The sequence below is a fragment of the Vicia villosa genome, unplaced genomic scaffold, assembly GCF_029867415.1.
Source record: "Vicia villosa cultivar HV-30 ecotype Madison, WI unplaced genomic scaffold, Vvil1.0 ctg.001069F_1_1, whole genome shotgun sequence".
Classification (NCBI taxonomy): Eukaryota; Viridiplantae; Streptophyta; class Magnoliopsida; order Fabales; family Fabaceae; genus Vicia; species Vicia villosa.
In genome coordinates, this window is record NW_026705470.1 from 340,397 (window position 1) to 392,032 (window position 51,636).

A 51,636-nucleotide genomic window follows, 5' to 3' on the forward strand; every position below is an offset into this window, starting at 1 on the left:
GAGAGGGAAGGGATTTCGTTTAAAAATATGTTTGGTTCACGAGGGGAGGGGAGGGATTTTCATAATAATTTACAATTTTATCTTTGTAATTTTATATAAGTGATATGATATTCAATTGTAAAAATTTCATAAATATTTTCTTGGAAATAATATTTGTATAACTGAGTGATTAAAAAGTCATAACTTATCGCATAATATTAAAAAAAATTGAGTACACTTGATTCGTATTATAACTCTCGACACAAAATAAACCATGCGTTGATAACAACTTTTGAATATATAAAATAAATTATAATAAAAAACAAAAAATTATAGTAATAATATTTTTTATTAAATAAAAAAAATTGAAGGTGAAAAATAATTATAATAAGTTGATGGAAGTAATAGAGAAAAAATCACAAAAAGAAAAGTAGGAACATGAAAGAAAATAGTATTTTTAAAAAAATAAAATAAAATTGAGGATATTTTAGTAAATATATTAATTAAATTAATATTAAAACTCAGATCCCCTCCCCTCCCCTCCGAATCCCCCTGATTTGGGAGAACGCAAAAAGTGTCATTTGGAGAGATTTTGCTCCCCCCACCCCCCTCCTAAAAATTGAACCAAACACATTTCATTTTAAATATTCCCTCCCCTCCCCTCGCTCTACCTCGAACCAAACACACCCTTATTTAACTTTTCCGACACGTGTCGTACGAGTGTCATACGCGTGTCGGACACCGCAACACGCCTACTCCTAGAGGTGTCCGTGCTTCATAGCCTACTATCATATGCTTCTTTTAATTGAAAATTGTATGAAGTAGCTACTATCAGAGTATCAGGCAGTGTTCTTGAATCTAAATGTATTCTATTATCTTTAGAACATGAAAAATTGAAAATACATCAAATTTCTTAATAACTCAGTTTGGTCAAAGTGGTGACCGTTAGAGGTCTAATTGAGGTCAACTCCATGTAAGAATTGCAAAATATGCAAGTCAGTTGCAAGAAGGAGTTGAATTGAACAAATGCCATAAGCATTTTTGTTCATCATCTTCAAACCTGATATGTTATTGAGTTAAAACTATTTTTCACATGTTTTGTTTTCCTATTTGAGGGTAGTCCATCTTAATTTTCTCAAGCAGTTTTATCTATCTGTAGAGAAAATAAAGGCTTGATCCACATGTCATTTATAATTTTACATGTTTCTTCAATCGCACCAAATTCTATTTTTTTTTTGGTAAAATTTAGTTCGGAGATACATATCACTCATTGACAATAATTTGTCACTAGTTTTTATATATCACTTGACATATAGCTATCCTTGAAATTGTATTTTTTTTTATTTTAAATATCATATATCGAAATATTCATTTTTATTGTGTGGATGAGATAGTTTAACTTATAAGTGTTAATTGCGTTAAATGAGCATAAACGATTGATTTAGGGTTCAATTCCTGATAAAAAAACTGTTGGTGGTAATATTCATAAATCAACAATCTTCTTAAAAAAATATTCATCTCTATTATAAAAAATCAATTATTTTATTTCATAAAAAATATCCATCTTTATTATAATTATAAAATGATTAATGTTATATTAAAAATGATACAAACAATAACCAGAAAGTATATTTATAAAAGTAATAGTTAACTTTTGAAAAATTAAAAGGAGTTTTTAAAATAATTTTTTTATGTATAAATTAATTACTTTGGAGCGGATGACATGTATTAAATAACCTTTTTTACGCACTCATGTACAAAATATATAAAGGTGAGCGAAATGGTTTGTGTTAAATATAAAATAAATATCCTTTGCACACAATTTCTTAATATATTTCTTATCAATTAAAGACATACAATTTCTTATTAAACAACAAATTTCTTATCAATTAAGCAAACGAATATTTTACATTTAAAAAGGAGTTTATATCAAAATTGAAAAGAAAAAAAATATATACTTAAAATGGCGAGACATACAGTATCTTATCAGTTAAGCAAACAAATTTCACATATAAAAAATAGTATATACCAAAAATGAAAAAATTACTTTGGAACGGATGACATTTATTAAATAACCATACCCATATACAAAATGTATAAAGGTGAATTAAATGATTTTTTTTTATATATGAAATAAATAACCTTTGTACAGAATTTCTTGATATATTTCTTATTTCTTATCAATTAAACAATCAATTACTTATCAATTACTTATATATATATATATATATATATATATATATATATATATATATATATATATATATATATATATATATATATATATATATATATATATATATATATATATATATATATATATATATATATACTAAAAATGGTAAGGAATACAATTTCTTATCAATTAAGCAATTTCACATATAAAAAATAGTGTATACCAAAAATGAAAAAGATTGGAAATATATTTCATGCGTAAGAAATTTTTCTGTTTCAGTTTCTTGTCATTCTCTCAATTCATATCATGGTTGCCATAACATCTGAGAAAAAGGTTAGTAGTTCTCACATTCCATATGAACTCGCTTTATGTATACTTTCTAAATTGCCTCTTAAACCCCTAAAGCGATTCACATGTGTTCAAAAATCATGGTCTCTTTTATTTCAAAACTCTCAATTCATGAACATGTTCCACACAAATTTCTTCATATCCAAAACTAATGAGGATTCTCAAAACACCTCGCTTCTAATACATTTTACAAATTTTGTAAAGGGTAAAATACCCGTCGACGAGTTATTGTCTAAGCTTTCCGGTGATAGGTTTGAGGATATGGTTATAATTGATTGGCCACCTCCTTTTGCAGAGGATCATATATATATGGAAATGTTAGGTTCTTCCAGTGTTAATGGCGTTATTTGTCTCTACCAAGATTATGGCCATGAATCACCAATTGTATTATGGAACCCTGCTACCACAGAATTCAAGGTCCTTCCTCCTAGCTTTCAAGTATATAATGAGAACATTGAGTTTAACCCTCCTCCTAGTGCATTTGGTTATGATTATGTTACAGATGACTACAAAGTGCTTCGGGATGTTATTTTACCTGAAGACTCTCCCTATGAATTTTCTAAAGGTCCGTGGTTGTTTTTGCCTGAGAAGGATAGTCCTTTTTGGGAGCTTTTAATGAATGACGATGACATGTTTTGGTTGGAGGTAGAGTCCAAATATATTTACGCCGACCCTTTTTGGGAGATATATAGCCTAAAAAATAACAATTGGAGGAAACTCAATGACATTGATATGCCATTGGTATCGGGTTCTCGAGTAAACTCAAATGAATTGTGTCATTTTTTGGGGTTTGAAGATAAAATGTTTTCATTTGACTTTAGCAATGAGAAGTTCATTCTAACAGTTTTACCCTCAGATTCAAATTTCGAGTTTCATAATAATTGCAAACACCTCCTGATAGTAAATGAGTCAGTTGTTTTCGCTTATGATGATTGCAAAAATAATTATCATATATGGATTTTGGGTAAACTTGGTGTAAAGGAATCATGGACTAAACTCTTAAATATAGGACCTGTGAATGACCTTGGATATCCTATTGGAGCATGGAAGAACCACATATTCTTCTCCCATGGTCAAAAGATAGTCCGGTATAATTTAAGTACCCAAAAATTTGAGATATTTGAAATTTACGTATGGAAAGTTATAAGTTATAAGGAAGTTCTTCGTTCTATAGAAGGAATGAAAAATTAATTGTTATTGTAGTTTTATATCAAGTCATTCAACCAAGTGGTTTAGGGATATGATTACCAAGTTTTGGATTTTATTACAAGATAAATGTTATCAAAATTGCCTTGTTAGTTTCCCCATTTTAATTGATTATCAAATATTGGTATTATTGCTTTTGTATATTTTGGAGTTCAAACCACTTAAACATGTTTTAATTTTCTCTTCTTCTGATTTTATCTTTACATTTTTATATGGTTCTTGAACCCTTGTCTTATTTCCCTTAATGTTTACTTTTTCTTCACCATGAATATGCATATCCAGTGAATTTTAGCAACCATAAATTTAACTCGAATAATATATTCATACCGGGAAGGAAATCTGCAAATTCAAATGCTAATAATTAGTTGATTTAACATCCACATACACATTAGCTTTAAGAAAAGTATCATGGTGCGCCGTGTCTACAGCCAAGCATAACAGAAAAACATATTTAATATTGGGTTAAATATGGTTTTGATCCCTATAAATATCTCAATTTTGACTTTTAGTCCCTATAAAAAATATATTGACTTTTAGTCCCTAAAAAATTATTTTTACACTCACTTTTGGTCCCTCTACAGGGACTAAAACTGAGTGCAAAAGTAATTTTATACGGACTAAAAGTCAATCTTTTTTTATAGGGACTAAAAACCATTTTGGGTAATTTTATAGGGACTAAAAACATATTTAACCTTTTAATATTCATATTCAACTTATGAACATTCTAGATATACATATCCAAACCATATTCAACCTAAACCGAAGATATATTTCCGAAATCAACGTTTATTTTAACAATCAAAAGCCATATTAATGCAAGCAATGTATCAGGAAGAACATGTTCATTATCTGAAATTGCATTTTATTTTGCTCATTTTGATGTTGAGACACAAAAAAGGCTATTTTAGGGTGGAAAACTTGATTGAGAATTGATGGAGGTTCTTAAGACTTTTGATAGAAAAGATGTCTTTAATCACGAAGAAGAAGAATATGAAAGGGTGTTGACATTTTCAAAGATACATCTCTAGAATTGTCACCAGTTAAATAAGGGTGGCTCACTTGTCACACCCTTAATGTGTGTATAAAAATACCATACAGTGGTGATTGATTTCAGAGATGCATCTCTGAATTATTTTTTGACATAAACGGAGCTTGGCTCACTTGTCCAACCCTTCATCTATAACAATATATAAAGGCAAAACATGGTTTTGATGTAGCCTATTTTCTTTCCAATTATACCCTTTTCAAATTTTTTTTAACTTCAACTTCTCTTTACCAACTGTTATATGACACTTTTTATTTCTTTTTTCATTCTATTTTTTTTATTTTATAAATAATTAAATAAAAATAAAAAATCAACACATGAAAAATACTGTTTATATTTTTATCCGCTTGCACACCGAAGAAAGCGGACAGACGGGCACATGAGTGCCTGTCTGGACGCTAGTGTGAATATAGAGTGCATCTGGAGATGCATCTTCAGAATGTGGAAAGGCAAATTCAAGCTTTCAGTTTGTTCACTCTAACCTCATATTGGTAAACCATCTGCATCTTAAGCATTAATATTTTATAAGACAATGAGGAAATGTATAATTAAAAATAATCAAAACATATGTTTTAATCTCAAAAATCATGTCTCAATCTGGTTTAACTTGAAGTTATGCCATGGTGAATAATAGATTAATGTATTCAAGGCAATATGAGGCATGGTGAATAATAGATTAATGTATTCAAGGCAATATGAGGCTTGCATTGGAATTCAAGGAATAGGAGAGTCCTAATTCAAAGGGTTCTTTGTTTTTAAGCAATATATATCTACTGCACTTGAAAGTGATGTGCATGCCTTACAAAGTCTAAACAAACTAGTTGAAATTTGAAACATGCTTTCTTCTTATCCTTTCTTTTCTATATATATAAACCTATGGTTAGAGACCCTATACACTGTTTATAAGTCTAGCATGTCAATGCTAAACATGTTTTCTCATAAACTTACCAACTCATACTCACTTCTTTGGCTTCCAATACTGCTGATTCTACTTAGCAATGTTTCAGTTTATGGTGTTGAACAAAAGGCAATCACTTTCTTTCATCTAATATGTCAGTTTTTTTTTGTTCTTTGTTAATAACTTAGACACCATTTGTATGGTTTGCAGAACTTTTACATTGTTTTCTTAGAAGCTCATCCGGTTAGTAGGGAAAAAGCAGTAGAGAGTCATTTAAATATTGTCTCAGTTGTTAAACAAAGGTAGCCACAGTTCAAGCCTAAAATCACATAAAAGTGAGCAATCAAATACGACGTCGGTGTTTTAATTTTTGTTTACTTAGCAGCCATGTTGAAGCCAAAGAATCCATAGTATACAGCTATACAAAAAGCTTTAATACATTTGCTGCTAAACTCTCTGAGGATGAAGCCAACAAGTTATCTGGCATGACACCATTTTTCTATACTAGTCCTTTCATATCTCTATGAATTGAATTCTATATAATTAATCTTTTTTTTAATTATTTTTATTGTGCAGACATGAATGAAGTGGTCTCAGTATTTCCGAATCAGTACCGCAAGCTACACACAACAAGATCATGGAATTTTATTGGATTACCTTTGACAGCTAAGAGAAAACTGAAGTCACAGAGTGACACAATTGTTGCTCTTTTGGATACAGGTTTATAATTCCTTTCAAGTTTCAACTCATTTTCATTTTTTGTTTGTTTATTTCCGTGTTCTTCATGATAGTGTTATGAGAACATAAACTTCTGCGTTAATTGAGAAATGATAAACAAGATTGCTTTTGAAGCAAGATAATTGGAGCCAGATACTTCAAGCTTGACGGAAGATCTGATCTGTCTGATATATTATCTCCCATAGATGTGGAAGGGCATGGAACTCATACTTCATCAACAGCAGCCGGAAATCTTGTACCAAACGCAAGTCTCTTCGGATTAGCAAAAGGAACGGCTCGCGGGGCTGTGCCTTCAGCCAGGTTGGCAATTTACAAAGTTTGCTGGACAGAAGATGGATGTTCTGATATGGACATACTTGCAGCATTTGAGGCTGCCATACACGACGGCGTGGATGTCATATCGGTTTCGTTAGGCGGAGGAAATGCAAATTATGTGCAGGACTGTATAGCAATCGGCGCATTTCATGCCATGAGGAAAGGCATAGTCACGGTCGCCTCAGCTGGAAATGGTGGTCCAACTATGGCAACTGTCGTGAATAATGCGCCGTGGATTGTCACAGTAGCTGCTAGTGGCATTGATAGGGACTTCCAGAGCATTATCGAGATGGGAAGTCTAAAAAATGTTTCTGTAAGCTTCTATTAATTTTGCATCCGCCTATTCTACGTATTTATCTAATGTGTTTATATCTAACATTGAGAATTATGCAGGGAGAAGGAGTAAGCACTTTCAGTCCAAAAAAAAAAGCAGTACCCTCTTGTTAATGGGATCGACGCAGCTCGAGACTCTTCAAGCAAGGAAAATGCTAAGTAATTTCCGCTTTGATTTTCAACAATATCCGATTAAGCTTCTTAAATAACAAGGAAAATTAAATACTTTGGCAGGTATTGTGATGATGCCGACTCCTTAGATCCTAAAAAAGTGAAAGGAAAGATTGTTTACTGCCGATTTAGAACATGGGGCACTGATGCTGTTGTGAAAGGATTAGGAGGCATTGGTACCATAGTTGAAAATGATCAATTTCTAGATGTTACTCAAATATTCAGTGCTCCTTCTACCTTTGTGAATCAAACCACAGGTCAAATTATTACCAATTATATACAATCTACAAGGTAAAACATTCTCTTGTTTGTTTTCTAAGTAACCTTCTTACTCGATTATCTAAAAACATAAATATCTTGTTCAACAAAGATCACCTTCAGCAGTAATACGTAAGAGCCATGAAGTGAAAATACCAGCTCCATTTGTCCCGTCTTTTTCATCTAGAGGCCCGAATCCAGGATGTCAGCATGTCCTCAAGGTACTACCAGTAACTACTAGTTTCCTTCCATTTTTGTGATTATAGCTACTTGATTATTGTGTTGAATAATCTCTTGTCTGCAGCCTGATATAACAGCTCCCGACATTAACATCTTGGCAGCATATACACTTAAAACTTCGATTACTGGTTTAGAAGGGGACACTCAACTTTTCGAATTTACACTAATGTCCGGTACTTCCATGTCCTGCCCTCATGTTTCCGGAGTTGCATCGTATGTGAAATCGTTTCACCCGGATTGGACTCCTGCTGCAATCAGATCAGCCATAATTACCACAGGTGAAAACTAAAACTTATTTCACCTTCTTAGGACTACTCATGGTTTGGTTCAGACATTTCGCATAACTAATGTTGTTATATTCTTTGTCAAGCCATACCTATGAGCCAGAAATTTAACATGGAAGCCGAGTTCGCATTTGGTGCTGGTCAAGTTAACCCGACAAAAGCTCTGAACCCTGGTTTAGTATACGACATGGACGGCTTTGCTTATATTCAGTTCTTATGCCACGAAGGATACAATGGTTCGACGTTATCAGTACTAACCGGCTCTCCTATAAACTGCACTTCTTTGCTTCCGGGGATCGGCCATGACGCTATCAACTATCCTAGCATGCAATTAAGTGTGAAAACCAATACAGATAGAACAATAGGAGTTTTCAGGAGAAGAGTTACCAATGTAGGTCCTGGACCAACCATCTATAACGCGACCGTTAAATCTCCGTAAGGTGTTGAAATCATAGCGAAACCTACTAGTCTCATGTTTTCTCGCACCCTACAAAAGAAGAGCTTCAAGGTAGTAGTGAAAGCAAAATCTATGGCAAGCATGAAAATTGTATCGGGTTCACTTATTTGGAGACCCTATTGTTATCTACAGTCCATAAGGTTGCATTTAGCATTGGCTAAAATCAAAATTGTTTATATATATATATATATATATATATATATATATATATATATATATATATATATATATATATATATATATATATATATATATATATATATATATATATAGTAGAGTTGAAACAGAATAAAAAAATCAAAGCCATATGCAAAATTTAGATATTATTTATTATAAGGCTTTTTTTCTTTCCCATCTACTAAATAAATCAATAATTATTTCCAACTTGAAATTCTCATGAATCTTTTTTCTAGCACCGAAACAAACACAAGCAAACAAGTATTCCCACATTCCAAAAAGAAAAAGAAAAAAGCATAACTTGTGGTCTTCCATCCATCAAAATCAAAACGTATCTCTCTTCTCAGTAGGTTCAACTCATGGCTGAAGCATCATCAACAACAACCACAAAAAAGGTTAGTTCTTCTCACATTCCATACGAACTGGCTTTATGTATTCTCGCCAAATTACCTCTTAAATCCCTAAAACGATTCACATGTGTTCAAAAATCATGGTCTCTTTTATTTCAAAGCTCTCATTTCATCAACATGTTCAGCATCAATTGCATGTCTAAACAAGATGAAGATTACGAAAACACTTGCCTCCTCTTATTCGGACACACAGGCCCCCCTGAGAATCGGTGTGCCATGTATTCGCTTTCCAGTGATAATTTTGAGGATAGGGTTAGAATAGATTGGCCACCTCCTTTTCAAGGTAATGACTACCGATGTATTGAACCTTTAGGTTCTTGTAGTGTTAATGGCATTATTTGTATCTATGAAGGCGATGAGAATGACAATAATACAACAACTGTTTTGTGGAACCCTGCCACCGGAGAATTCAAAATCATTCCTCCTAGTATTCACTACAACATTGAGTTTAACTTTTGTCCCGATGCATTTGGTTACGACTCTATTACAGATGACTATAAAGTGCTTCGGAATGCTTTGATCGATGAGAATGACTTATTTATGGAGGATCCGCAAGTAGAAGAGATGTGTGACACTTTTTGGGAGATATATAGTCTCAAAAGTAATTCTTGGAGAAAACTGGATGGAATCAATTTGCCTCCTCCTGGTCCATGTATTTCTCTGGTGAATTTAAATGAATTGTGCCATTGGTTGGTGTCCGAACTCAAAAATCACATGTTGTCATTTGATTTTAGCACCGAGAAATTCTTAGCAACAACCTTACCGCTAGATTCAGATGAGAAAAAAGAATGTATCCTACAAAAGTTGATCGTATTAAATGGGTCTGTTGCTTTCATGTGTAGTAATTATTATGATAGGAATTGTTTTCACATATGGATTTTGGGTGAACTTGGTGTAAAGGAATCATGGACTAAACTCTTCATTGTCGGACCCTTACCTTGTTTTAAGTCGATTCCTATTGGTGCGGGGAAGAAGAACAATATATATTTTGCACAAGAATATAATAAGCTATCACAATTTAATTTAAGTACCCAAAAATGTGAGGAACTTAGGATAAGTATAGGTTATATTGTAATGTATAAGAAAGTCCTTGTTTCTATACCCCACTTAGTGGGATAAGACTTTATTGTTGTTGTTGTCATTCTTTCAGTCAGTGGGATAAGACTTTATTGTTGTTGTTGTCCTTCTTTCGATTGAAAGAATGAATAATTAATCGTTGTTGTTGTTGTAATGTAATCTCAAAGCATTCTGTATGAAATAATGGAACAAAACTTAGTTGTGTTTGTATTTTCACTTTACTTAGTTAATAAAAGGTAGCTTTGAGACTAAAACAATTCACATTGTATTACACCTTTCTGTATATACAATGTGAAGTCAATTTTTCTTGGTTATTCATCACCCTATTTTGCCAAACATTTTGGAACTCAGCCGGTATTGTATGAAGTAGCTACTATCATATGATTCTTTTAATTGATAATTTTGATGGGAAACTATACAAATTTCTTGCTCTTAGGTTAGCCTGAAGAACATGAAGATAGTTGTTAGTATAAACATGCTACCTGATAGGAATTCCACAAGTAGGACAAGTTATACCAAACTAGCACCTAATTAAGGTTGTTAGGGATGAGTCTTGCTCGGGTAGTGTTCTTAAATCTAAATGTATTCTATTATCTTTAGAGCATGAAAAATTGAAAATACATCAAATTTCTTAATAACTCGGTTTGGTCAAAGTGGTGGCAGTTAGAGGTCTAATTGAGGTCAACTGCATGTGAGGATTGCAAAATGTGTAAGTCAGTTGCAATAAGGAATTGAATTGAACAAATGCCAAAAGCATTTTTGTTCATCATCTTCAAACCTGAAATGCTTTTGAGTTCAAACCACTTTTCACACGTTATATTTTTCTATTTGAGGGCTGTCCATCTTAATTTTCTCAAGCAGTTATATCTATTTGTAGAAGAAAAAATCCACATGTCATTTCTAGTTTTACATGTTTCTCCTATTTTTACATGTATTTTACTTTTTTTTTCTTTCTATTTAGTACTTTTACATTCAATTATTCATAATATTTTGATTTTTTTCTTACCATCATAATTCTTTCTTTGACTCTTTTTTTAAACCATAACGTTGTTTTCATTTTGATTAACAAATGCGCGTATCAGACGGGTACTCGTGCGTTGGCAAGAATTTGTTACTAGTTTGTCTATATCCCTTGACATATAGCTATACTTGAAATTGTATTTTTTTTTAAATATCATTAATTAAAATATTGTGTGGATGACATAGTTTAACTGATAAGTGTTAATTGCGTTAAATGAGTATAAACAATTGATTTAGGGTTCAATTCCTGATAAAAGTAGTTGGAGGTAATATTTATAAATCAACAATCTTTTCAAAAAATATATCTATATCTATTATAAAAAAATCAATAATTTTATTTTATAAAAAATATCCATCTTTATTATAAATATAAGAGGAAAAAGGATATACACTGACAGTGTAAAATAATTTTACACTGTCAATCAATCACGACCATGTTAAGTGTCAAGTCACATTGTTATTTTTAAAAAAGTTATGTGACATGGTTAATTGATGAATCCCAATTAGATGACAGTGTAAAGCTATTTTATACGGTAAGTGCACTATCTTTAACCTTTAAATATAAATAGTTTAATGTTATTTTATACTGTAAGTGCACTATCTTTAACCTTTAAATATAAATAGTTTAATGTTATATTAAAAATGATACAAAAATAACTAGAAGGTATATTTATAAAAGTAATAATTAACTTTTGGAAAATTAAAAAGAGTTTATAAATTTTTTATTTATTTATAAATTAATTACTTTGGAGCGTATGACATGTATTAAATAATCATACACACCCATAAACAAAATGTATAAACGTGAACGAAATGGTGTGCTAAAGATAAAATAAATACCCTTTGCACACAATTTCTTAATATATATCTTATCAATTAAAGACATACAATTTCTTATCAATTAAACAACCAATTTCTTATCAATTAAGCAAACGGATATTTTACATTTAAAAAGAGTTTATACCAAAATTGAAAAAAAAAAAAAAAAAAAAAACTAAAAATGGCGAGGCATACAATATCTTATCAACTAAGCAAACAAATTTCACATTTAAAAAATAGTATATACCAAAAATGAAAAAGATTGGAAATATATTTCATTTCATGGCTAGCAAATTTCACGCTGCATTGTGTTCATTTAAAAGCTTTTATGTTTCAGCTTCTTCCCATTCTCTCAATTCATATCATGGTTGTCATAACATCTAAGAAAAAGGTTAGTATTTCTCACATTCCATATGAACTCTCTTTATGTATACTCTCAAAATTGCCTCTTAAACCCCTAAAACGATTCGCATGTGTCCAAAAATCATGGTCTCTTTTATTTGAAAACTCTCGATTCACGTGTATATACCAAAAATGAAAAAGATTGGTAATATATTTCATTTCATAGGTAGCAAATTTCTCGCTGATTTGTGTTTATTTAAAAGCTTTTCTGTTTCAGTTTGTTGTCATTCTCTCAATTCATATCATGGTTGCCATAACATATAAGAAAAAGGTTAATGGTTCTCACATTCCATATGAACTTGCTTTATGTATACTCTCTAAATTGCCCCTTAAACCCCTCAAACGATTCACGTGTGTTCATAAATTATGGTCTCTTTTATTTGAAAACTCTCAATTCATGAACATGTTCCACACAAATTTCTTCATATCCAAACCTAATGAGGATTACGAAAACACCTCTCTTCTCTTAAATTTTGTAAGCGAAAAATAAGTCACCGAAGACTCTTTGTCGAAGCTTTCCGGTGATAGGTTTGAAGATATGGTTATAATGGATTGGCCACCTCCTTTTGAAGAGGATCATGCAAATATGCTGATGTTAGGTTCTTCCAGTGTTAATGGAATTATTTGTCTCTACCAAGATTATAGTGATGGAACACCAATTGTATTATGGAACCCTGCTACTAAGGAAACCAAGGTCCTTCCTCCTAGCTTTCAATTATATAACGGGAAAATTGAGTTTAACCCTCCTCCTAGTGCATTTGGTTATGATTGTGTTACACATGACTACAAAGTGCTTCGGAATGTTTTGTTTTTACCTGAAGACTCTCCGTATGCATTTTCTAAAGGTCCGTGGTTGTTTTTGCCTGAGAAGGATAGTCCTCTTTGGGAGCTTTTAATGGATGACGATCACAAGTTTTGGTCGGAGGAATATATTGACCCACACCCTTTCTGGGAGATATATAGCCTAAAAAATAATAATTGGAGAAAACTCAATCACATTGATACGCCATTGCCTTTTACGACATGTCGTTCTCTGGTGAACTCAAATGAATTGTGCCATTTTTTGGAGGGCGGGGATAAAATGTTTTCGTTTGACTTTAGCAATAAAAAGTTCATTCAAACAGTTTTACCCTCAGATTCAAATTTCAAGTATCATTCTGAGAACCAACACCTCCTGATTTTAAATGAGTCAGTTGCTTTCACTTGTTATGATTGCGAAAATAATTTTCATATATGGATTTTGGGCAAACTCAGTGTAAAAGAATCATGGACTAAAGTCTTAACTATAGGACCCGGAAATGACCTTAGTTATTCTATTATTGGAGCATGGAAGAGCCATATATTACTCTCAGTTTATCCTAAGATAGCCCGGTATAATTTAAGTACCCGAAATTTTGAGGAATTTGACTTTTACATATGGAAAGTTATAATTTACAAGGAAGTTCTTAGTTCTATGGAAAGAATGAAAAATTGAATGTTGTTGTAGTCTTATATCAAGGCATTCAACCAAGAGGTTTAGGGACATGATTACCAGATTTTGAATTTTATGAATGCTATCAAAATTGGGTTGTTAGTTTCCCAATTTAATGGATTATCAAATATTGGTATTATTGTTTTGGTTTATATTTGAAATATCTTATTATTAGTCATATTCTATCCTGCCAAACATTTTTGTATTTAGGTATTGTATGCTTATTTTATGCTTTTAATCAGTTTTATCAGCTTGGCTAGGCTAAGAAATGAGTAATCTGCATGATGCAAAAGGTTGCAAGCTAGCTATGAATTTTATGGACATGCAGGAACACATTAACTTGTGTAACTGTGAAGTAGCTACTATGATATGCTCTATTCAATTAAAATTTTGGACATGAAAACTATACAAACTTATTATTTCTCTTAGATTAGCATGAAGAACATGGATACATTCTTATAAGAAATCAAGTGAATCATCCATCACAATTCAAAGTTCAAACCCTCAAACATGTTACTCGATAGTATATTTTTCTCTAACTGTGTAACTCATTAGCAAGAAGGAATTGAACAAGTGCCATAAGTTTTTTTTTTTGTGTATGGTATACTTTGGAGTTCAAATCACTTAAACATATTTTAATTTCCTATTTAATTATTTATAAAATTTTAAGTGAAACTAAGTCACATAATACAGATATTCAAAACTCATTCGGGACTGGATATTGAGTTCTTAAGCATTCTTTTGATTTTATCTTTTTATTTTTATATGGTTCTTGAACCCTTATCTTATTTCCCTTAATGTTTACTTATTCTTCACAATGAATATGCATTTCCAATTAATTTTAGCAACTTTTCAACACTCAAAAGCTAGATTAATGCAAGCAATGTATAAGGAAAAATATGTTCTTTACTTGAAATTGTAGTTTATTTTGCTCATTTTGATGTTGAGACACAAAATAGGCTATTTTGGGGTGGAAAACTTGATTGAGAATTGATGGAGGTTTTTAAGGATTTTGATACAAAATTGTCTTTGATCATGAAGAAGAATATGAAAAGGTGTTGTCTTATATATTTTTCCGTTGACATTTTCGAAGATACATCTCTAGAATTGTCACCAGTTAAATAAGGGTGGCTCACTTGCCACACCCTTAATGTGTGTATAAAATTAAATACCATACAATGGTGATTTCAAAAATACATCTTTGAATTATTTTTTTAACATAAATGGGGTATAAGAACGACATATATTTCGCACAAGAATATAATAAGCTATCACAATTTAACTTAAGTGCCCAAAAATGTGAGGAACTTAGGATAAATATAGGTTATATTGTAATGTATAAGAAAGTCCTTGTTTCTATACCCCACTTAGTGGGATAAGATTTTATTGTTGTTGCTGTTTTGTTGTTGTCATTCTTTCAGTCAGTGGGATAAGAATTTATTGTTGTAGTTGTCCTTCTTTCGATAGAAAGAATGAATAATTAATCGTTGTTGTTGTAGTGTAATCTCAAAGCATTCAATCAACTATCAAGAAGTTTATGGACATGATTTCCTGATTTTGGATTTTGTTACAAAAAGGCTTAGTTGTTGTTGATTTTTTGTGTAATCAAGGAATACTATTAATGCAAGAACAAAGGGTTCCCGAACCTTTTACACGATAAAACGGGAAAATCCCGACAAAAAGAAAGAGGAAATTGCAAGCCAATTACAAACCAAAAGATTACGACATATATAGTAAAGGATCTTTACTAAATTCGTAAAAGCTAGAATTGGGGTATGTAATATCACCTATGCAATTCTATTTCCACACCAAAAATTTAATACTCCAAACCATGTCGTTGACATTCCACTCATCGTTACGGAAGCACACCCCATTCCGAATGAGCCAAATGGTCCAAGTTGTTGCAAGCCAAATGACTCCCCTTTTTTTCTCCCTTAAATTCTTCCCTTTACAAAAAGAATACCAATCTCAAAAACACGAAAGACACCCCTCCTCCTCCGAAACGAACGGTTTATCCACCCATAACACTATTTCTTTCCAAATATACTTCACTATTTTGCACAAGAAAAAAGAATGTTTCCCTCTTCCAACTCAACACCACAAAAAGCACAATTTAAAGAATTCAAAGGAAACTCAATACCTCTAACCTTCAATAATTCCTTCAAAGGAAGCCTATTTACACAAAGTCTCCAACCGAATGTCCTTATCTTGTAAGGAACCTCCATCTTCCAAATTTTCTCCAAAGAGCAATCAAACTTATTTGGAGGGCCATAAGGAGTACGAAAAGAAGCATAATAGCCATAGCAAGAAGCAACCGTAAATACACCTCCATCTTCTCCTTTCCACTCAACTTTATCGCGATCCACACCTCCCACCACAATCCCACCTAAGAACATCTCCAAAGAATTAAAATCCATCCTATGCTCCAAAGTCAAGGATGAGAGATTCACACCTAAATCCCCCCCAACTTCCATACACCATTCCTCCACCCTCCCATACCGGCTACCAAAACTAATTTCAAACTAGACAAAGAAAATAAATCCGGATATTTCTCCCTCAACGAAACATCATCCGCCCATTTCACTTCCCAAAAAGGGGTATTAAAACCATTACTAATAACAAAATTGCAATGAACCACCATAGGATCTTTTAAAGAATTAGATCCAACTTTGAGAATATCTTTCCACCAAGAAGAATTATAAGAAGAATAAAGAGAAGATTTAACTCCCTTACTATCTTGAAAAATTCTCATAGAAACATCCCCATACCGAGCTTTCAACACACCATATCATAAACAATCCGAACCTTTAAGAATTTTCCATCTCCACTTATTAAGAAGAGCAAGGTTGAAATCTTCAATATTTTTTATTCCCAATCCACCATTCTCCCGTGGAAGACAAACTTTCTTCCAACTCAACTAATAAATGTTATCAAGTTTATGGACATGATTATCTTGTCTGCTTCCCAAATTTGATTGATTATCAAATATTGGGATTACTGATTTGGATTCTGTTTGAGGTTAATCGATTAAGATATAGTTTAAGAAAGACCAATATGAAGTTTCTTTTATCAATAATGGGATAAAACTTAGTTGTGTTTGCATATTTTCACTTTATTTAGTAATTCACATTGTATCACACCTTTCTGTATATACAATGTGAGGTCAAATTTTCTTGGTTATTCATCACCATATCATTTTGGAAATCAGCCGGTATTGTATGAAGTAGCTATTATCAATATGAAGCACAGACTCCGACACAGACACCGAGACACGACACGACACGGACACTCCGACATCGATAATGTTGAAAATATAGGACACCGACACCGTTACATATAAGCTAATATTTGAGTTTCATTTATCCATATATTGATCAAAATTAATGTCGTTAATTTTTTATTGATAACATTGTTTTAATACATGTTTAACCTTTTTAGATGTGTGTAAGATTTGTCCAAAAAATATATAAGTGTGTGTTGAAGCAAAGAAAAAAATTTGTTTGAAATATTTGTCTGAGTTGTCTGACATATGTGGTATGAGTGTCATATGAGTGTCAGAGCAAAGAAAAAAACCATTTTTTATGGGACACTTGTCTGACTTTTCTGACACTTATTTGACTTTTCCGACAAGTGTCGTACGGGTGTCATACAAGTGTCGGACACCACGACACGCCTAGTCCTAAAATTGTCTGTGCTTCATTACTATCATATGCTTCTTTTAATTGAAAAATTGTATGAAGTAGCTACTATTAAGTAGTGTTCTTGAATCTAAATGTATTTTATTATCTTTAGAACATGAAAAATTGAAAATACATCAAATTTCTTAATAACTCACTTTGGTCAAAGTGGTGACAGTTAGAGGTCTAATTGAGGTCAACTGCATGTGAGTATTGCAAAATATGCAAGTCAGTTGCAAGAAGGAATTGAATTGAACAAATGCCATAAGCATTTTTGTTCATCATCTTTAAACCTGATATGCTATTGAGTTAAAACTATTTTTCACATGTTTTATTTTCCTATTTGAGGGTTGTCCATCTTAATTTTCTCAAGCACTTTTATCTATTTGTAGAGAAAATAAAGGCTTGATCCACATGTCATTTATAATTTTACATATTTCTTCAATCGCACCAAATTCTTTTTTTTTGTTAAAATTTAGTTCGGAGATACATATCCGAATATTTCGGAAGTTAATTTACATATATATCTCCGAAGTCACATTTCTTCCTTCGTAAATCAACCAGTCACCCTTATTTTTACATGTATTTTACTTTTTTTTCTTTTCTATTTAGTACTTTTACATTCAATTATTCATAATATTTGAGTTTCTATTTTTTTCTTACCATCATAATTCTTTCTTTGACTCTTTTTTAAACCATAATGTCGTTTTCATTTTGATTAACAAATGCGCGTATCGGACGAGTACTCGTGCGTTGACAAGAATTTGTCACTAGTTTTTATACACTACAAGAAATACTATAATTTGCCAGGGGTTAAACCCCTCACTAAAGGCAAAAACCCCTCACAAATGCACAATTTGCGAGGGGACAGCTCCCCAAGCAAAACAGGGGGTCACAAATCCATTACCGAGGTGGTATCCACTTCGCTAAATAGCCAGGGGCTTCCCTCCTCGCTAAATGAAAAGTCAAAATTCTACTCTGCAGCCTACAGAAATAGGCACCAGCTACCAGTCTGCAAGGGGGCAGACTGCGTCAGATATTTTGCTTGGGGGTTAGCCCCTCGCAAAATGCAGCATATATATTTTTGCTTGGGGATTAGCCCCTCGCAAATTGTTTATATTTTGAAAAAAAATATAATTTTCAAAATCATACATAATAATTAAAATTTATATATATATATATATATATATATATATAATTTAAATTAAAATATATATATATATATATAATAATAATTCAAATTAAAACAAAATTATTATAATACATATAATAATTAATATTTAAGCAAATATATTAAAAATTAAACTCCATACAAAATTACAATAATATTTAAAAATAAGTTCAAAATAGTTAACACAAATTGTTCCATACAAATTAAAATAAATTTAAATATGTAAATTTAATTATTCCCCCCATCTTGTTCCTCCTCTTCTTCATTAGCTCCTCCATATCCACTAGTTCCTCCAAATCCACCACCACCCATATTTTGTGAAGCAAAAAATTGATCAATCCTTTGTGACCGCTCATTTGCAATTCGCATTGCTTCTTGACACTCTTGTGCCTGCCTCCTCATTTCTTCCTGAAATTCTCTCCTCATTTCTTCTCGTAATTCTCTTTCTCTTCTTTGCATTTCCTCCTGCATCTCTAATTGTTTTCTCTTCATCTCTTCAATTTCCAAATTTCTTGCTGCTACTTGTTGTGCTGCCTAAGTATTTGCCAAGTTTCTCACAGTTTCAAGCATTTCGGCAGTTAATATAGGTGGAGTGGATGATCCTTCTCCATCAGCATATCTCATTTTGAAATCTCTACTACGCCGCTTGATATTTTTGGAATACCCTCCAGTACAATACATTCTCCCATTTTTCTTCTTTCCACCTAAAACCTTATACCAAGTCTGAAAACCAATACTAGGGTCAACAGGATACCCCAGTGGTGGTTCGGGTATTTCAGGATGCTCTGACAACTTGACATATAGCTATACTTGAAATTGCATTTTTTTTAAATATCATATATTGAAATATTCATTTTTATTGTGTGGGTGAGATAGTTTAATTGGTAAGTGTTAATTGCGTTAAATGAGCATAAACGATTGATTTAGGGTTCAATTCCTGATAAAACAGTTGGTGGTAATATTCATAAATCAACAATTTTCTTAAAAAAATATTCATCTCTATTATAAAAAAATCAATTATTTTATTTCATAAAAAATATCCATCTTTATTATAATAATAAAATGTTTAATGTTATATTAAAAATGATACAAACAATAACCAGAAAGTATATTTATAAAAGTAATAGTTAACTTTTGAAAAATTAAAAGGAGTTTTTAAAATAATTTTTTTATGTATAAATTAATTACTTTGGAGCGGGTGACATGTAAAAAATATAAATTAAATATCCTTTGCACACAATTTCTTAATATATTTCTTATCAATTAAAGACATACAATTTCTTATAATTAAACAACAAATTTCTTATCAATTAAGCAAACGAATGTTTTACATTTAAAAAGAGTTTATACCAAGATTGAAATATATATATATATATATATATATATATATATATATATATATATATATATATATATATATATATATATATATATATATATATATATATATATATATATATATATATATATATATATATATAAATGGCGAGGCATACAATATCTTATCAATTAAGCAAACAAATTTCACATATAAAAAATAGTATATACCAAAAATGAAAAAGATTACTTTGGAATGGATGACATTTATTAAATAACTATACCCGTATACAAAATGTATAAAGGTGAACTAAGTGATTTTCTTTATATATGAAATAAATAACCTTTGTACAGAATTTCTTAATATATTTCTTATTAATTAAAGATATACAATTTCTTATCAATTAAACAATCAATATATATATATACTAAAAATGATAAGGAATACAATTTCTTATCAATTAAGCAATTTCACATATAAAAAATAGTATATACCAAAAATGAAAAAAATTGAAAATATATTTCATGCGTAACAAATTTTTCTGTTTCAGTTTCTTGTCATTCTCTCGATTCATATCATGGTTGCCATAACATCTAAGAAAAAGGTCAGTAGTTCTCACATTCCATATGAACTCGCTTTATGTATACTTTTTAAATTGCCTCTTAAACCGCTAAAGCGATTCACATGTGTTCAAAAATCATGGTCTCTTTTATTTCAAAACTCTCAATTCATGAACATGTTCCACACAAATTTCTTCAAATCCAAAACTAATGAGGATTCTCAAAACACCTCGCTTCTCATACATTTTGCAAATTTTGTAAAGGGTAAAATACCCGTCGACGAGTTATTGTCTAAGCTTTCCGGTGATAGGTTTGAGGATATGGTTATAATAGATTGGCCACCTCCTTTTGCAGAGGATCATATATATATGGAAATGTTAGGTTCTTCCAGTGTTAATGGCGTTATTTGTCTCTACCAAGATCGTGGCCATGAATCACCAATTGTATTATGGAACCCTGCTACCACAGAATTCAAGGTCATTCCTCCTAGCTTTCAAGTATATAATGAGAACATTGAGTTTAACCCTCCTCCTAGTGCATTTGGTTATGATTATGTTACAGATGACTACAAAGTGCTTCGGGATGTTATTTTACCTGAAGACTCTCCCTATAAATTTTCTAAAGATCCGTGGTTGTTTTTGCCTGAGAAGGATAGTCCTTTTTGGGAGCTTTTAATGAATGACGATGACATCTTTTGGTTGGAGGTAGAGTCCAAATATATTTACGCCGACCCTTTTTGGGAGATATATAGCCTAAAAAATAACAATTGGAGGAAACTCAATGACATTGATATGCCATTGGTATCGGGTTCTCGAGTAAACTCAAATGAATTGTGTCATTTTTTGGGGTTTGAAGATAAAATGTTTTCATTTGACTTTAGCAATGAGAAGTTCATTCTAACAGTTTTACCCTCAGATTCAAATTTCAAGTTTCATGATGATAATTACAAACACCTCCTGATATTAAATGAGTCAGTTGTTTTCGCTTGTTATGATGGCAAAAATGATTATCATATATGGGTTTTGGGTAAACTTGGTGTAAAAGAATCATGGACTAAACTCTTAAATATAGGACCTGCAAATGACCTTGGATATCCTATTGGAGCATGGAAGAACCACATATTCTTCTCCCATGGTCATAACATAGTCCGGTATAATTTAAGTACCCAAAAATTTGAGAAATTTGAACTTTATGTATGGAAAGTTATCAGTTATAAGGAAGTTCTTCGTTCTATAGAAGGAATGAAAAATTAATTGTTATTGTAGTTTTATATCAAGACATTCAACTAAGTGGTTTAGGGACATGATTACCAAGTTTTGGATTTTATTACAAGATGAATGTTATCAAAATTGCCTTGTTAGTTTCCCCATTTGAATTGATTATCAAATATTGGTATTATTGTTTTTGTATACTTTGGAGTTCAAACCACTTAAACATGTTTTAATTTTCTCTTCTTCTGATTTTATCTTTACATTTTTATATGGTTCTTGAACCCTTGTCTTATTTCCCTTAATGTTTACTTTTTCTTCACCATGAATATGCATATCCAGTGAATTTTAGCAACCATAAATTTAACTCAAATAATATATTCATACCGGGAAGGAAATCTGCAAATTCAAATGCTAATAATTAGTTGATTTAACATCCACATACACATTAGCTTTAAGAAAAGTATCATGGTGCACCGTGTCTACAGCCAAGCATAACAGAAAAACATATTTAATATTCATATTCAACTTATGAACATTCTAAATATGCATATCCAAACCATATTCAACCTAAACCGAAGATACATCTTCGAAAGCAACGTTTATTTTAACAATCAAAAGCAATATTAATTAATGCATGCAATGTATAAGGAAAAACATGTTCATTATCAGAAATTACAGTTTATTTTGTTCATTTTGATGTTGAGACACAAAAAAGGCTATTTTGGGGTGGAAAACTTGATTTAGAATTGATGGAGGTTTTTAAGGGTTTTGATAGAAAATTTGTCTTTGATCATGAAGAAGAAAACTATAAAAGGGTGTTGTCTTATATATTTTTCAGTTGACATTTCCGAAGATACGTCTCTAGAATTGTCACCAGTTAAATAAATGTGGTTCAGTTGCCACACCCTTAATGTGTGTATAAAAATAATATATAATGGTGATTTCAGATATGCATTTCTGAATTATTTTTTGACATAAACGAAGTTTGGCTCACTTGGCTAACCTTTCATGTGAATATAGAATGCATCCGGAGAGGCATCTTCACAATATGGAAGGACAAATTCAAGTTTTCAGTTTATTCACTCTAACCTCATATTGGTAAACCATCAGCGTCTTAAACATTGTTATTTTATAAGACAATGAGGAAATGTATAATTAAAAATAATCAAAACATCACGTTTTAATCTCAAAAATCATGTCTCAATCTGGTTTAACTTTTTTTTTAAATAAGCAATTGATTACGATATCGCACTAGGGGTGTAACCCAAACGAACAAATTACAAATTCGGAAAGCAAATAAGCGGTAACTTGTACCACTCGTAAAAGGAAGAGAAGGAAGAGTTCAATTGTAATCTAGTTAGCCAACTCCACGAAAAAAACATTACATTGAAAACCACCGTGTCAAAACAATAGGATGGTTGATCGAAAACAATGGAATTACGCATAATCCAAACGCTCCAAATCAAAGTCATCCAAATCGTATTAATCTTCACCTTAGCGGCAACCCCCTTTGTCTTCTCTTGAATAGCATCAAACAATAAGAACTCTTCAAAGTTGAAAAGAACATCTTCCCCTATCCACCCATAGATCTTCTCCCACACCTTCAAGGAAACATTACAAGAAAAGAAAATATGAAGCAACGATTTCGGTTCATTCCCGCAAAAAACACACGACAAACAAGAGATATTATCCACTCCTCTATAAATCAAAGCATCAATAGTAGGGATCCTTGAAGTAAAGAATCTCCACGCAAAGATTTGAATCCTTAACGAGAGCGACAAACTCCACACAATCTTCAGCCTTCCTAACACTTCGGGCTGCCAAGCACTACTCTTCCGGGAAGCAGTCAAGCACGCCGCTGATGCCACCGAAAACAGCCCGTCAAGATTTGGAATCCACTCAAAATTATCCTCAGCACAACTGCTGAACCGGACAGCTGCCAGCAGCAAGAGGAGTTGCTGCCACTCAGCACCTAGCGCAGCACTGGAAGCGACTAAGCGAGCCGTTTCCTCCGATCCAAAGATAACAATCGGAATCCAAACAACATCTCCATCCAACCTGTTAACAGCATCAAAAACAAAGACAAAAGTATTTGTTGAAACCAAGAACAAATCCGGGAATAAGACTTGGAATGATTTGTCCCCCCACCACTTACTAGTCCAGAATAAAACATTCTTGCCGTTGCCCACAATGCAACGAATATGACTCGAGAAGCCGTCGTCTCCTAACTTCGACTTAATATCATTTGCTAGAACATCCCTCCACCACATAGATTCTTTAGATTTGCCTCCTCCTTCGACATAACCTTGCACCTTCAACTTCGGAACAACATATCTTGCTTCCAAAAAATTGCGCCAAATTGCATTATCGTCCGTAAGAATTCTCCACTTCCATTTAAGGAGGAGAGCGTTGTTAATTTCACCCACATCTCTAATTCCGAGACCACCTTTATCCTTTGGTTTGCAAACCTTAGTCCAATTGACCCAATGGATACACCTAGAATCCTTGTTGCCTCCCCAAAGAAACTTACTAATGATTCCTCTAATTTCCTTTATAACCACGCCCGGAGCTTTGTAGAATGATAATAAGAATGTGGGTATAGCGTTAAGGACCGCATTGATGAGCGTCATTCTACCACCTACGGAGATAAATTTCCCTTTCCAAGAAGAGAGTCTACTCTTGATTTTGTTAACTACTCTCGTCCAAACTCTCCTCCTACTATGATTGTCGCCCACACTTATGCCAAGGAAAGTGAAGGGGACCGCACCCCTTTTACAACCAAGGAAGTGAGTAGCCGAGTTCAAGAACCACTCTCCAACATTTACCCCATACACGTTGCTTTTTGAGAAATTAATTTTCAAACCCGAGACCAATTCGAAACCTCTTAGCACTACTTTCAAACTCCAAAGGTCGTCACTAGTAGTCTCTCCGATGATAATGGTGTCATCCGCGAATTGTAAAATATCCACACTCTCCTCTTCCCCAAATGAAAACGGATGATAAACCCCCATGATCGCCGATTTCCTCACAAGAGCCGTTAGTCCTTCCATAGCTAAAACAAAGAGGAACAGAGAAATGGGATCTCCTTGTCTCAATCCCTTTTGAACCGGAAATTCTTTAGAAGGACTACCATTCACAACCACGAACATAAAACTTTCGAACACACAAGCTTCCATCCACGATTGCCACTTCTCCCCGAACCCCATGGACCTTAACACAAATCTAAGATAGTCCCAAGAAACGGTATCGTAAGCCTTTTCAAAATCCACCTTAAGAAAAAAGCAACTCTTCTTGAATCTTCTTGTCCAATCAATTATTTCGTTCACCAACACTACACCGTCCATCATATTTCTTCCTGGCACAAAGGCGGCGGTTTGGTTAGGGGACACCAACTTACCGATCACCAACTTAATTCTAGCGGCCAACACTTTAACGACAATCTTGTAGAGACTCCCCACCAAGCAAATGGGGCGGTACTCGCTTAAGTTTTGGGGATTGTTTAATTTTGGAATAAGAGCAATGAAAGAAGATTTAATGGACTTCACTAACTTTCCTTTGGAGTGGAAATCCAAGAAAAAACTCATTAAATCTTCCTTAAGCAAAATCCAAAACGACTTGAAGAACTCCAACGTGAAACCATCCGGCCCCGGACTCTTATTCCCATCACACGCCCATATAGCCTCCTTCACCTCCGCCTCAATGAACGGAGCTTCCAACAACTCCCTATCCAAAGTGGACAACTTGCCAAGACCTAAGTCAAGAGGAACCGGTCTCTCTCCCACTCCCTCTTTGAAGAAACCGCTAAAGAAATCGGAAACACAGCTTTTTATGTCATCCGCATCCTCCACTCTCCCCCTATCGGACTCTAGAGTACACAAAGAATTCCTCCCCTTTCTACATCTCAACAATCTATGGAAGAAACGAGAATTGCTATCCCCTTCCGACAACCAAGTTTGCCTAGATTTTAGACGAAGCAAACCTTCCTTCTTGTTGAGATTCTCCCAAAAGACTTCCACCTCTTTGGCCCTTTTTTGAACCACATCATCCGGAACATTACCTGGTGAGCATCGCGGTGGCTCATGGTACAGACAAGACCGATTACCCACTGGAAGAACGAAATTATCAACCTTGGCGCCCAAATTCATCACTTCCCTCATCTTCTTCCTCACCGCCTTAGAATTGGAGATTTTTTTGCACTGTTTGTCGAAGGAAAGAGCTGCATCTTGATCCACCCCTGAAACGTATTTTTTCCTTTCCAAACTCAGTGGCCCCTTTAGTTTGAGAGACAAACACGTTTCTTTTTCTTCAGACTTTGGATTACAAACTGAGTTTGGCCCAATAGAGATAATAGGCCCAATACCATTTGTCTTACCCGAGAGTTTAAAATCCTCTTTGCCAATATTATTAATCAAAATGCCACCTGGTCCCACAAACTGTGCCACCTCATCCATAGCACAAAGGCTATTGTTGTCTTCAGTAGGACGTTCCACCTTTTTAGGAGAAAGGGATGAAAAGCTATCTGAACAGCTAATAGATGAACTTTTCAAAACAGATTTTTCCAAAACAATGCAATTGCAATTAATGCTCGCAGCACTCCCCCTGCGAACCTCTGTCTCTTTCATTACCTCGGCTGGAAAAGAGGAAGAGTCACCATCAGCCTTTGCCGCCGTTTGGGGAGTCGTGCCACAGAAAGACCTTCTCTTCTTCTCAGCCGCCACCGGTGCAAAGCTACTTTCCGACGACCATGAGCGCAACTCAGAATCACCGTATAGACTTTCTACTCCTGAGGAAACATCGTCACTATCCACCTTATTCATTGGTTCTTCTATAATCAACAGTTTAAACCAAGTACCATCCAGACACACCTCAACCTTGTTTCTTATAATATCCTTAGAACTAGTAAACACCATGAAGGAGAGAACGTCAAATCTGCTTGGAACAGAATCGAGGAAATCCCAGTTGGCAACAAAACCGATATCTGTAAGAAGAGCCTCAATGAATCTAGCATTCAAGACATGACTAGGAATACCAAACACAGACATCCATGTTGCTCTGAAACATTCGACGTCCGTTGGTCTCCACTCCCTTATTTCCTTGAACCACCTTTCAATCCATTCACCACCATCCTTCATCAGCACCTCCAGATCTCCGGGAACCAACTCCTCGAGCAAACAGAGATTCGGCCCTGGGGGGTTGCACGAATAGAGAAGATACCTTCCTCCACCAGACTTTTGCTCACTCCGAAAGCGAAACCCGGTTTTCTAACAACTCCAACCTTAGCCTTCTCGAATTTCTTCGAATCTGCTTCCTCCGACTTAAAGAAGAAGGCTTTACAAGCCTCCTCACCGGCAGGTTGAACTCCTGAGTAGCAACCTTTAACAGCATCCACAAAGCTCTTTGAAGAATTTGGACCTGCATTGTTGAATCCACCATGAACAGCCTTCGAACTCCCACCCTTGTGATTACCCCCCCAGCGCCCTGAGTCCAACACCAGGATTAACCTTCAACTCAACAGGCTTTCTTTTGAACTTAGAAAGGTTAGCACTAATCTTCCTTCCTTCAATCCATATATTATCAAGCTTAACCTCCAAAGTCCTCTCATCAGTAACACCCACAAACCTCACGAAGCTATATCTGTGGCCCCTCCAATCGAGCTTCGGAGGAATGACTATCTCCTCAATCTCTCATAACTCTTTGAATTCAAAGAAGAGGTCCTTAGCTCTCCAACGTACTCCAAAGTCGGTTACAAAGAACGTACACTTAACACCTCCATGCACAACGCTTCCGGTATTCTTCCATATATCCCATCTGAAGGAACGTGAAACAGAACTAGGCTTCCCTTTCTTCCTCCCTACGTCTTGCCACTCTCCTGCTCTAGATTCCATGTTGATCCAGCCCAGCAACGATGAAAAACACTCAAACCCTAGCAGACTCTCTCTCTAGTTTTCTCTCTCATCTAACAACTTTATTCTAATAATAGATTAATGTATCTCTCTCTAGTTTCAATCTGGTTTAACTTGAAACTATGCCATGGTGAATAATAGATTAATGTATTCAAGGCAATATGAGGCTTGCATTGGAATTCAAGGAATAGGAGAGTCCTAATTCAAAGGTTTCTTTAGTTTTAAGCAATATATATCTACTACACTTGAAAGTGATGTGCATGCCTTACAAACTCTAAACAAACTAGTTTAAACTTGAAACGTGCTAAACATGTTTTCTCAGAAACCTACCAACTCATACTCACTTCTTTGGCTTCCAATACTGCTGATTCTACTAAGCAATGTTTCGGTTTATGGTGTTAAACAAAAGGCAATCACTTTCTTTCATCTAATATGTTAGTTTTTTTTTGTTCTTTGTTAATAACTTAGACACCATTTGTATGGTTTGCAGAACTTTTACATTGTTTTCTTAGAAGCTCATTCGGTTAGTAGGGAAAAAGCAGTAGAGAGTCATTTAAATATTCTCTCAGCTGTTAAACAAAGGTAGCCACAGTTCAAGCCTAAAATCATATAAAAGTGAGCAATGTAGCTTATGTTCAATAAAATACGACGTCGGTGTTTTAATCTTTGTTTACTTAGCAGCCATGTTGAAGCCAAAGAATCCATAGTATACAGATATACAAAGAGCTTTAATGCATTTGCTGCTAAACTCTCTGAGGATGAAGCCAACAAGTTATCTGGCATGACACCATTTTTCTATACTAATCCTTTCATATCTTTATGAATTGAATTCTATATATTTAATCTTTTATTTATTTATTTTTATTGTGCAGCCATGAATGAAGTGGTCTCAGTATTTCCGAATCAGTACCGCAAGCTACACACAACAAGATCATGGAATTTTATTGGATTACCTTTGACAGCTAAGAGAAAACTGAAGTCACAGAGTGACACAATTGTTGCTCTTTTGGATACAGGTTTATAATTCCTTTCAAGTTTCAACTCATTTTCATTTTTTTTGTTTGTTTTATATTTCCGTGTTCTTTATGATAGTGTTATGAGAACATAAACTTCTTGGTTAATTGAGAAATGATAAACAATATTGCTTTAGTAGCAAGGTATGTGATCATAGTTAGTTATGGTGGGACTGCTATACAATAGCATGGCCTCTAACAAACTTCTAACCGCCTTAACAAACTTCTAACCGCCTAACTAACAATTAACTACTTAGGTTGCTTGAGTAACAAGTTAGTCTAACTAACTTGTTACTAGTATGCAGAACCGTCTTAAGTTTCTGGAGGCACTGTGTAGGTTAGCCACGATTCAACCATGACAAAACAATTATATGCTCTATTTAACCACATTTTAACATTAACAAAGATTTTATGAGACCTTATTTATGTACGATTTAACCGTGGAAAATTTTAGGTTCAGTGTGGTAGTCCGTCTTGCACGCCCTCAAAGACGGTCCTGCTAATATGGTAAAAATGTTGTGTGGTGTGATAGATAGATTTTATGTAATTGTAATTCATGATGTAGGGATCACTCCTGAGTTTCAAAGCTTCAAGGATGATGGATTTGGCCCTCCACCTGCTAAATGGAAAGGAACTTGTCACAAATTTGTTAATTTCTGATCCGTCTGATGTATTATCTACCATAGATGTGGAAGGGCATGGAACTCATACTGCATCTACCGCAGCAGGCAATCATGTATCAAATGCAAGTCTCTTTGGATTAGCAAAGGGGACGGCTCGAGGGGCGGTGCCTTCAGCCAGGTTGGCGATTTACAAAGTGTGCTGGACAGAAGATGGATGTGCTGATATGGACATACTTGCTGCATTTGAGGCTGCCATACACGACGGCGTGGATGTCATATCAGTTTCGTTAGGCGGAGGAAATGCAAATTATGTGCAGGACTGTATAGCAATCGGCGGATTTCATGCCATGAGGAAAGGCATAATCACAGTCGCCTCAGCTGGAAATGGTGGTCCAACTTTGGCAACTGTCGTAAATAATGCGCCGTGGATTGTCACAGTAGCTGCTAGTGGCATTGATAGGGACTTCCAGAGCATTATAGAGATGGGAAGTAGAAAAAATGTTTCTGTAAGTTTTTATTCATTTTGACACATCACACATACTCTACATATATAACCATAACATTAGGAATTATGCAGGGAGAAGGAGTAAGCACTTTTAGTCCAAAACAAAAGCAGTACCCTCTTGTTAATGGGATGGACGCAGCGCGAGACTCTTCAAGCAAGGAAAATGCTAAGTAATTTCCGCTTTGATTTTCAACACTACCCGATTTAGTTTCTTAAATAACAAGGAAACTTGAAAACTTTGGCAGGTATTATGATGATGCCGACTCCTTAGATCCAAAAAAAGTGAAAGGAAAGATTGTTTACTGCCGATTTAGGACATGGGGCACTGATGCTTTAGTGAAAGCAATAGGAGGCATTGGTACTATAGTTGAAAATGATCAATTTCTAGATGTTGCTCAAATATTCAGTGCTCCTGCTACCTTTGTGAATCAAAGCACAGGTCAAATTATTACCAATTATATACAATCTACAAGGTAAAACATTCTCTTGCTTGTTTTCTAAGTAACCTTCTTACTCGATTATCTAAAAACATAAATATCTTGTTCAACAAAGATCACCTTCAGCAGTGATACATAAGAGCAATGAAGTGAAAATACCAGCTCCATTTGTCGCATCTTTTTCATCTAGAGGCCCGAATCCAGGATCTCAGCATGTCCTCAAGGTACCAATAGTTGCTAGTTTTCTTCCATTTTTACGATTATAGCTACTTGATTATTTAGTAATCTCTTGTATGCAGCCTGATATAACAGCTCCTGGCATTAACATCTTGGCAGCATATACACTTAAAACTTCGATTACTGGTTTAGAAGGCGACACTCAATTTTCCGAATTTACACTAATGTCTGGTACTTCCATGTCATGCCCTCATGTTTCCGGAGTAGCAGCATACGTGAAATCGTTTCACCCGGATTGGACTCCTGCTGCAATCAGATCAGCCATAATTACCACAGGTGAAAAATCAAAGCTTATTTCTACTCCGCTTCAGACATTTCGCATAACTAATGTTGTTATATTCTTTGTGAAGCTAAACCTATGAGCCAGAAATTTAACAAGGAAGCCGAGTTTGCATTTGGTGCTGGTCAAGTTAACCCAACAAAACTCTGAACCCTGGTTTAGTATTGTTGAACACGGGTAAAGATTACAACGATAATATTACATAAAATTAAAGTTACATATTGTTGAACACGGGTAGGTGGGGATGAGAGAGTGGTGGAGAGAAAAAAAAGGCTTCCAAATTTCAAAAGGTTTTTTATTCTTTTAATAAAAATACGTACTACTGTAAGTAACAAATGACGGAGGAGGTGTAACCGGGGCCGGAACATATGACGGAGGAGGTGGATGTCCGGAGGAAGAAGAACCGGAGGTACGTCCACCGCGAGACAAAGGAACCAATCAATGTAAGCTATAGTTTATCATTATCATCAGGGGACGTCATTACAAAAAATTGGGAAAAAAATCTTATTATTTTTAATCTTGATTTTTTAGAAATGACGTCCCCAGATGATAATGATAAACTATAGCTTACATTGATTGGCTCCTTTGTCTCGCGGTGGACGTACCTCCGGTTCTTCTTCCTCCGAACATCCACCTCCTCCGTCATATGTTCCGACCCCGGTTACCACTTCCAAAAACTAACATGATAAATCCAATACAAAAACACTGTGCGATACAATCCGAAATCAGAACAAAACAAAACAAAACACGTCAAACAAAACAAAAACATGTTATTCTGCCCGACGAGCGTTACAAAATACACATCAAACAAAATAAAAACACGTTATTCTTCCCGACGAGCGAACTCCTCCGAATGAAGATAATTATACCAATCCTCATCCCACTCAGTATCAGAACCATCAGCGTTGATCACGCCTGAAGGCTGAGCCTGCACGTCCGAGCCATGGATCCCCAGGGGACGAGAAGCAGAACCAGTCAAAAGCTTCTTCTTCTCCTTCACCTCCTTCACCTCCTTCACCTCCTTCTTTGAAGAACCCTTTCTTCCCTTAGCGCCCTCTTTAGAAGACGCCCTCTTTAGAAGACGCTGTCCTGCGTGCTGGTTGGTTGCCTGACATGTTCCTGTAAACAATTGAAAACGATTAATATGCATAGACAAAATAAAAAACAAAAAAATTTGAACTTCTTATACATTTCGGAAGTTCATTTCCGAAAACTGGGATGGAGGTGTTTTCGGAAATGAACTTCCAAAACACCCCTGCGATGGAGTTTTCTGCAACTTCCATGGCAGACCCCTAAACCAAACTTCAAACCAAATCAAAATGCTTCTAAACAACCTAAATACTACTAACAACCTAACCATATATCATTTATGCAATTAAAACCCTAAATAACATGCATTTGAATAATAGATCTAAAAATTTCAAAACTTACAAAGTGTTAGGATTGAGGGCTTTTGAATGTTGTTTAGCAGTGTGATTGGAGCCTTGATACAGCTTTGGAATTCTGTTTGCACAAATTTTTGCCTTTGCCACTTTTTGTATTGATTTAGGGTATATGATTGGGGGAGGGGGAGTGTTTTGATAAATCTGCAGAAATCGCAGTATTTCGGAAGTGAACTTCCGAAATAATGGTTTCGGAAATGAACTTCCGAAATAAGTCAAATTTTTCAAAAAAAGACGCTTTCGGAAATGAACTTCCGAAGCAGGGGTATTTTGGAATTTTCGCTGGGGGTGACCCCCATAGGGAGGTGGCTAAAGAAATTTTCTTTTAATATATGTAAAAAATTTAAGAAAATCAAAATATTTTAAATTTGTATATAAATTATATAAATAAATTTAACGAAATACATGAAATTTAAATTCAGTTAAATTAATCAAAATTAATGATAAAAATAAGTTTATTATATAATATTATACTATAAAAATATAACAAAAATTTTAATTTTTTTCGTCTCGGTTAATCTCATTAATTCTTCGATTACGTTTCACTAAATTGAGAATTATTAACACTATTTCAAAATTTATTGTATAGTTTAGATGTTATTAAAAATATTAAAAAAAATAGGGTTAAATACGTTTCTAGTCCCTATAAATATGCGACCTTGCATTTTTAGTCCCTATAAAATTTTCCTTCAATGAATGGTCCTTCTAAAATTTTTATGCATGCAATTTCAGTCCCTACTATTTTCTAAAATTTTAAAAACTGTTTAATTACCCTTTAATTTTTAAATTTTTGAATAATTTTTTTTATATATGTTTAGAATACTGTAAAATATTTATTTACCAAATTTTAGAATTTTTTAAGACTAGAAGAATTAAATATGAATTTTCCAAATTTCAAAAAATAATGATAAAAGTAATGAAAATCTCAACTTAGAAATTAAATTTTGAGTTTCTTTTTTTTTCAGGAACTTTTTAAAACATTATGAACATGTTTGCAAAGTAATCATTCTAAAATACATATTGGTTTGACAGTAGGAACAAAAATTAGGTGCATAATAATTTTATAAGTACCATTTATTGAAGGAAAATTTTATAGGGACTAAAAACATATTTAACCCAAAAATAAATATTAAACGTTGAACCATAATATATATCGAAGGGTAAAAATAGATTTTTGTTAAAATAATAAGGATATAAATAGAAGAAAAAGTCACAAGTTAAAAGCTACAAGCTCAAAAGCTACTTCAAATAGCTTTTCAAAAAAAAGACAAAAGCTAGTAAAAAAACTAAAAACAGTTACCAAACAGAGCTTTTTTATTGAAAATTTCTTTAGCCACCTCCCTATGGGGGGTCACCCCCAACGAAAATCCCAAAATACCCCTGCTTCAGAAATGAACTTCCGAAGCGTTTTTTTTTTAAAAAATTCCATAATTCGGAAGTTCATCTCCGAAAACACCTCATGGGGGGTGTCTTCGGAGATGAACTTCCGAAAACACCTCATGGGGGGTGAATTCGGAAGTTCATTTCCGAATTATGCAGAAACTGTGTTTTTTTTTTATGTTTTTTCTTAAACAGTCTCGCATTTTAATTAAACGCAAACGCCAAATAAAATAAGCAACAGATAAACTGAAAATACTAATACGATAAATAAAATCCAAATAATATATACAAGCCAAACCAAATAGTAATAGTGTGCGCAATATACAATCCGAAAACAAAAAATAAATAAACCCGACCACTACTGGGTGTGCCTAACCCTCTCACCCTGAGCCCTCCTCTGCCGCCTGTACCCCGCCGCACGGCCCGCATCAGTGACGATCGCCTCCATCACGGCGACTGCGTCTGGACCGCCCTGATGAACGACACCCCGATCCAAGGCGTCCCGCCCAAGCATCTCTATCCGCTGGCAGATCGGCAGGAGATCAATGGCGTGGTCATCCTCGGCCTGCTGGTTCTCCAGGATCTCCTCATGTGCTGGCCTAGGAGCGTCGGGAACGTCGAGTCTCAGTAGAGGATGGGACACCCGGTAGAACCATGTGACGTACCCCTCCTCACTGTGCCAGTCCTGTGTGACCCGAGTGAGACGGTACTCCTGCGGTACCACATGCTGCTGCCACTCCGCCCATATGGCAGTGAGCTGCACTCGGGTCACTGTGTCGGGAGCAGCCTCAAAGGGTGACCTGGGTATCTGCTGCACGAATCCGAACTGACGCATGCACCGCTCAGGGAGATACCGGACCATGATGCCGGTCCCGCATGCCAACCAGCCTGAATATAGAGCAATGCCGTCAAAGGGGACAATCTGGGCGTAGTCGGCGAACGGCCTCCAGGTGACGTCGTCGTGCATCGTGCGGTCCAAGTACAGACGGTATGGTCCCACCGCATCGTTCCACCTCTGGAGAGCGTATCTGGCGGCCCTGGGCATGGCGTCCACGTACGCAGGATCGATGTGAAAGCCGTGGATGCGGGAGAAGTAGGAGATGATCCAGCTCTGAAACAGAAACACGATAATGTATTAAAAATAAATACGAAACATAAATAAATAAATAAATACGATAATGTATTAAAATAAAACGTACCGTAAGTAGTGTGCAGGATCCGGCCAACTGCCTCCTCCTCCAGTTGGAGGCCTCATTCAGCTTCTGGTAGAGGTATGTCAGAGTAGCTGCCCCCCAGTTCCACTGGTGAACGGTATCCAGATCCATGAAGTAGCGGAGGTAGGTCACGTCGACGTACCTGGCACTCTTGTCCACAAAGCATGCAGCGCCTACCACATGCATGTACCAGCACCGGAGAGCGCAGCCGCGGTGATACTCTGTGAACAGCTCGTTATCCGCACCCTCAGCCTCGGCAGCCGCGTCCAGATGATGCTCAAAATAAGTGCTCAGTGTGGTGAACCGGACATGAGGCCCAGAAGTCGTGGCGCACTCATAGTGAGCAACCTCGTGCTCCATGCCCAAGTAGAGCATCATCCACTCAATGGCCTCCACCCTCTGGATCTTGGAGTGGGTCAACAGCGGCCCCCTAATCGGCAGGTGGAGAAGACACTGCACGTCGTGCAAGGTGATCGTCATCTCCCCAACCGGCAAGTGGAAAGAGGACGTCTCCTTGTGCCAGCGCTCCACAAATGCCCCCTGCATACCGGTGCTGATCGTGGTGTACCCCGTCATGCAGAGCCCTGAACCTCGCACATGGTCGTTAAACCACTCAGCTGCTGGTTTAAACAGACCGAAAATCTTGCGGGCGTGGTTGACCATTTTCAGCGGCTCTTTCTCCTGTTACAAAAAAAAACAAATAAGCGACATATATTAAATAAGCGGACATATATTAAATAAGCGACAAATAAACGGTTAGATTATAAAAAATGGTGACAAATAAACGGTTAAATTAAAAAAATACCTCTCCCTCCCAGATCCGCCGAGCGACGTGATCGTGGTAGTGAATCAGCACGGAAGTGTCAAAGGGCCCTCCCGGATAGCCATCCTCCTGCTCATCCTCCTCCCCGGCTGGAGGGTCAACATCCGGTACACCCTCTGGCTCGTAGTATGGCACTGGCACCTCCTCCTCCTCCTCCTCCTCCTCCTCCTCCTCTCGCTGGCGGGAAGAAGATACCCGAGCCAGCTGACTCCTAGATCCTGAAGCAGATGTACCCTCTCCCACGTGCACGGGAACTCGCACACGGCGTCCCCGACCCTGCCCCCGTACCTGGGTCGACGCCAGCTGCGCCGCCGCCCGCTCGCGTCTAGCCGACGCAGTCTGAGACTCTCTCCCCTGTCTGATGCGTGCTGGTTGGTTGCCTGACATGTTCCTGTAAACAATTGAAATCGATTAATATGCGAGACAAAAGAAGAAACAAAAATAATTGAAATTCTGATACAGTTCGGAAGTTCATTTTCGAAAACTGGGATGGAGGTGTTTTCGGAAATGAACTTCCGAAACACCCCTGCGTTGGAGTTTTCTGCAACTCCCATGGCAGACCCCAAAACCAAACATCAAACCTATGTCTACACATTCTAAACATCCTAAATATCAGTATATACCTAACCTAATACATTTTTTGCTATTTGTAAACACCCTAATATACATTTTAATCATAGATCTTAAAATCAAAATGCTTACCGATTGAATGGATTTGAGGACTTTTGAATGTAATAGAGCAAGTAGTTGGAGCCTTTGAGGTAGCTTGGAACTGGTTTGCACAAAAATCTCTTGGGGTGTGAGTTTGGAAGAAGATTAGGGTAAATGATTAGGGGGAGGGGGCTGTTTTGCTTAATCTGCAAAACGCGCAGTATTTCGGAAATGAACTTCCGAAATGGTGTTTTCGGAAGTGCATTTCCGAAATAAGTCAAATTTTTTAAAAAAAAAGGCGCTTTCGGAGATGCATCTCCGAAAACACCTTTTTCATGCATTTCGGAAGTTCATTTCCGAAGTCAGGGGTATTCTGGGTTTTTCACCAGAGGTGAGCTAGAAGGTTGGGAGGTGGCCAAAGAAATTCCCTTTTTATTTATATGAGCTGAAAAGTTAAAAGCTAAAAACTCTATTTATGGCCTTACCAAAGAGACTCTAAATAATCATACACACCCATATACCAAATGTATAAACGTCAACGAAATGGTCTGCTAAAGATAAAATAAATACCCTTTGCACACAATTTCTTAATATATATCTTATCAATTAAAGAGATACAATTTCTTATCAATTAAGCAAACAGATATTTTACATTTAAAAAGAGTTTATACCAAAATTGAAAGAAAAAAAATACTAAAAATGGCGAGGCATACAATATCTTATCAACTAAGCAAACAAATTTCACATTTAAAAAAATAGTATATACCAAAAATGAAAAAGATTGGTAATATATTTCATTTCATAGGTAGCAAATTTCTCGCTGATTTGTGTTTATTTAAAAGCTTTTCTGTTTCAGTTTGTTGTCATTCTCTCAATTCATATCATGGTTGCCATAACATATAAGAAAAAGGTTAATGGTTCTCACATTCCATATGAACTTGCTTTATGTATACTCTCTAAATTGCCCCTTAAACCCCTCAAACGATTCACGTGTGTTCATCATGGTCTCTTTTATTTGAAAACTCTCAATTCATGAACATGTTCCACACAAATTTCTTCATATCCAAACCTAATGAGGATTGTGAAAACACCTCTCTTCTCTTAAATTTTGTAAGTGAAAAACAAGTCACCGAAGACTCTTTGTCGAAGCTTTCCGGTGATAGGTTTGAAGATATGGTTATAATGGATTGGCCACCTCCTTTTGAAGAGGATCATGCAAATATGCTAATGTTAGGTTCTTCCAGTGTTAATGGAATTATTTGTCTCTATCAAGATTATAGCGATGGAACACCAATTGTATTATGGAACCCTGCTACTAAGGAAACCAAGGTCCTTCCTCCTAGCTTTCAATTATATAACGGGAAAATTGAGTTTAACCCTCCTCCTAGTGCATTTGGTTATGATTGTGTTACACATGACTACAAAGTGCTTCGGAATGTTTTGTTTTTACCTGAAGACTCTCCGTATGCATTTTCTAAAGGTCCGTGGTTGTTTTTGCCTGAGAAGGATAGTCCTCTTTGGGAGCTTTTAATGGATGACGATCACAAGTTTTGGTCGGAGGAATATATTGACCCACACCCTTTCCGGGAGATATATAGCCTAAAAAATAATAATTGGAGAAAACTCAATCACATTGATACGCCATTGCCTTTTACGACATGTCGTTCTCTGGTGAACTCAAATGAATTGTGCCATTTTTTGGAGGGCGGGGATAAAATGTTTTCGTTTGACTTTAGCAATGAGAAGTTCATTCAAACAGTTTTACCCTCAGATTCAAATTTCAAGTATCATTCTGAGAACCAACACCTCCTGATTTTAAATGAGTCAGTTGCTTTCACTTGTTATGATTGCGAAAATAATTTTCATATATGGATTTTGGGCAAACTCAGTGTAAAAGAATCATGGACTAAAGTCTTAACTATAGGACCCGGAAATGACCTTAGTTATTCTATTATTGGAGCATGGAAGAGCCATATATTACTCTCAGTTTATCCTAAGATAGCCCGGTATAATTTAAGTACCCGAAATTTTGAGGAATTTGACTTTTACATATGGAAAGTTATAATTTACAAGGAAGTTCTTAGTTCTATGGAAAGAATGAAAAATTGAATGTTGTTGTAGTCTTATATCAAGGCATTCAACCAAGAGGTTTAGGGACATGATTACCAGATTTTGAATTTTATGAATGCTATCAAAATTGGGTTGTTAGTTTCCCAATTTAATGGATTATTAAATATTGGTATTATTGTTTTGGTTTATATTTGAAATATCTTATTATTAGTCATATTCTATCCTGCCAAACATTTTTGTATTTAGGTATTGTATGCTTATTTTATGCTTTTAATCAGTTTTATCAGCTTGGCTAGGCTAAGAAATGAGTAATCTGCATGGTGCAAAAGGTTGCAAGCTAGCTATGAGTTTTATTGACATGCAGGAACTCATTAACTTGTGTAACTGTGAAGTAGCTACTATGATATGCTCTATTCAATTAAAATTGTAAACATGAAAACTATACAGACTTATTATTATTTCTCTTAGATTAGCATGAAGAACATGGATACATTCTTATAAGAAATCAAGTGAATCATCCATCACAATTCAAAGTTCAAACTCTTAAACATGTATTGAAGCATGCTCACTAACTCACTCTACTGGTTGTTTTCAGTTAGTTAAAATTGGTTACAAGTTTGTTATTACACTTGAGTCATGCTACTGTGTTCTGCAGACTAGCTAGCTTATGGTGTCTATCACCTCATTGTATATATTTGTAAACCCTTGCTTCATTTCATTTTAATGAGAATCACCTCTTCATTATGTTCATTGTGAGTTCATAATATGGTATCAAGCCCTAACCAATGAACAACTCGTTTCTCATACATTGTTCACCATCTTCTTGTAGAAGATTTTTTTCTTCCCTCGTTCTTGATTCTTCCTTCTGGTGCAGTTTCTTTATCTGTTCTTGATCCTTTGTTGTGTTGCAGTTTTTTTTCTGCACTTGTGTTCTTCACCATTCCATAGTGTCTTACTGTTAATTTCGAATCCGTTTTCTGTTACTCATCGATCCAACATGCCGCCGCGCCCCGCCCCAAATTCGCAGCTTGATCTTGATTCAATCTACTACATTCATCCTAGTGAAGGTCCCAATTCTGTTACTATCACTCCTAAGCTTGACGGTTCCAATTATCTAACATGGAATCGATCGATGCAACGTGCTTTAGGCGCCAAGAACAAGCTCAAATTCATCGATGGTTCCACTGAGATTCTTGATGAAGATCACCTAAATTTCATCCAATGGCAACGATGCAATCATCTCATTCTCTCTTGGATCATCAATTCGGTTAGTGATCAAATTGCTTCTTCAATCCTTTTTCATGAGTATGCTGTAGATGCTTGGAAAGATTTGCATGAGCGATTCTCCAAAGCTGATCGAATTCGCATTTTAACCCTTCGTTCTTCAATCAATAATCTGAAACAAAATACCAAATCTGTCATGGAGTATTTTCTTGAGATTAAAGGCTTATGGGAAGAGCTTAATTCTCATAGACCATTGCCCATATGTACTTGTGCTCATCGATGTAGGTGTCAAGCTGTGCAAAAGGCTCAAGAACATAGACTTGAGGAGCAAGTTATTCAATTTCTTACTGGTTTAAATGATAATTTCTCTGCTGTTAGAACTAAAATCTTGATCATGGATCCTTTGCCATCCATGAATCGCATCTACTCTCTTGTGGTTCAAGAAGAGAGCCATCATAAGAATGCTACACCACCTGATGATTCTGCTATTCTTATTAATGCTGCTCAACGATATGATCCTAAACACAAGGGTGGATCTTACAATTCCAAAAATTCTCCTCGTGTGTGTACGTTCTGCAATAGAACTGGTCACACTGTTGATTTCTGTTACCAAAAGCATGGTCATCCCAATTTTAACAAAAACAAGGCATCTGTGAACGCAAGCCAAGTCGAGACCCCTCCTACTGATATCACCACAAATCCCTCTGCTGCAGTAAATCCAGTTTCTCTTACTCAGACTCAATATGATCAACTCATCACCTTGCTTCAAAACTCAAATGTTTTTGCACCTTCCAGTACCTCTACCTCTAATCAAGTGTATGCCAACCATCCTTCACCTGATCATACCTCAGGTATTGTTTGCAATATCACTCTTCCTAATCATTATTTTCCACACTCATGGATATTGGATTCTGGTGCCAATGACCATGTATGCTCCTCACTGAATTTGTTTAGCTCATATTACAAAATTGCTCCTGTTAAAATAACCCTCCCTAATGGTAATTGCACAATTGTTCAATATGCTGGCAACATCATTTTCACTCCTGTGTTGTACCTTAATCATGTTTTATTTGCACCTAACTTCAATTTGAATCTAATATCCATCTCCAAACTGTGTCATAACTTGCATTGTTCTGCAATTTTCTCTGTTGATCAATGTCTTCTGCAGGAAGTGAATTCATTGAGGACGATTGGTTTGGGTAGAAAAGAGAATGGCTTGTACATATTGCAAATAAAGGATCCTCATTCTGCAATAGCCAACTCACCTCACCAGTACCAACATCTTCAAGCCAACTCCTGCAGTTCCAAAGATTGTTTTCCCTTACCTCATAACCAGAATATTGTAATCCCTAAAACTGCCATATGGCACTTTAGACTTGGCCATGTATCTTCCAAGAGAATAGCTCACAAGTCCAAAATGTATTCTTCTTTTGATTTTGATAATCATGCCACCTGTGATATATGCCATTTGGCCAAACAAAGAAAATTGCCTTATCATTCTAGTCCTTCTATTGCATCTCACAAATTTGAACTCTTACATTTTGACATATGGGGTCCCTTAGCCACCCCTTCTATACACAATCACAAATATTTTCTAACCATTCTTGATGATCACACTCGATTTGTTTGGATCATTTTAATCAAATCAAAATCTGAGGTATCTCTACATGTGCAGAACTTTATTACCATGATTATTAATCAATTCCATGTTACACCTAAAACTGTCAGGTCAGATAATGGACCTGAGTTTTTGCTCCACCAGTTTTACTCATCCAAAGGCATCTCACACCATAGATCATGTGTTGAAAACCCACAACAAAATGGTCGAGTAGAACGCAAACACCAACATCTCTTGAATGTAGGAAGAGCTATTCTCTACCAATCCAAACTTCCAAAGTCCTTTTGGTCCTATGCTATTCAATTTGCCACTTTTATCATTAACCGTGTTCCTACACCCCTTCTCAAAAACAAATCACCTTACCAACTCCTCCATGATACTATCCCTGATTTAGACACCTTCAAGGTGTTTGGCTCATTATGTTATGCCTCCACACTTCAAGCTCATCGCACCAAACTTGACCCTCGTGCTAGGAAATCCATTTTTCTTGGATACAAGCCTGGTATGAAAGGTTATATCCTGTTGGACTTCCACACCAATGAAATTTTTGTGTCCCGTAATGTTGTTTTCCATGAACACATTTTACCTTACAAACCAAGCACTCATAACCTGTATACATCTTGGTCATATTTCCCTTCCAAACCCTCTGCCACTACAGCTACCCCTGTCCAGCTTTTCCCTATTACCATAGACAATCCTTCAACTGTTAGCACCCCTGACCAGCCTTCCATCACTCCTCCTGATGGTGCCATTTCAACTCATCCTCCTGACGATACTACTTCATCTAACCCTTCCATAAATCCAACTAACACTCTCCCTAACCCTCCTCCTAAATCCTTTCCAAGAATGAGGCAACCTCCCTCTTATTTGCAGGATTACATTTGCAATTCTCTCACTGCCTCAGACCAAGAGTCTCCAGGTATTCCTTATCCTATGTCCAATTATATCTCCTATGAACATCTGTCTTCAGCTTATTCACACTTTGCCTTGTCCTTGGTTTCTAATGTTGAACCTAAGTCTTACACTGAAGCTTCTAAACATGAATGCTGGAAACAAGCTATGATGCTTGAACTCTCAGCCCTTGAGAAGAATGGTACTTGGCAAATTGTTGATATTCCACCAGGTGTTAAACCTATCGGTTGTCGCTGGGTGTACAAGATCAAATATTTAGCTGATGGTTCTATTGAACGATTCAAGGCACGATTAGTAGCTAAGGGTTATAATCAGATTGAGGGTCTTGATTACTTTGATACCTACTCACCAGTTGCTAAAATCACCACTGTGCGAACCATTATTGCTCTTGCCTCGTGTAAACAATGGCACATACACCAACTTGATGTAAACAATGCGTTCTTACATGATTATCCCTCTTGGTGTTCATACTAGTAAGCCTCATCAAGTGTGCAAACTCATTAAATCCCTATATGGTCTTAAACAGGCCAGCAGAAAATGGTATGAGCGTCTTACAAATTTCCTTACTACACATCATTACACTCAAGCCACCTCAGATCACTCACTGTTTGTGAAGTCCACAACCTCCTCCATCACAATACTCCTTGTTTATGTTGATGATGTGATAATCACGGGCAATGACATTGAGGAATTCCAACAAATCAAAACAACTTTGGATAACACATTCAAAATCAAAGATCTTGGTCAGTTGAAGTATTTTTTGGGTATTGAAGTTGCTCATTCCAGTGAAGGCATCCTGCTTTATCAATGGAAATACTGTTTGGATCTTATTGCTGACGCGGGCTTCCTCGACTCCAAACCTGCTTCCACTCCAGCCGATGCCACTGTCAAGTTGCATCACGATTCTAGTGGGCCTTACCACGACATTCCCTCTTATCGAAGACTCGTAGGGAGGCTGCTTTACTTGAATGCTACACGACCAGACATTACTTTCTGCACACAACAGTTAAGTCAATACCTATCTCATCCTACCGTCACTCATTTTACAGCTGCATGTCGTGTGTTACGGTACCTTAAATCATGCCCAGCTCGTGGTATTCTCTTTCCACGTGACTCTACATTGCAGTTGCATGGTTATTCAGATGCTGATTGGGCAGGCTGCATTGATACGCGTAGATCCATCTCAGGCCAATGTTTCTTCCTTGGTAGATCTTTGATTTCGTGGCGCTCCAAGAAACAATTAACTGTATCACGCTCGTCGTCGGAGGCTGAGTATCGAGCACTTGCAGCAGCCACATGCGAGCTACAATGGTTGCTCTATCTTCTACAGGATTTACATGTTACTTGCACCAAAACTCCCGTCCTCTACTGTGATAATCAGAGTGCAATCCACATTGCATCCAATCCTGTTTTTCATGAGCGCACAAAACATTTGGAGATCGATTGTCATCTTGTACGTGAGAAGCAAAGCAAAGGCATCTTGAAACTCCTGCCTGTCAAGTCCACGAACCAGCTTGCGGATCTTTTCACGAAGTCTCTTCTTCCTCAACCATTTAATGCTCTCTTAGCCAAGTTGAAGATGCTAAACATTTACCAACCTTCAACTTGTGGGGGGATATTGAAGCATGCTCACTAACTCACTCTACTGGTTGTTTTCAGTTAGTTAAAATTGGTTACAAGTTTGTTATTACACTTGAGTCATGCTACTGTGTTCTGCAGACTAGCTAGCTTATGGTGTCTATCACCTCATTGTATATATTTGTAAACCCTTGCTTCATTTCATTTTAATGAGAATCACCTCTTCATTATGTTCATTGTGAGTTCATAATAACATGTTCCTCGATAGTATATTTTTCTAACTGTTTAACTCATTAGCAAGAAGGAATTGAACAAGTGCCATAAGTTTTTTTTTTGTGTGTATGGTATACTTTGGAGTTTAAATCGCTTAAACATATTTTAATTTCCTATTTAATTATTTATAAAATTTTAAGTGAAACTAAGTCACATAATACAGATATTCAAAACTCATTCGGGACTGGATATTGAGTTCTTAAGCATTCTTCTGATTTTATCTTTTTATTTTTATATGGTTCTTGAACTCTTATCTTATTTCCCTTAGTGTTTACTTTTTCTTCACAATGAATATGCATATCCAATGAATTTTATCAACTTTTCAACACTCAAAAGCTAGATTAATGCAAGCAATGTATAAGGAAAAACATGTTCTTTACTTGAAATTGCAGTTTATTTTGCTCATTTTGATGTTGAGACACAAAAAAGGCTATTTTGGGGTGGAAAACTAGACTGAGAATTGATGGAGGTTTTTAAGGATTTTGATACAAAATTGTCTTTGATCATGAAGAAGAACAATATGAAAGGGTGTTGTCTTATATATTTTCCTGTTAAAATTTTCGAAGATACATCTCTAGAATTGTCACCAGTTAAATAAGGGTGGCTCACTTGCCACACCCTTAATGTGTGTATAAAATTAAATAGCATATAATGGTGATTTCAAAGATACATCTCTGAATTATTTTTTAGCATAAATGAGGTGTGGCTCACTTGGCCCACTTTAGGATAAATATACGTCATATTGTAATGTATAAGAAAGTCCTTGTTTCTATACCCCACTTAGTGTGATAAGATTTTATTGTTGTTGTTTTGTTGTTGTCATTCTTTTAGTCAGTGGGATAAGACTTTATTTTTGTTATTGTCCTTCTTTCGATTGAAAGAATGAATAATTAAGAAAATTTCTTTAGCCACCTCCCTATGGGGGTCACCCCCAGCGAAAATCCCAAAATACCCCTGCTTCGGAAATGAACTTCCGAAGCGCTTTTTTTTTTTTAAAAAAATTTCCACAATTCGGAAGTGCATCTCCGAAAACACCTCATGGGGGGTGTCTTCGGAGATGAACTTCCGAAAACACCTCATGGGGGGTGAATTCAGAAATGAACTTCCGAATTATGCAGAAACTGTGTTTTTTTTTATGTTTTTTCTTAACAGTCTCGCATTTTAATTAAACGCAAACGCCAAATAAAATAAGCAACAGATAAACTGAAAATACTAATATGATAAATCCAATCCAAATAATATATACAAACCGAAAATAATAATAACACTGTGCGAAAGATACAATCCGTAATCAAAAAATAAATAAACCCGACCACTACTGGGTGTGCCTAACCCTCTCACCCTGGGCCCTCCTCTGCCGCCTGTACCCCGCCGCACGGCCCGCATCAGTGACGATCATCTCCATCACAGCGACTGCCTCTGGACCGCCCTGATCAACGATACCTCGATCCAACGCGTCCCGCTCAAGCATCTCTATCCGCTGGCAGATCAGCATGAGATCAATGGCGTGGTCATCCTCGGCCTGCTGGTTCTCCAGGATCTCCTCGTGTGCTGGCCTAGGAGTGCCGGGAACGTCGGGTCTCAGCAGAGGATGGGACACCCGGTAGAACCATGTGACGTATCCCTCCTCACTGTGCCAGTCCTGTGTGACCCGAGTGAGACGGTACTCCTGCGGTACCACATGATGCTGCCAGTCCGCCCATATGGCAGTGAGCTGCACTCGGGTCACTGTGTCGGGAGCAGCCTCAAAGGGTGACCTGGGTATCCGCTGCACGAATCCGAACTGACACATGCACCGCTCAGGGAGATACCGGACCATGATGCCGGTCCCGCATGCCAGCCAGCCTGAATATAGAGCAATGCCGTCAAATGGGACAATCTGAGCGTAGTCGCTGAACGGCCTCCAAGTGACGTCGTCGTACATCGTGCGGTCCAAGTACAAATGGTATGGTCCCACCGCATCGTTCCCCCTCTAGAGAGCGTATATGGCGGCCCTGGGCATGGCGTCCACGTATGCAGGATCGATGTGAAAGCCGTGGATGCGGGAGAAGTAGGAGATGATCCAGCTCTGAAACAGAAACACGATAATGTATTATAAATAAATACGAAACATAAATAAATAAATAAATACGATAATGTATTAAAATAAAACGTACCGTAAGTAGTGTGCAGGATCCGACCAACTGCCTCGTCCTCCAGTTGGAGGCCTCATTCAGCTTCTGGTAGAGGTATGCTAGAGTAGCTGCCCCCCAGTTCCACTGGTGAACGGTATCCAGGTCCATGAAGTAGCGGAGGTAGGTCACGTCGACGTACTTGGCACTCTTGTCCACAAAGCATGCAGCGCCTTGTTAGAAAGTATAGGATAAATATTTCTAGTATCGTCTCCTCAGGGATTGATGCGATATTATCGCCGTTCTACAGCTTAGTGTATTTTGAGTTAAGATTCGGTATGTTTTTAGTGTCATAAAAATAAATAGCATGAAAAGAAATTAAAGACAATAACTTAGGTTTTAAAAACGGTTTGGTAAAACTGTGTCAAGATTAGTTTTCATCAGCTTGCTTTTGTATATACTCTGATGATCATGTATATGAACATATCAATGATTAATACAATCACGTATCCTCTCGATACTGTTTATCTCTAAAGCAGTGTCGTGATTGTTATTATATTAACCGTCAGATGATCTCTCATGCCGACAGTTGACATAATAACCTTTAAAGTTTGATACAAGTGATTATCAACTCACAAATCTATCTCTAGAGTTTGATTGTTGATAGATGAATACCCTTTTGGTCAAGATTTGAAACATATCTCTCAATAGTGTATCAAAACAACATATAAACATGAATACAAAGATATTCACCATATATTAATCACCAACAAGGTTCATATACAAAAGATCAAGCTAAATACATACTTTACAAGCTAACTACCTCTAATCTTGACACATGAGAAGTTTAGCTATCCATAGCTTCAACAACAAACATCAATACAAGACCTCCTAGCATAGAAATTCAAAGATGATGAAGAAAAATGCTTGAGAAATCTTGAATATGGATGAGTTTTTCTTCCTTCTCCTCTTGCCCTAGAGTGTGTGTGTTGTTGGAATGAAAAGATAATAAGATAAGATCCACAAAATATCTCTAAGTGCCTAAAAGTAGCCACTTGAAAAAGTACCGCCGCTTAGCGCCATGACGGCCGCTAAGCGGTCATCACAAAATATCTGCTTCCACGCTGGAGGCCGCTAAGCGAGCTGAGGCCGCTTAGCGGAACTTGCTGAGCACAAATTCTTCTTTCGCCACTGGAAAGCGCGCTTAGTGGCCGCTGAGCGGCCCTTGCTGAACCAAAATTCTTCCTTTGGTCTCCAAACTTGCTCCAACATGTCTCAATACCTCCATATACTTCCCAAAGTGCATAAAACCTACAAAAAGCAAAAGAAAAGCTTAAAAATAGTATATTTACTACCAAACTAAATGTTATTTATTTACACGATATTAAACCGTAATTAAATGGAAAGAGTTGAGAAAAATTATCAAAATACCACAAAAGTTTATCAACAAATATCCACATTTTGGATTCTAACAACTCTCCCCAACTTTGACCTTTGTTTGTCCTCAAACAAGAACAACTCAACAAGCACAAACAAAATAGTATTTACAAGGTTAGCAACATAAAGAGAATGGTTCAAACTTGACTTACATGCATGCTCCATAACCATCCCTTGCTTGTACAAGATCAAAACATGAATATGAGCTAGGTTCTAAATACAAACACTTCACCACACTTGCATTTATGAAAATGATGCTCAAACTTGAATCACCTACAATCAACTTCAAAAATGAAGGACAAAGTGCTATAATCATGCTAGCACAAAGGACTTATCACTCTCCCTAACAATTGTGCACATTCAAGACAATTCATACATTCATCTAACTAAGTACCCAAAATGATAGAAGCAAAGATCACGAGGGCTTTTTCAGTTGTAACTTGGCTTGGTTCCAAACAAGTGACATTTCTACAAGGCCAATGAATCAAAAAGGGACAATTGCATGAAGAGCATTTATTCAATCACACTATTTACACAAACTTTCTTATTTCTCCCTTTTTGACTTAACAACACTACAATGCATTCTTTCTTTTGTCTTTTGATTTTTCATCTCATTGAACTTTTTCTTTTCTTTTTCATATTATTCTTTTTCTTTTTGAATGCATTGTTCTATTATACCACCATTTCCTTTCTTTCTTTTTCTCAAGTAAACTCCTCTCTCCCCAACTTTGAACAATTCAACAATTCAACACAATCATGCTCTTCATTTAAGGTTTAAATGTAATTGGGTTAAGTGTCTACCAAAGAAAATATTTTCCAAGTGAGTCAAAAGTTTTCTCTATTTGCTTTTCTTCAACAAACTTAATAAGGGAATACTTACTAGCTTGTCGGTTCTCATTCAACTCACTTGGCAACATCAAAATTTAAGGCTCAAAATTGGTTTCAATTGATCACACTCTCACATGTGGCCTTTTGGAAGGTGGTTTTTCTCGTATTACACAAAAAAAATTGCCTCGATCACTTCTAAGTTCTAACACTTTAAACAAAGCAGATTAAGCATGAATTATCCCAGTTAACACCAATTGCTAGCACACACAAAAGTTTCTAGTACACAATGGAAAGTCCTCTCACTTATGTAGTTATGTCCTAACTTGATTCAAATATGAACAAAATCTTTCAAATGCAAAGTGATGACAAGTTTTTGTATAAAGCACCTAAATCATATTCACACTAATATCTACAAAGCAAGAAAATCGTTACCTTAGCATGCACCGCATCAAGAGCATTATCATCACCATCCAACTTTGATGTTACCGCTCTTTGATGAGATTTTGCTTGCTTGAGTTTTTTTCTATTCATCACAAGGACAAACAACAAAAATTTCTTATAATTACTAATATTATGTTCAAACATAATTACTACTATTATATTATTAGTACTATTATAATATTACTAGCACTACTTATTATATTTACTATAACTATATTATATAACTACACAAACTTAACACTATAATAAAAACACATAATATAACACACACCTAATATGATATAATATGTTAGAGACAAATTGCCAATGGCAAATGCCTCAAAGATGTCTTAGTAGCACCATTTGCTACTTCATTACAACAAAACAAAACACATCCCTAAGGATGGTAACAAAATAATCCAACAACTAACTATTCAACGGAAAATTAAAGTACTAGTAAACAAACACAACAAAACATAACAACATCACCAAAAGGTATGCATCATCACTCATCACCATCCTCCTCTTCTTCGTGGTTTCCTTCATCACCTTCTTCTTCATTAACTCCTCCCCCATTCCTAAAGAATGGCCTATCCTCCGGATAGTTACAAATGGCCTCATATTGCTCATTTGTAGTAAAAGATGTCACACTGGAAGGATCGCTCATCTTCAAGTACAAACGGTGCATAGAGTCGTGAATGGTAGCCTCCGACCTGCGCAAAGCATCCATATAATCCCAACTATACCTGCAAGCCATTTGCTGATTATACCTTGCTTGGCCGGCAGGAGGAGCTACTGCTTCAGGTTGTGGTTGAAAACGACCCCTTCCCCGTGGCGAACAAAACCGAGCAACATAATGCTCATCCACCTTGCTAGTAATAGTCATCTGAACCTCATCTGGAATCTCCACCCTAGCCCTCCTGCACAATCCCATAATCAAAGCAGGATAAGGAAGTTGACCAGCAAGTCGACTCCCTAAAGAGTGCCCACTAGAAGCCACCTCTCGCATCTCCTCAGAAATAATCTGAGCAATGTCAATCTCTATACCTGTCATCATAGCAAATAACAAACAGGAGTTAGGTAAAGTGAGATCACTGTTGTGGCTCTTCGGCTTCAAGTTGTTCAGATGTAGGGTGAGGTAGAGCTGAGCCATCTGATTCATGTTCCCTCGGTCCATCTTCACTGGTATGCCAGATGGGTTAAGAGAAAAACCACGACTCTCAAAAGAAAGAGTCTCTGCTACTTCATCCATATTCCACTGCCTTGCTCTATGCATCCTTGCATACTCACACCCATTTTCAGGAAGGGCTAATGGATCACCAAGATAAGAACTAATGGCCGCCCGGTTGAATGAAATGACTCTCCCTCGAACAACTGTTTTTCTCACATACTTCGTATCTTCCGTTGGCATCGCATTAGCATAAAATTCCCTCACAATATCCACATTGATGCGAGTACTTGGCTGCAAAAGAACATCCCACCTACGATGATGCATGTTTTCCACAAATTGCCTATACTCCCCATTAGGCTTGAGGTCAAAGATTTTCTCTGGTAAAATTTTTCTGCCGCACAACCGTCCAAACCACTCTTGGTGTTCAGCACTCAAAAATCTTGCACTGTCAAATTGAGGTGCTACAGGAACGGGAGCTTGTCCAGAACTAGAGCCTGGAAACCGTCCTCTTTTGCTTCGGTTTTGTCGAGAAGTCATCTGCAAATTACAACAAAAAGCACACCACACTGTTAAACACATAATATTGCAGTTAAACATAGCTAACTAGTTGTGCTGGACCCAACTTTGAATGCTTGAACAAGACTGAACCAGAAACAGAAACATTTTTCTGTCATCAGCATCCGCCGCTTAGCGGGGTCACGGCCGCTTAGCGGCCCTGCGATTTCTCAGAAAAAATTCTGCAGAAATGCAGTCTGCTAAAACATGTTCTCTCCTACAATTTCTTCACTTTTTCTGCATCAACAATGGCAACCAGTGATGAATGCACTACAACTCTACTCCTAATCATAAAACTAACCTACTTTACACAAACTAGGGTTTTTTTTTTTTTTAACACACAAATCCCAAAAATCAATTCACAAAAACAACAACCTAATTACAATCTAAACCTAAAATCTACAAATATGAACAATTCTAAACATCACCTACTACTACTATCAATTTAAACAAACTTTTTCAAAGAAAATAACAAACATTTACCTTATACACCCAAATGAACAAAGAGAATTGAGGGAGATGAGATGAACACAAGAATTTCCTTCCAAAAATGGATGCAAAGGCTGAAAGAGGAAAGGAGGGAACTTGGAGACTTGAAAATTTTGGGAGAAATGAGGTGGCTAGGGTTTCTGGCCGCTCAGCCCCTCATAACATGTTTCCCTTTTGATCTGGGCCGGGTCAGACCCTTTGGCCCACATTATTTTTTTTCTGCATTTTTGTTTGGCCGCTTAGCGGTGTGATGGCCGCTTAGCGGTATCAGTAAAATGCTGTTTTTTAGCAGAATTTTCAGCAGTCTCCCAAGCCCCGATTTTTCCCGACTTTCCTAACAGTCACAACACACACAAAACAGAGAATACTTACAATGTTGGGGTGCCTCCCAACTAGCGCTTTGTTTAACGTCGGTTAGCTCGACGGTCCGAGGCGGCTTTACGGATCAAAAATCGGAACGGCTTCCGAACTTCGATCGACTTCACCACCAAGATACGGCTTGAGTCTTTGACCATTCACAGTCCAACTTTCATTTGTTGTCGGATTTTCAAGCACAACCGCTCCATAGTCTTTTACTTCTTTAATTCGGAACGGACCCGACCACTTCGACTTTAATTTACCCGGAAACAACTTCAATCTTGAATTAAACAATAGAACCATTTGGCCTTCTTTGAAATCCTT

At 36.1% G+C, this 51,636-nt stretch overlaps 4 protein-coding genes and 2 pseudogenes across 4 annotated transcripts; all 6 read left to right on the top strand.

The window, feature by feature from the left end:
• Positions 1 to 2,461: 2,461 nt before the first annotated feature.
• On the top strand, positions 2,462 to 8,925 carry LOC131633097 (subtilisin-like protease SBT4.14; annotated as a pseudogene).
• Positions 8,926 to 8,970: 45 nt separating this feature from the next.
• LOC131633081 (F-box/kelch-repeat protein At3g06240-like) lies at positions 8,971 to 10,272 on the top strand. The gene has a single exon (XM_058903791.1). It carries the CDS (start codon positions 8,985 to 8,987, stop codon positions 10,152 to 10,154), a length of 1,170 nt encoding a protein of 389 aa, XP_058759774.1. The 5' UTR covers positions 8,971 to 8,984; the 3' UTR covers positions 10,155 to 10,272.
• Positions 10,273 to 12,900: 2,628 nt separating this feature from the next.
• Positions 12,901 to 13,827, top strand: LOC131633098 (uncharacterized). The gene has a single exon (XM_058903814.1). It carries the CDS (start codon positions 12,901 to 12,903, stop codon positions 13,825 to 13,827), a length of 927 nt encoding a protein of 308 aa, XP_058759797.1.
• Positions 13,828 to 20,567: 6,740 nt separating this feature from the next.
• On the top strand, positions 20,568 to 21,803 carry LOC131633099 (F-box/kelch-repeat protein At3g06240-like). The gene has a single exon (XM_058903815.1). The coding sequence runs from the start codon at positions 20,568 to 20,570 to the stop codon at positions 21,801 to 21,803; it is 1,236 nt and encodes a 411-aa protein (XP_058759798.1).
• A 6,171-nt stretch (positions 21,804 to 27,974) lies between these two features.
• LOC131633101 (subtilisin-like protease SBT4.14) lies at positions 27,975 to 37,305 on the top strand (annotated as a pseudogene).
• Positions 37,306 to 37,307: 2 nt separating this feature from the next.
• On the top strand, positions 37,308 to 38,378 carry LOC131633102 (uncharacterized). Its single transcript, XM_058903816.1, has one exon. It carries the CDS (start codon positions 37,308 to 37,310, stop codon positions 38,376 to 38,378), a length of 1,071 nt encoding a protein of 356 aa, XP_058759799.1.
• Positions 38,379 to 51,636: the final 13,258 nt, after the last annotated feature.

Excerpts from the sequence above, each read along its gene's own strand:
- LOC131633099 (XM_058903815.1), top strand. The coding sequence starts at position 20,568 with ATGGTTGCCATAACATCTAAGAAAAAGGTCAGTAGTTCTCACATTCCA.
- LOC131633098 (XM_058903814.1), top strand. The coding sequence starts at position 12,901 with ATGGATTGGCCACCTCCTTTTGAAGAGGATCATGCAAATATGCTGATG.
- LOC131633081 (XM_058903791.1), top strand. The coding sequence starts at position 8,985 with ATGGCTGAAGCATCATCAACAACAACCACAAAAAAGGTTAGTTCTTCT.
- LOC131633102 (XM_058903816.1), top strand. The coding sequence starts at position 37,308 with ATGTTCCACACAAATTTCTTCATATCCAAACCTAATGAGGATTGTGAA.